This window comes from Lithobates pipiens, unplaced genomic scaffold (assembly GCF_037356315.1).
Source record: "Lithobates pipiens isolate NorthernLeopardFrog02 unplaced genomic scaffold, aLitPip1_a1.2 Scaffold_198, whole genome shotgun sequence".
In the NCBI taxonomy this organism is placed as follows: domain Eukaryota; kingdom Metazoa; phylum Chordata; class Amphibia; order Anura; family Ranidae; genus Lithobates; species Lithobates pipiens.
This window is the reverse complement of record NW_027507769.1, coordinates 1,828-73,916: the sequence shown is the minus strand read 5'-3', so window position 1 is coordinate 73,916 and position 72,089 is coordinate 1,828. Positions and strand designations below refer to the sequence as shown.

Genomic DNA, 72,089 nt, shown 5'->3' with positions numbered 1-72,089 from the left:
AGGAGTAGAGATCTGGATGATGAGCCCGGGACCTCCTCTCCGTGTTTTATTATAGAGGAGTAGAGATCTGGATGATGAGCCCGGGACCTCCTCTCCATGTTTTATATTAGAGGAGTAGAGATCTGGATGGTGAGCCCGGGACCTCCTCTCCATGTTTTATATTAGAGGAGTAGAGATCTGGATGGTGAGCCCGGGACCTCCTCTCCATGTTTTATTATAGAGGAGTAGAGATCTGGGTGATGAGCCCGGGACCTCCTCTCCGTGTTTTATTATAGAGGAGTAGAGATCTGGATGATGAGCCCGGGACCTCCTCTCCATGTTTTATATTAGAGGAGTAGAGATCCGGATGGGGAGCCTGGGACCTCCTCTCCATGTTTTATATTAGAGGAGTAGAGATCTGGATGGTGAGCCCGGGACCTCCTCGCCATGTTTTATTATAGAGGAGTAGAGATCTGGATGATGAGCCTGGGACCTCCTCTCCATGTTTTATTATAGAGGAGTAGAGATCTGGATGATGAGCCCGGGACCTCCTCTCCGTGTTTTATATTAGAGGAGTAGAGATCTGGATGATGAGCCTGGGACCTCCTCTCCGTGTTTTATATTAGAGGAGTAGAGATCTGGATGATGAGCCCGGGACCTCCTCGCCATGTTTTATTATAGAGGAGTAGAGATCTGGATGATGAGCCCGGGACCTCCTCTCCATGTTTTATATTAGAGGAGTAGAGATCCGGATGGGGAGCCCGGGACCTCCTCTCCATGTTTTATATTAGAGGAGTAGAGATCTGGATGGGGAGCCCGGGACCTCCTCTCCATGTTTTATTATAGAGGAGTAGAGATCTGGATGATGAGCCCGGGACCTCCTCTCCATGTTTTATATTAGAGGAGTAGAGATCTGGATGGTGAGCCCGGGACCTCCTCGCCATGTTTTATTATAGAGGAGTAGAGATCTGGATGATGAGCCCGGGACCTCCTCGCCATGTTTTATTATAGAGGAGTAGAGATCCGGATGGGGAGCCCGGGACCTCCTCTCCATGTTTTATTATAGAGGAGTAGAGATCTGGATGGTGAGCCCGGGACCTCCTTGCCTTGTTTTATATTAGAGGAGTAGAGATCTGGATGGGGAGCCCGGGACCTCCTCTCCATGTTTTATTATAGAGGAGTAGAGATCCGGATGGGGAGCCCGGGACCTCCTCTCCATGTTTTATTATAGAGGAGTAGAGATCTGGATGATGAGCCCGGGACCTCCTCGCCATGTTTTATTATAGAGGAGTAGAGATCTGGATGATGAGCCCGGGACCTCCTCGCCATGTTTTATTATAGAGGAGTAGAGATCTGGATGGTGAGCCCGGGACCTCCTCGCCATGTTTTATTATAGAGGAGTAGAGATCTGGATGGTGAGCCCGGGACCTCCTTGCCTTGTTTTATATTAGAGGAGTAGAGATCTGGATGGGGAGCCCGGGACCTCCTCTCCATGTTTTATTATAGAGGAGTAGAGATCTGGATGGGGAGCCCGGGACCTCCTCGCCATGTTTTATTATAGAGGAGTAGAGATCTGGATGATGAGCCCGGGACCTCCTCTCCATGTTTTATTATAGAGGAGTAGAGATCTGGATGGGGAGCCCGGGACCTCCTCTCCATGTTTTATTATAGAGGAGTAGAGATCTGGATGATGAGCCCGGGACCTCCTCTCCGTGTTTTATTATAGAGGAGTAGAGATCTGGATGATGAGCCCGGGACCTCCTCTCCATGTTTTATATTAGAGGAGTAGAGATCTGGATGGTGAGCCCGGGACCTCCTCTCCATGTTTTATATTAGAGGAGTAGAGATCTGGATGGTGAGCCCGGGACCTCCTCTCCATGTTTTATTATAGAGGAGTAGAGATCTGGATGATGAGCCCGGGACCTCCTCGCCATGTTTTATTATAGAGGAGTAGAGATCTGGATGATGAGCCCGGGACCTCCTCTCCGTGTTTTATTATAGAGGAGTAGAGATCTGGATGATGAGCCCGGGACCTCCTCTCCATGTTTTATATTAGAGGAGTAGAGATCCGGATGGGGAGCCCGGGACCTCCTCTCCATGTTTTATATTAGAGGAGTAGAGATCTGGATGGTGAGCCCGGGACCTCCTCTCCATGTTTTATTATAGAGGAGTAGAGATCTGGATGATGAGCCCGGGACCTCCTCTCCGTGTTTTATTTTAGAGGAGTAGAGATCTGGATGATGAGCCTGGGACCTCCTCTCCGTGTTTTATATTAGAGGAGTAGAGATCTGGATGATGAGCCCGGGACCTCCTCGCCATGTTTTATTATAGAGGAGTAGAGATCTGGATGATGAGCCCGGGACCTCCTCTCCATGTTTTATATTAGAGGAGTAGAGATCCGGATGGGGAGCCCGGGACCTCCTCTCCATGTTTTATATTAGAGGAGTAGAGATCTGGATGGTGAGCCCGGGACCTCCTCTCCATGTTTTATTATAGAGGAGTAGAGATCTGGATGATGAGCCCGGGACCTCCTCTCCGTGTTTTATATTAGAGGAGTAGAGATCTGGATGATGAGCCTGGGACCTCCTCTCCGTGTTTTATATTAGAGGAGTAGAGATCTGGATGGTGAGCCCGGGACCTCCTCTCCATGTTTTATTATAGAGGAGTAGAGATCTGGATGGGGAGCCCGGGACCTCCTCGCCATGTTTTATTATAGAGGAGTAGAGATCTGGATGGGGAGCCCGGGACCTCCTCTCCATGTTTTATTATAGAGGAGTAGAGATCTGGATGGGGAGCCCGGGACCTCCTCGCCATGTTTTATTATAGAGGAGTAGAGATCTGGATGGTGAGCCTGGGACCTCCTCGCCATGTTTTATATTAGAGGAGTAGAGATCTGGATGGGGAGCCCGGGACCTCCTCTCCATGTTTTATATTAGAGGAGTAGAGATCTGGATGATGAGCCCGGGACCTCCTCTCCATGTTTTATTATAGAGGAGTAGAGATCTGGATGGGGAGCCCGGGACCTCCTCTCCATGTTTTATTATAGAGGAGTAGAGATCTGGATGGGGAGCCCGGGACCTCCTCTCCATGTTTTATTATAGAGGAGTAGAGATCTGGATGATGAGCCCGGGACCTCCTCTCCGTGTTTTATATTAGAGGAGTAGAGATCTGGATGGGGAGCCCGGGACCTCCTCGCCTTGTTTTATTATAGAGGAGTAGAGATCCGGATGGGGAGCCCGGGACCTCCTCTCCATGTTTTATTATAGAGGAGTAGAGATCTGGATGGGGAGCCCGGGACCTCCTCTCCATGTTTTATTATAGAGGAGTAGAGATCTGGATGGTGAGCCCGGGACCTCCTCGCCATGTTTTATATTAGAGGAGTAGAGATCTGGATGGGGAGCCCGGGACCTCCTCTCCATGTTTTATATTAGAGGAGTAGAGATCTGGATGGGGAGCCCGGGACCTCCTCGCCTTGTTTTATTATAGAGGAGTAGAGATCCGGATGGGGAGCCCGGGACCTCCTCTCCATGTTTTATTATAGAGGAGTAGAGATCTGGATGATGAGCCCGGGACCTCCTCTCCGTGTTTTATTATAGAGGAGTAGAGATCTGGATGGTGAGCCCGGGACCTCCTCGCCATGTTTTATATTAGAGGAGTAGAGATCTGGATGGGGAGCCCGGGACCTCCTCTCCATGTTTTATATTAGAGGAGTAGAGATCTGGATGGGGAGCCCGGGACCTCCTCGCCTTGTTTTATTATAGAGGAGTAGAGATCCGGATGGGGAGCCCGGGACCTCCTCTCCATGTTTTATTATAGAGGAGTAGAGATCTGGATGGGGAGCCCGGGACCTCCTCGCCATGTTTTATTATAGAGGAGTAGAGATCTGGATGGGGAGCCCGGGACCTCCTCGCCATGTTTTATTATAGAGGAGTAGAGATCTGGATGGGGAGCCCGGGACCTCCTCTCCATGTTTTATTATAGAGGAGTAGAGATCCGGATGGGGAGCCCGGGACCTCCTTTCCATGTTTTATTATAGAGGAGTAGAGATCTGGATGGTGAGCCCGGGACCTCCTCTCCATGTTTTATCATAGAGGAGTAGAGATCTGGATGGTGAGCCCGGGACCTCCTCGCCATGTTTTATTATAGAGGAGTAGAGATCTGGATGATGAGCCCGGGACCTCCTCTCCATGTTTTATTATAGAGGAGTAGAGATCTGGATGGTGAGCCCGGGACCTCCTCTCCATGTTTTATTATAGAGGAGTAGAGATCCGGATGGGGAGCCCGGGACCTCCTCGCCATGTTTTATTATAGAGGAGTAGAGATCCGGATGGGGAGCCCGGGACCTCCTCTCCATGTTTTATTATAGAGGAGTAGAGATCTGGATGGGGAGCCCGGGACCTAATCTCCATGTTTTATATTAGAGGAGTAGAGATCTGGATGGTGAGCCCGGGACCTCCTCTCCATGTTTTATTATAGAGGAGTAGAGATCTGGATGATGAGCCCGGGACCTCCTCTCCATGTTTTATTATAGAGGAGTAGAGATCCGGATGAGGAGGCCGGGACCTCCTCTCCATGTTTTATTATAGAGGAGTAGAGATCCGGATGGGGAGCCCGGGACCTCCTCTCCATGTTTTATTATAGAGGAGTAGAGATCCGGATGGTGAGCCCGGGACCTCCTCTCCATGTTTTATTATAGAGGAGTAGAGATCTGGATGGTGAGCCCGGGACCTCCTCTCCATGTTTTATTATAGAGGAGTAGAGATCCGGATGGGGAGGCCGGGACCTCCTCTCCATGTTTTATTATAGAGGAGTAGAGATCCGGATGGGGAGCCCGGGACCTCCTCTCCATGTTTTATTATAGAGGAGTAGAGATCCGGATGGTGAGCCCGGGACCTCCTCTCCATGTTTTATTATAGAGGAGTAGAGATCTGGATGATGAGCCCGGGACCTCCTCTCCATGTTTTATTATAGAGGAGTAGAGATCTGGATGGTGAGCCCGGGACCTCCTCGCCATGTTTTATTATAGAGGAGTAGAGATCTGGATGATGAGCCCGGGACCTCCTCGCCATGTTTTATTATAGAGGAGTAGAGATCCGGATGGGGAGCCCGGGACCTCCTCTCCATGTTTTATTATAGAGGAGTAGAGATCCGGATGGAGAGCCCGGGACCTCCTCTCCATGTTTTATTATAGAGGAGTAGAGATCTGGATGGTGAGCCCGGGACCTCCTCTCCATGTTTTATTATAGAGGAGTAGAGATCTGGATGGGGAGCCCGGGACCTCCTCGCCATGTTTTATTATAGAGGAGTAGAGATCTGGATGGGGAGCCCGGGACCTCCTCTCCATGTTTTATTATAGAGGAGTAGAGATCTGGATGGGGAGCCCGGGACCTCCTCGCCATGTTTTATATTAGAGGAGTAGAGATCTGGATGGGGAGCCCGGGACCTCCTCTCCATGTTTTATTATAGAGGAGTAGAGATCTGGATGGGGAGCCCGGGACCTCCTCGCCATGTTTTATATTAGAGGAGTAGAGATCTGGATGGGGAGCCCGGGACCTCCTCTCCATGTTTTATTATAGAGGAGTAGAGATCTGGATGATGAGCCCGGGACCTCCTCTCCATGTTTTATTATAGAGGAGTAGAGATCTGGATGGGGAGCCCGGGACCTCCTCGCCATGTTTTATATTAGAGGAGTAGAGATCTGGATGGTGAGGCCGGGACCTCCTCGCCATGTTTTATATTAGAGGAGTAGAGATCCGGATGGGGAGCCCGGGACCTCCTCTCCATGTTTTATTATAGAGGAGTAGAGATCCGGATGGTGAGCCCGGGAGCTGCTCGCCATGTTTTATCATAGAGGAGTAGAGATCTGGATGGTGAGCCCGGGACCTCCTCTCCATATTTTATATTAGAGGAGTAGAGATCCGGATGGTGAGCCCGGGAGCTGCTCGCCATGTTTTATCATAGAGGAGGATCTTCTTGAATAATGGTGCCAAGCTGGGTGGGCACTGGCCTCAGTCACTTAGGCTTGTCTAGGTGACTAGTTGTTTATTAGGTGACTGTTTCATTTGATTACTGGTAATGTTTATGTTGGCTGTACCTTCTAATGAAATGACTGTTTATAGTTTGCATTGTTTAGGGTAATGTGATGGATCTCGTATCCCATATTATGTGCTGTATATTCTTTGAGTTTACAATAAAGTGAGTTCCAGTTGCACCTGAGCTATTGTCATCTAGTTCTTGTGTGCAATGTTACATAGTTACATAGTTAGCCAGGTTGAAAAAAGACACAAGTCCATCCAGTTCAACCTTAAAAACAAATAAATAAAATAAAAAATAATCGTACAATCCAGATACCCAATTTTATGCCCACAATTGATCCAGAGGAAGGCGAAAAAAAAAAACCCAGCAGAGCATGCTCCAATTTACTACAGCAGGGGAAAAAAATTCCTTCCTGATCCCCCAAGAGGCGATCGGATTTTCCCTGGATCAACTTTACCTATGTTAGTACCTTAATGTTCAGCCGTAATACCTGGTTCCAGAGTCGAGGAAGCTGTATCTTGGCGAAAGGACCCAAGCATGGTGCTCGGCGGGCCGTAACTCTTTTTTTATGCAGACCTGCACCAGATTCGATGAGCTCCTCCCATGTTAGTAAATCTCTCCATTAGAGATCGGATAGTGGTGGAGGTGCCCATCCCATTTTGATCCAATTTTCAATTTAACTTTGTGATGCGCGTTGGTTGTGTTTGGGATGTGGTCGCCTGTTCCGTGGAGCCAAAATTGCGCTGGAATCACAGCAAAGTAGTGTAGGATTCTTTTCCAAGATGGCGGCAAACTGAGTTACATTGATGTGAATGAGAACCATTGAAAACAATGTGATTTCAATCGTCATGCGATTCTGTGCAACTGAAACCGCACTGATGTGAAGAGGCCTTAGAGTTTGAATGGTGAGAGGTACCTGCAGGGTTCGTGATAGTAAAGGGGACCAGTCAGAGTTCGGATGGTGGGAGACACTTTTAGTATTTGGGTATTGGGGGAGGGGAACTCACTTTTCATTACATATAACACAAAGGGGTCCTGGTACCCTGGAAATAAGATGGCACCTGGTAGTCTCAGGTACTTGTAATGGGGTCATGAGACACAACAAGGGGGTCCTGGTAGACTTGAAATAAGGTGGCACTTGGAAGACTCCGACTTTTGTGACCCAAGTAGTCATGGACACCATGAGCCTAGAAACACCTCCCCCTTTCTCATTTGCCTCCTTTAAATCTCACTAATATGAAGTTCCCTTAAAGCTCAGAGATTCCCGGGGGGGTCTGAAATTGGGAGGAAAGGATGAAAAAACGTACTAGATTCGGGGGCCCCCCGTGCATTCCCACCAGGGCTGGACTGGGACAGAAATTTGGCCCTGGACTTCATCCAGACCGGCCCACTTACATTTTGAGTGTCCCATCACCACCCCCTTACATCAGAGTGTCCCATCACCAGGCCCCTTACATCAGAGTGTCCCATCAGCACCCCCTTACATCAGAGTGTCCCATCAGCACCCCCTTACATCAGAGTGTCCCATCACCAGCCCCCTTACATCAGAGTGTCCCATCACCAGCCCCCTTACATCAGAGTGTCCCATCACCAGCCCCCTTACATCAGAGTGTCCCATCACCAGCCCCCTTACATCAGAGTGTCCCATCAGCACCCCCTTACATCAGAGTGTCCCATCACCAGCCCCCTTACATCAGAGTGTCCCATCACCAGCCCCTTACATCAGAGTGTCCCATCACCAGCCCCCTTACATCAGAGTGTCCCATCACCACCCCCTTACATCAGAGTGTCCCATCACCAGCCCCCTTACATCAGAGTGTCCCATCACCAGCCCCCTTACATCAGAGTGTCCCATCACCAGCCCCCTTACATCAGAGTGTCCCATCACCAGCCCCCTTACATCAGAGTGTCCCATCACCAGCCCCCTTACATCAGAGTGTCCCATCACCAGCCCCCTTACATCAGAGTGTCCCATCACCAACCCCTTACATCAGAGTGTCCCATCACCAACCCCCTTACATCAGAGTGTCCCATCACCACCCCCTTACATCAGAGTGTCCCATCACCAACCCCCTTACATCAGAGTGTCCCATCACCACCCCCTTACATCAGAGTGTCCCATCACCAGCCCCCTTACATCAGAGTGTCCCATCACCAGCCCCCTTACATCAGAGTGTCCCATCACCAACCCCCTTACATCAGAGTGTCCCATCACCAGCCCCCTTACATCAGAGTGTCCCATCACCAGCCCCCTTACATCAGAGTGTCCCATCACCAGCCCCCTTACATCAGAGTGTCTCATCATCAGCCCCCTTACATCAGAGTGTCCCATCACCCGCCCCCTTACATCAGAGTGTCCCATCAGCACCCCCTTACATCAGAGTGTCCCATCACCCGCCCCCTTACATCAGAGTCCCATCACCAGCCCCCTTACATCAGAGTGTCCCATCACCAACCCCCTTACATCAGAGTGTCCCATCACCAACCCCTTACATCAGAGTGTCCCATCACCACCCCCTTACATCAGAGTTTCCCATCACCAGCCCCCTTACATCAGAGTGTCCCATCACCAGCCCCCTTACATCAGAGTGTCCCATCACCAGCCCCTTACATCAGAGTGTCCCATCACCAGCCCCTTACATCAGAGTGTCCCATCACCAGCCCCTTACATCAGAGTGTCCCATCACCAACCCCCTTACATCAGAGTGTCCCATCAGCAGCCCCCTTACATCAGAGTGTCCCATCAGCAGCCCCCTTACATCAGAGTGTCCCATCACCACCCCCTTACATCAGAGTGTCCCATCACCACCCCCTTACATCAGAGTGTCCCATCACCACCCCCTTACATCAGAGTGTCCCATCAGCAGCCCCCTTACATCAGAGTGTCCCATCAGCAGCCCCCTTACATCAGAGTGTCCCATCAGCAGCCCCCTTACATCAGAGTGTCCCATCAGCAGCCCCCTTACATCAGAGTGTCCCATCACCACCCCCTTACATCAGAGTGTCCCATCACCACCCCCTTACATCAGAGTGTCCCATCAGCAGCCCCCTTACATCAGAGTGTCCCATCAGCAGCCCCCTTACATCAGAGTGTCCCATCAGCAGCCCCCTTACATCAGAGTGTCTCATCACCAGACCCCTTACATCAGAGTGTCCCATCACCAGCCCCCTTACCTCAGAGTGTCCCATCACCAGCCCCCTTACATCAGAGTGTCCCATCACCAGCCCCTTACATCAGAGTGTCCCATCACCAGCCCCTTACATCAGAGTGTCCCATCACCAGCCCCTTACATCAGAGTGTCCCATCACCAACCCCCTTACATCAGAGTGTCCCATCAGCAGCCCCCTTACATCAGAGTGTCCCATCAGCAGCCCCCTTACATCAGAGTGTCCCATCACCACCCCCTTACATCAGAGTGTCCCATCACCACCCCCTTACATCAGAGTGTCCCATCACCACCCCCTTACATCAGAGTGTCCCATCAGCAGCCCCCTTACATCAGAGTGTCCCATCAGCAGCCCCCTTACATCAGAGTGTCCCATCAGCAGCCCCCTTACATCAGAGTGTCCCATCAGCAGCCCCCTTACATCAGAGTGTCCCATCACCACCCCCTTACATCAGAGTGTCCCATCACCACCCCCTTACATCAGAGTGTCCCATCAGCAGCCCCCTTACATCAGAGTGTCCCATCAGCAGCCCCCTTACATCAGAGTGTCCCATCAGCAGCCCCCTTACATCAGAGTGTCTCATCACCAGACCCCTTACATCAGAGTGTCCCATCACCAGCCCCCTTACCTCAGAGTGTCCCATCACCATCCCCCTTACATCAGAGTGTCCCATCACCAGCCCCCTTACATCAGAGTGTCCCATCACCACCCCCTTACATCAGAGCGTCCCATCACCAGCCCCCTTACATCAGAGTGTCCCATCACCAGCCCCCTTACATCAGAGTGTCCCATCACCAGCCCCCTTACATCAGAGTGTCCCATCACCAGCCCCCTTACATCAGAGTGTCCCATCACCAACCCCTTACATCAGAGTGTCCCATCACCAGCCCCCTTACATCAGAGTGTCCCATCACCACCCCCTTACATCAGAGTGTCCCATCAGCACTCCCTTACATCAGAGTGTCCCATCACCACCCCCCTTACATCAGAGTGTCCCATCACCCCCCTCTTACATCAGAGTGTCCCATCACCAACCCCTTACATCAGAGTGTCCCATCACCAGCCCCCTTACATCAGAGTGTCCCATCACCACCCCCTTACATCAGAGTGTCCCATCACCAGCCCCCTTACGTCAGAGTTCCCCATCACCAGCCCCCTTACATCAGAGTTCCCCATCACCAGCCCCCTTACATCAGAGTGTCCCATCAGCAGCTCCCTTACATCAGAGTGCTCCATCACCAGCCCCCTTACATCAGAGTGTCCCATCACCACCCCCTTACATCAGAGTGTCCCATCACCACCCCCTTACATCAGAGTGTCCCATCACCACCCCCTTACATCAGAGTGTCCCATCACCAGCCCCCTTACATCAGAGTGTCCCAACACCACCCCCTTACATCAGAGTGTCCCAACACCACCCCCTTACATCAGAGTGTCCCATCACCAGCCCCCTTACATCAGAGTGTCCCAACACCACCCCCTTACATCAGAGTGTCCCATCACCAGCCCCCTTACATCAGAGTGTCCCATCATCAGCCCCCTTACATCAGAGTGTCCCAACACCACCCCCTTACATCAGAGTGTCCCAACACCACCCCCTTACATCAGAGTGCCCCATCACCAGCCCCCTTACATCAGAGTGGCCCACTGAGACATCTGCCCACCGGGAAACTCCCGGTAGTCCCAATGGCCAGTACATGCCTGATTCCCACCACTTTTACTGATGCTGCAGAGGTGTGAAGAGCTGAACTATGAGTGTTGTGTATATAGGGACGTCTCCATCATTGGGTCACATTTCTCTGTATATAGTGAAGTGCCCATTATTGGATCATTTATAAATCATGAATTATTCCATCGTCTTCATGTCAATAGCAATAGTAATAAAGTGCGAAAATGTGAGATTTAAGGTACCAAATTAATCAAATGAAACAAAATAAAAAATGAACAAAATTCTATTAAATAAACATAAAAAAAAAAAAAATGTAAATTGACATATGAACATTCATACAGTCTTTTTCAGCTCTACATGTTTCGCCATCACCATGGCTTCCTCAGGAGCTTATTATAAACCTTGTGCACAATATCACTATAAACAAACAGAGAGAAAAACATCAAGTATATTCAATCAGCATAGAATACCTAATTTTTAAGGACCATAAAGGTCTATCAAAGATATACAGAAAAGCCCTACAATAATGTGTTTTTGTTTTCTGTATATCTTTAACCACTTGCAGACCGGACCAATTTGCTGGTCAAAGACCAGACCCCTTTTTGCGATTCGGCACTGCGTCGGTTTAACTGACAATTGCGCGGTCGTGCGACGTGGCTCCCAAACAAAATTGACGTCCTTTTTTCCCCACAAATAGAGCTTTCTTTTGGTGGTATTTGATCACCTCTGCGGTTTTTATTTTTTGCGCTATAACCAAAAATAGAGCGACAACTTTGAAAAAAAACGCATTATTTTTTACTTTTTGTTATAATAAATATCCCCCAAAAATATATAAAAAAACGTTTTTTTCCCTCAGTTTAGGCCGATACGTATTCTTCTACATATTTTTGGTAAAAAAAATCGCAATAAGCGATTATTGATTGGTTTGCGCAAAAGTTATAGCGTTTACAAAATAGGGGATAGTTTTATAGCATTTTTATTAATAATTTTTTATTATTTTTTTTTTTACTAGTAATGGCGGCGATCAGCGATTTTTATTGTGACTGCGACATTGTGGGGGACCCATCGGACATTTTTGACACATTTTCGGGACCATTGTCATTTATACAGCAATCAGTGCTATATAAATGCAGTGATTCCTGTGTAAATGACACTGGCAGTGAAGGGGTTAACCAGTGGGTGGCAGTGTAGGGGTTAAGTGTTCCTAGGGGCGTGTTACTAACTGTGGGGGGGTTGGGCTTTCATTTAGTGAACACTGATCTCTGCTCCAATCACATGGAGCAGAGATCAGCGTCACTAGTTGCTAGGCAGAATGGAGAAATGTTGTTTACAACGGCATTTCCTCTATTCGGCCGCTCCGTGAGACGATCGCGGGGATGTCTGCGGCGATCGAGTCCGCGGGTCCCGCGACCGGACTCACGGGGGTCCCGACCAGCGCTGGAGCGCGCCGCCGGCGGTGCGCTCCCGATGGCAGGGCGGCATTGAATATTGGACATACCTGTACGCCAATATGCCTGCCCGTGCCATTCTGTCGACGTACATCGGCGTGCGCTGGTCGGGAAGTGGTTAATAGACCTTTATGGCCTTTATAAAATAGGTATGCTATGCTGATTGAATATACTTAAAGGGGTTGTAAAGGTAAATGTTTTTTGCATTCTATGCATTAAGGTGAAAAAACATCTCACACTGCCGGCGCCCCCAGTCCCCTCCGTTTTACTTACCTGACCCCTCGAAAATCCTGCGCTCGCCCCCGACTTCCTCTTCACCACTCAGCCTGGCCGCTGATTGGCTGGAGTGGATGGATGGAAAGCAGCGCAGCCATTGGCTCGCGCTGCTGTCAATCACATCCAATGACGCAGCGCGCCGGAGGGGGGCGGGGCCATGTGATACCACGAGCGGCTATAGCCGCCGGCTGTATCACGGGAGCGCGCCTGCAGGGGCTTCTCACCATGAGAGGGCGCTCACATGAACGTGAGAAGTACCTGCGGGAGGAAGACGAGACAGCCGCCGAGGGACCCCAGAAGAGGAGGATCGGGGGCCACTCTGTGCAAAAGCAGCTGCACAGTGGAGGTAAGTATAACATGTTTGTTATTTCAAGAAAAAAAAAATTACTTTACAATCCCTTTAATGCTTTTCTCTCTGTTTACAGTGATATTGTACACAAGGTTTATAATAAGCTCCTGAGGAAGCCATGGCGATGGCGAAACACGTAGAGCTGAAAATACCATGTACTACAACCGTATGAATGTTCATAAGTCGATTTTAGCACTTTTTTTTTTTTTTTTTTTACTTAATAAAATTTTTGTTAATTTTTGATTTTGTTTCAATTGATTATTTTGGCACCTTAAAACTCAAATTTTCGCACTTTATTACTAATGTTTCTACTGTGGGGAGGTAATGAGACCCCTTATCCTAGGATAATAAAACGTATTGATCTTAATTAATGTCATCGGCAAGGTTTTCAGGCCCCCAGGCAGGAAAGTCCGGGGGACCGACTTACTATAAGCTTCTGACTCTGAAGACCTACCCTCCGAAGATCGATCAATTTTCTTCTATGTACAAATCTTGAATTATGAAATATTACAGAGCTTGTTCTGTAGGGTCTCTATACAGTGTATGGAACTGAATGATGGGGCGCATGGGGTTCCAAGGTCACTACTGTACAAGAGGAAGGGTGAGGAAAGGGGGTGAAGGGAAAGTAATGAGGAAGGACGGTTAAAAAATGATTTCATAATCAAAACCCCCACCCATGATCTGCTGCTGTTGATCTGGATTCCTTCACTATGAGAGGAAGGGGTGGGCTCTCCAGTGTAAACAGTGGTACTGTTTATATTCATGATAGCTGTGATTGGTCGTCGCAGCAATCACATGCTACAGAGCTACCAATGACAGCTCAGATCACAGAGATTAAGCAAAAATGATAGACAGGAGAGAGGGGAGCGCTCCGTGTCCTGTACTCTACTCCATTATATGTAAAACTCCCCATCGTCCTAATCTTAATCCCATTATCATAATTGTATAGTACGGGACACAGAATGTATAATCACAGACCCTGGCATGTCCCAAAACCAAGGGCGGCGAGAACATGGCAAACAACGGCAAGCAGGCCCACAAGAAAACAAGAGTCACCGAACCTGGAACTCCCGTATCACAGCTGGAACACCACAATACCTTTATATCCAAAGCCCACAGAGGCCTGGAGATCCACATGGTAAAACTTTGAGAAGGTGCGAACAGAAGAAGAGGGGGCAGCTGTGCAGACCTGAGAAATAGATGCTTGATGCCCAACCCTAACCCAGAAACCAACAGATCTGGCGGAGTGACCCTGATAGGGAAGGGGGGGGGGACCTGGAAATCAGAGGAAGCAGGATGACCCTTCTTGGGACCTTCATGGAGGACGGCACACAATGGCGGGAACTCTCCTTGGCGTATATTAGGGCAGGACGTATGGAAGCGAGGATAGTACCCTCACTGAGGGCAAAAGAAGGAAGCATTTGGGTCTCGGGACCTCCTTACCTACATGTAAGATAAGAAAATGGGTGTCTTTACAAGAACAGCCGCCAACTCAGAGACACCCCTGACGGAGGTAATTGCCACCATAAAGGGCACTTTGAAGGACCAAAAGTACCAGATTTCCATCCCGGGGGACACCGGAGTTCAGAGTGGGGGGATTAACATGAGCCACACCTTATATAAAGGTCTTTGGAACAGAATGAATAGGGATGAAAATCGTCCCTTTAGAGTACAAAGCCAAATGCCGGCCGAGACCAGACTGGAGGAAGTTCAGGATGTGAGGAATATTCCCGATATTCCCAGCAGCCAAGTACAATGGTAGATTTTATGTAGGAATTTTGGCTTTGATGAAGGGAGGTGTGACAATCAGTAATGCCCCTTCCTTTAGGTCCTGGGTATTAACAGCTCAGCCATTAAAGTCGACAACTGAGAAGCAGAATAGAATGGAGGGCTAGTTACAGGAGGTCTGGTCTACTTGGAAGTGTACCGCACGGGTGTGAATGGGCCCTAATACCGGATGTGAATGGGCCCTAACACTGGGTGTAAATGTGCCCTGATACTGGGTGTGAATGGGCTCAAATACCGGGTGTGAATGGACCCTAATACTGGATGTGAATGGGCCCTAATACCGGGTGTGAATGGACCCTAATACCAAATGTGAATGGACCCTAATACTGGATGTGAATGGGCCCTAATACTGGATGTGAATGGGCCCTAATACTGGATGTGAATGGACCCTAATACCAAATGTGAATGGACCCTAATACTGGATGTGAATGGGCCCTAATACTGGATGTGAATGGGCCCTAATACTGGATGTGAATGGGCCCTAATACTGGATGTGAATGGGCCCTAATACCGGGGGTGAATGTGCCCTAATACCAAATGTGAATGGGCCCTAATACTGGGTGTAAATGTGCCCTGATACTGGATGTGAATGGACCCTAATACCGGGTGTGAATGGACCCTAATACTGGATGTGAATGGGCCCTAACACTGGGTGTAAATGTGCCCTGATACTGGGTGTGAATGGGCTCAAATACCGGGTGTGAATGGACCCTAATACTGGATGTGAATGGGCCCTAATACCGGGTGTGAATGGACCCTAATACCAAATGTGAATGGACCCTAATACTGGATGTGAATGGGCCCTAATACTGGATGTGAATGGGCCCTAATACTGGATGTGAATGGACCCTAATACCAAATGTGAATGGACCCTAATACTGGATGTGAATGGGCCCTAATACTGGATGTGAATGGGCCCTAATACTGGATGTGAATGGGCCCTAATACTGGATGTGAATGGGCCCTAATACCGGGGGTGAATGTGCCCTAATACCAAATGTGAATGGGCCCTAATACTGGGTGTAAATGTGCCCTGATACTGGATGTGAATGGACCCTAATACCGGGTGTGAATGGACCCTAATACTGGATGTGAATGGGCCCTAATACCGGGTGTGAATGGGCCCTAATACTGGGGGTGAATGGGCCCCAATACCGGGTGTGAATGGACCGCAATACCGGGTGTGAATGGGCCCCAATACCGGGTGTGAATGGACCCCAATACCGGGTGTGAATGGGCCCCAATACGGGTGTGAATGGGCCCCAATACCGGGTGTGAATGGACCCTAGTACTGGATGTGAATGGGCCCTAATACTGGATGTGAATGGGCCCTAATACCGGATGTGAATGGGCCCTAATACCGGATGTGAATGGGCCCTAATACTGGATGTGAATGGGCCCCAATACCGGGTGTGAGTGGGCCCCAATACCGGGTGTGAATGGGCCCTAATACCGGGTGGGAATGGGCCCTAATACTGGATGTGAATGGGCCCTAATACTGGATGTGAATGGGCCCTAATACCGGGTGTGAATGGGCCCTAATACTGGGGGTGAATGGGCCCCAATACCGGGTGTGAATGGACCGCAATACCGGGTGTGAATGGGCCCCAATACCGGGTGTGAATGGACCCCAATACCGGGTGTGAATGGGCCCCAATAAGGGTGTGAATGGGCCCCAATACCGGGTGTGAATGGACCCTAGTACTGGATGTGAATGGGCCCTAATACTGGATGTGAATGGGCCCTAATACCGGATGTGAATGGGCCCTAATACCGGATGTGAATGGGCCCCAATACCGGGTGTGAATGGGCCCCAATACCGGGTGTGAGTGGGCCCCAATACCGGGTGTGAATGGGCCCTAATACCGGGTGGGAATGGGCCCTAATACTGGATGTGAATGGGCCCTAATACTGGATGTGAATGGGCCCTAATACCAGATGTGAATGGGCCCTAATACTGGATGTGAATGGGCCCCCATACCGGGTGGGAATGGGCCCTAATACTGGATGTGAATGGGCCCCAATACCGGGTGTGAATGGGCCCTAATACTGGATGTGAATGGGCCCTAATACCGGTTGTCAGTCGTTAGATTTCTCCGTATGATACAAATGATTTTCGGGAATCTCCCCTGATGATGTCACACCCAGAGGAATGGGGGAGGTTCTTATTGGCGGATGGAAAAATGGAGACATAGATTAGTGAGATTCGCTTTATTACTGCAGACTCATAACCCAGCTGAATCCGCTGCCAATAATAATAATAATAATCCTGAAATATGGTTACAAAATAATAGACATTTATAGAACATACAAGACATATTCCCCATCCCTTTCCTAGTGTCGACCAATCAGAAGACAGCTTTTGTCTGTGGCGAGGTGTCACCGGGGGGTCTAGGTAATAACAGGGAAGAGCAGGTGGCCTGGGGCCCTCACCTGCACCACACCTGCCATCACCTGCACCACACCTGCCATCACCTGCACCACACCTGCCATCACCTGCACCAGGGCTGTCAGTTGCTGTATTTTGTGCTAATAGATAACGGCATCTTTAGGGTTTAATCACAATCAAAACTAAGGCTTGAAAGTTAAAATACTTATAATCCAAATATCACCAACAAAAGGCGAGAGGACACATGATGAGAGGACACATGATGAGAGGACACATGATGAGAGGACACATGATGAGAGGACACATGATGAGAGGACACAGGTGAGAGGACACAGGTGAGAGGACACATGATGAGAGGACACAGGTGAGAGGACACATGATGAGAGGACACATGATGAGAGGACACATGATGAGAGGACACATGATGAGAGGACACATGATGAGAGGACACATGATGAGAGGACACATGATGAGAGGACACAGGTGAGAGGACACATGATGAGAGGACACATGATGAGAGGACACATGATGAGAGGACACAGGTGAGAGGACACATGATGAGAGGACACATGATGAGAGGACACATGATGAGAGGACGCATGATGAGAGGACACAGGTGAGAGGACACATGATGAGAGGACACATGATGAGAGGACACAGGTGAGAGGACACATGATGAGAGGACACAGGTGAGAGGACACAGGTGAGAGGACACATGATGAGAGGACACAGGTGAGAGGACACAGGTGAGAGGACACATGATGAGAGGACACAGGTGAGAGGACACAGGTGAGAGGACACAGGTGAGAGGACACATGATGAGAGGACACATGATGAGAGGACACAGGTGAGAGGACACAGGTGAGAGGACACAGGTGAGAGGACACAGGTGAGAGGACACATGATGAGAGGACACATGATGAGAGGACACAGGTGAGAGGACACAGGTGAGAGGACACATGATGAGAGGACACATGATGAGAGGACACAGGTGAGAGGACACAGGTGAGAGGACACAGGTGAGAGGACACATGATGAGAGGACACATGATGAGAGGACACAGGTGAGAGGACACAGGTGAGAGGACACAGGTGAGAGGACACAGGTGAGAGGACACATGATGAGAGGACACAGGTGAGAGGACACATGATGAGAGGACACAGGTGAGAGGACACATGATGAGAGGACACATGATGAGAGGACACATGATGAGAGGACACATGATGAGAGGACACATGATGAGAGGACACAGGTGAGAGGACACATGATGAGAGGACACATGATGAGAGGACACATGATGAGAGGACGCATGATGAGAGGACGCATGATGAGAGGACACAGGTGAGAGGACACATGATGAGAGGACACATGATGAGAGGACACAGGTGAGAGGACACATGATGAGAGGACACAGGTGAGAGGACACAGGTGAGAGGACACATGATGAGAGGACACAGGTGAGAGGACACAGGTGAGAGGACACATGATGAGAGGACACATGATGAGAGGACACAGGTGAGAGGACACAGGTGAGAGGACACATGATGAGAGGACACATGATGAGAGGACACAGGTGAGAGGACACAGGTGAGAGGACACAGGTGAGAGGACACAGGTGAGAGGACACAGGTGAGAGGGCACAGGTGAGAGGACACAGGTGAGAGGACACATGATGAGAGGACACAGGTGGGAGGACACATGATGAGAGGACACAGGTGAGAGGGCACAGGTGAGAGGACACAGGTGAGAGGACACATGATGAGAGGACACAGGTGAGAGGGCACAGGTGGGAGGACACATGAAGAGAGGACACAGGTGAGAGGACACAGGTGGGAGGACACATGATGAGAGGACACAGGTGAGAGGACACATGATGAGAGGACACATGATGAGAGGACACATGATGAGAGGGCACAGGTGGGAGGACACAGGTGAGAGGACACAGGTGAGAGGACACATGATGAGAGGACACAGGTGAGAGGACACAGGTGAGAGGACACATGATGAGAGGACACAGGTGAGAGGACACAGGTGAGAGGACACAGGTGAGAGGGCACAGGTGGGAGGACACATGATGAGAGGACACAGGTGAGAGGACACATGATGAGAGGACACATGATGAGAGGACACATGATGAGAGGGCACAGGTGGGAGGACACAGGTGAGAGGACACAGGTGAGAGGACACATGATGAGAGGACACAGGTGAGAGGACACAGGTGAGAGGACACATGATGAGAGGACACAGGTGAGAGGACACAGGTGAGAGGACACAGGTGAGAGGGCACAGGTGGGAGGACACATGATGAGAGGACACAGGTGAGAGGACACAGGTGAGAGGACACAGGTGAGAGGACACAGGTGAGAGGGCACAGGTGGGAGGACACATGATGAGAGGACACATGATGAGAGGACACATGATGAGAGGGCACAGGTGGGAGGACACAGGTGAGAGGACACAGGTGAGAGGACACATGATGAGAGGACACAGGTGAGAGGACACAGGTGAGAGGACACATGATGAGAGGACACAGGTGAGAGGACACAGGTGAGAGGACACAGGTGAGAGGACACATGATGAGAGGACACAGGTGAGAGGACACAGGTGAGAGGACACAGGTGAGAGGACACAGGTGAGAGGACACAGGTGAGAGGACACATGATGAGAGGACACAGGTGAGAGGACACAGGTGAGAGGACACATGATGAGAGGACACAGGTGAGAGGACACAGGTGAGAGGACACATGATGAGAGGACACAGGTGAGAGGACACAGGTGAGAGGACACATGATGAGAGGACACAGGTGAGAGGACACAGGTGAGAGGACACATGATGAGAGGACACAGGTGAGAGGACACATGATGAGAGGACACAGGTGAGAGGACACATGATGAGAGGACACAGGTGAGAGGACACAGGTGAGAGGACACAGGTGAGAGGACACATGATGAGAGGACACAGGTGAGAGGACACAGGTGAGAGGACACAGGTGAGAGGACACATGATGAGAGGACACAGGTGAGAGGACACAGGTGAGAGGACACATGATGAGAGGACACAGGTGAGAGGACACAGGTGAGAGGACACAGGTGAGAGGGCACAGGTGGGAGGACACATGACGAGAGGACACATGATGAGAGGACACAGGTGAGAGGACACAGGTGAGAGGACACAGGTGAGAGGACACATGATGAGAGGACACAGGTGAGAGGACACAGGTGGGAGGACACATGATGAGAGGACACATGATGAGAGGACACAGGTGAGAGGACACAGGTGAGAGGACACAGGTGAGAGGGCACAGGTGAGAGGACACATGGTGACCAGACACATGATGACCAGACACGTGATGAGCAGACACGTGATGACCAGACACGTGATGACCAGACACGTGGTGACCAGACACGTGATGACCAGACACGTGATGACCAGACACGTGGTGACCAGACACGTGGTGACCAGACACGTGATGACCAGACACGTGGTGACCAGACACGTGATGACCAGACACGTGATGACCAGACACGTGATGACCAGACACGTGGTGACCAGACACGTGATGACCAGACACGTGATGACCAGACACGTGATGACCAGACACGTGGTGACCAGACACGTGATGAGCAGACACGTGATGAGCAGACACGTGATGACCAGACACGTGGTGACCAGACACATGGTGACCAGACACGTGGTGAGTGGTGACCAGTCCTGTACAAGCCATCATTCATGGTGAGGATCACAGCTCTGAATTCAGACAATTCTCCGTGGACTTTGTTTGTGGATTTGGTGGGAGACGAGGTGTTCTTGTAGGTGAGGGGATGTTTTCTACCTTCATTGATAATATTTCCTCAGTAATGAGATGATGGGGGTGGTGGGAGGACGGCTCCATCCAGACACGTGTGGTGGGAAGGTCACGTAGTCTTCTCTCCCGGCCTTCTAATGACTTCCTCACCATATTTACTATTCATGAATTCCGAGGGCTCCATATCATTTCTATATCAGAGTCTTTGGGTTTTGTCTTCTGGGGACTGTGTGAGACAATCTGTCCTCCGGGTGCCACGTCCGGAGTGGCATCATGTGGTCAGAACGGGGATTGGATGAGTGGTGCTCAGTGATTGGATGAAGATTGTATGAACCCCCGGCGTGTGAGGAATAAATCATGGGGAACTTTCTCTTCAAAACCTGAGAAAAGAAAAAGTAATCATCATCCGCATGGAATCCAATCATCTCCACCGAGGGGCTTTCCCTGGGAGTGTACTGAGTGCAGCAGATGGAGGGATGGAAGGGGATGGGAACGCTGCCCCCAAGTGGTAAATATGAAGTATACACCTATCATACCTGTACAGTATTTCACATTGGGGAAGGTTTCTTTAGTCCTGAACATAATAACATTATTATTACTATTATTACTATTATTACTATTATTACTATTATTACTATTATTACTACTGCTATAATGATTTGGGGGTTGGGAATGTGGGGGGGAGGGGGGGGGAGGGGTTGGACGTATACAGGCTGTAGAGAGACATATAATGGGTGATAGGACCACATTTCTGGTGACTGTACTGCCCGGAAGGTGATTATCGGGGTTCTATTATCCGCCATCTTCCTTGTCCACAATCTATTAGCGCCCCTCTAGTTCATTCCCACCATATACAGGGGGAGGGAGGGGGGACATAATGATTGGATCCCCCGCAGATGGGGTAAGTTTTGCCCCCTTACATAGAAATGAAGGGTCTATAATTGTATTTTATATGATGGAGACAGAAGATCAACCAAAAATCCAGAAAACACACAATACAAATGTTATAAATGGAGTTCAGGGAGTAAAATAAGTATTTGACCCCCTTAGTAGTTGGTGGAGAAACCCTTGTTGGTGATCACAGAGGTCAGACGTTTCTTGTAGGTGGTGATGAGGTTTTCACATCTCAGGAGGGATTTTCTCCTCTCTTCTCTAAATCCTGAAGATTCCTTGGTTGTCTCTTGGCAACTAAAAGTTTCAGCTTCTCCATACATTTTCTATAGGATTAAGGTCTGGAGACCGGCTGGGCCACTCCATGACCTTCATGTGCTTCTTCAGCCATAATCAGCCTTTTTCTACGTCTAGACATGGCGAGTTGATGCCAAAGAGATTAATTTTGGTCTCATCTGATCACAGCAACTTCTCCCCAATCCTTCTCATGAACACCATCCCTACAGTCACACATGGAGGTGGGAACATGAACACCATCCCTACAGTCACACACGGAGGGGGGAACATGAACACCATCCCTACAGTCACACACGGAGGTGGGAACATGAACACCATCCCTACAGTCACACACGGAGGTGGGAACATGAACACCATCCCTACAGTCACACACGGAGGTGGGAACATGAACACCATCCCTACAGTCACACACGGAGGTGGGAACATGAACACCATCCCTACAGTCACACACGGAGGTGGGAACATGAACACCATCCCTACAGTCACACACGGAGGTGGGAACACGAACACCACCCCTACAGTCACACACAGAGGTGGGAACATGAACACCATCCCTACAGTCACACACGGAGGGGGGAACATGAACACCATCCCTACAGTCACACATGGAGGTGGGAACATGAACACCATCCCTACAGTCATACACGGAGGTGGGAACATGAACACCATCCCTACAGTCACACACGGAGGTGGGAACATGAACACCATCCCTACAGTCACACACTGAGGTGGGAACATGAACACCATCCCTACAGTCACACACGGAGGTGGGAACATGAACACCATCCCTACAGTCACACACAGAGGTGGGAACATGAACACCATCCCTACAGTCACTCGCGGAGGTGGGAACACGAACACCATCCCTACAGTCACACACGGAGGTGGGAACATGAACACCATCCCTACAGTCACACACTGAGGTGGGAACATGAACACCATCCCTACAGTCACACACGGAGGTGAGAACATGAACACCATCCCTACAGTCACACACGGAGGGGGGAACATGAACACCATCCCTACAGTCACACACGGAGGTGGCCAATGGACGGGTCATGTATTGTAAGATCTTGGAGTAGAACCTTCTTCTCTCAGCCAGAACACTGAAGATGGGTCATGGACGGGTCTTCCAGCATGACAATGACCCAAAACATATGGCCAAGGCAACTAAGGCTCAAGAAGAAGCACATGAAGGTCATGGAGTTGCCTAGCCAGTCTCCAGACCTTAATCCCATAGAAAATGTATGGAGGAGCTGAAATTTCAAGTTGCCAAGCAACAGCCAAAGAAATCTTAAGGATTTAGAGAAGATCTGTAAAGAAGAGTGGACCAAAATCCCTCCTGAGATGTGTGTGAAGCTCCTTTTTTTTTATGTAAGTTGCTTGGAGCTGCAGTTTGGCTCAGACTAATTATGTCAAAGTTCTGGTTTCTGTGCCAGTCTAGTTGGGTTGCGTTGGTTTCCACTTGATCGTAGGTGTCGCTGTCACCACCGCTAGGTGTAGAAAGGCAACAGGCTGGATGCATTGGATACCACCTTTGCTCGGAAATAGCTCAGTGGGAGTGGTTCACCCGCTGTGCATTCTGGGTGGGGGTATTTAAGGTACTGACGCCATTGGGTGGGGTTCGTTTTCCGGGGTTCACTATCCTGATCTCATGGCCCTCCTGGCCTGGGGTGTGGGCTGCATGTTCCTGTTCCTCGTGGGCCGGCTGGCCCGAGGTTCTGCAACTGAAATGATAGGCCCAGAAGTCTTGGGGGTCTATGGATCCAGGGGTGGTCCTGTGCCATCTTGCCTGCGGGGAGAAGCCAAGCGACTGGAGGATCCAGGGGGAGGACCGAGCAACGAGGCTGGTATCTCTGAAGGAGCCTGGAAACCCAGTTGGAGGACACAACCCGGGTCACCTACCATACAGTATTGCCGGGTCAATTGAAGGAAACAGATGCTGTGTGACCGTTCTTTCATTTTACAAGACGTTCCATTTAAATTTACAAGTCTGTGGCAGAGACTTTTGTTGAGCATCCCACCGGCTTCTAGGATGGTGAGAGGGGCCAATTCGCTGGTTGCTGGATCCAGTCTGTGGAAGATGTTGTCCTCTGGATTGGGAAAATACCTCTAACCCGCATATTACCAGGTACCTGAACTCCCCTCACCCCTCTATTGAAGGACTTTGTGTTTATCCCAAATAAATATTGAAAAAGGACTGAGTGTCTGAATTAACTTCCCTTGGGTTATTTTCCAACAGGACCCCCTAAGACGGAGAGACGAGCAGGTGAGGTAACGGTAAGCCCAACAAAATTCAGCAGCTCCTTCGGGGGTCAGTGCTACGTGTACATACCTGATCACCACCGACAAGAAACGTCTGACCTCTGTGATCGCCAAGAAGGGTTTCTCCACCAACTACTAAGTCATGTTTTGCTTGGGGATCAAATACTTATGTAGCGCCGGCTCCTGAAGAGCACACGCTACGTGTTTTTCAAATTTAAGGTTACACCTGAACTGTAGTTGAGTTTGGGTACAATTGTCTAAATTTGGACCTCAGCATCAGTCTGACTGGACTATGGGATGTTCAGCCTGGCCACAGGGGGCGCTGTCTCTTCTGGCAGGCATGGAACTATGGTCTGGTTGGGTGCTTAGGTTACTCTCTCTTGGAGCCCGCCTAGTTGGAATGGCGCTCTCACTGTGCTTTCTGGGAGAGGGTATTTAAGATGCGGATGTCACGTGGTTCGGGGGTTCCGGTCCAGTATGAGGTGCTGACTTCATGGTCCTCCTGACCAGCCCCCAGGAAGGCTATGGCCTGGGGTGCGGATCCACACAATCTTGATGTGCCGGGGCTGGCTAGCCCGAGGAAAGGAAACTAAAGAAGGATTCTGAGGTGGTCCGGTGCCGTCTCCGGTTTGGGAGAGACCCAGTGACTTCACGCTGTCCAGGGGAGGACTCTTCAGAAGAAGACCACGTACGGGTTGGTTTCTTAGCAAGAGCCTGGAGGAGCTGAAGTACCCGAGAGAATCCGGTCTTGTGGATATCACCAAGCTGGCTGAAAGATCCAGGAATCACACGAGTGTTCTTCAAGTTTACTTTTCCTACGTGTTCTACAACAACGTCTGTGGCAGAGACTTGTTCCTGAGGAAGCTCCTTGTTGGCTGCGAGACCTTGTGAGAGACGAACTGTCCAACCTGAGTGATCATCCAGCTGTGATTGGCTGTTCTCTGGAAGCAGTCAAAGTAAGAAAGTTCTTCAATGGTTTGACTTTGACACTAAAGCCCCACACACTATCAGATTGTCTGCTGAGTTTTTCCTTCAGATTTACCAAAACCATATAATATGAGGTCAAACCTTAGGAGTTTCAATGTGTCTGCAATCAGGCCGGCCCTTCTACTACATGGTTTTGGTAAATCTGAAGGAAAAACTCAGCAGACAATCTGATAGTGTGTATGGGGCTTAAGAGAACCTGAACTTCCTCTCCAACCCTCTGATCCTATACTAAGAGACTGTTCATTGTCTACGTTTTTGCAAATAAAATGCCTCTTCGTGGATCTGTCGTCAGTCTCTCAAGTTACTGGCCACCTACCACGGGACATCACTAGACGTGAAGTGAGGAAGAAGAAGGTAACGGTAAACCCAAATCTAACCAGCAGCTCCTTCGGGGGATAGCGCTACACTTATGTTACTCACTGAACTCCATTTATAACATTTGTATTGTGTGATTGTTCTGGATTTTTGGTTAATATTCTGTCTCCATCATATAAAATACCCCTCTGATAAAAAATTATAGACTCTTTGTTTCTTTGTAAGGGGGCAAATTTACACAATCTGCAGGGGATCCAATCATTATTCCCCCCTGTGTATGGTGGGAATGAACTAGAGGGGCGCTAATAGATTGTGGACAAGGAAGATGGCGGATAATAGAACCCCGATAAACACCTTCGGGGCAGTACAGTCACCAGAAATGTGGTCCTATCACCCATTATATGTCTCTCTACAGCCTGTATACGTCCTGCTTCCAACCCCCCCGGATTTGTGGTTGATACTCTGTGTCTATCATATAAAATACACCTCTGATAACAATTATAGACCCTTCATTTCTATGTAAGTGGGCAAAACTTACCCCATCTGTGGGGGAGCAGATCATTATTTGCCCCACTGTATCAGAATACAGTCTTGGGTTGGCTGCTCAGATACAGTGGCGTAACTAGAACCTTCATGGCCCCCGATGCAAGAAACCATGAAGGGCCCCCCTGAACCCCAGCCAGGGCCCTTCCCTCCGAGTCCGGTGGTGGAACTTCAGGGCGTGGTCACAGGTATGACCTTTGTGAGCCCTGTAGTTCCACCACTGGCATCAGTAGTTTTTTTTTTCACTATGGCTGGGGAGAACAGACATCGGACTGAGCGGCAATGCATGGAGCAGGAGAGGGGTACTCTGAGGAGCCGGCCGAGGACACAGGTCATGCCGGGAATGCACAACTAAAGAGCAGCCAGTGCGATAGTCGAGCATGGAGCTCTGCTAGTCACCCTCCACCTCCACCACCCGTGTGCATGGTGCACTGGTACTCCTAGCTGCCTATGCTGCTGCCGGCCGTATGTAGAGGAGGCTGCATGGGCCCCCTGGAGCACAGGGCACGGTTGCGGTCGCAACTGCTGCACCCCCTATAGTTACGCCCCTGCTCAGATATACATCTGATATGAAGAGATGCTGCTTTTGGGGTTCAGTCATTAGAAGGGAATAAAAGGCAAGACTTACTTCAACCATTTTGGCCAGAAAAATGAAGCAATGTTGGAGAAGAGATCTTGGGGTCCCCCGGCGGGTTGGACGGTGAAGATGATGGTACGTATGGGGATGGTCTGTCTTGCTGTGGTAGCAGTGGAATATTTTTGCTTTGCTTCATCGGCTGGGCATGCAAAGTACATGGAGCTGTTAGTGTTGTTAGTCATGGCAGGAAAGCGCTTATACACAGACGTTACAAGGTCTTAGTTCTAGGCAGAGGTATGAATACAGATACAGGTACCTAGGATGACATGCTGTGTGAATGTAGGACCCCTCACATGCACCATTCCCATATGAATTCATATACAGGACAGAACAATGCCATTAGTAATGGTGGAGACGTCCACAGACATGGAGCAGGAGATGGACCATCTGGACAGACATGGAGCAGGAGATGGACCATCTGGACAGACATGGAGCAGGAGATGGACCATCTGGACAGACGTGGAGCAGGAGTTGGACCATCTGGACAGACATGGAGCAGGAGATGGACCATCTGGACAGACATGGAGCAGGAGATGGACCATCTGGACAGACATGGAGCAGGAGATGGACCATCTGGACAGACATGGAGCAGGAGATGGACCATCTGGGCAGACATGGTGGCCTTACCTCACATTTTACCATTGGAGGGGCTTCTCCCCCGCGTTGTCTCTTTAGCTCTTGGGCTGAGTTAGATTCTCCTCCATGTTTTTGGATGGCAGGTACAAGCTGTATACCCCTCTCTTGTATCCAAAGAGTTTACAAGGCTTTTTGGCCTTTGCCTTGAAGGATGACCAGTCTTTGTGGAGTTGGCCCCCCCAGGGTGACACCATGTTTGTCTGATAGAGAGGAAACGTGGCTGGTGGCTGGAGACAAGGGTAAGGACAGGCAGGTCTATGAGCCTGGCCGAGGCGTGGGCTGGACACATGATTACCCAAATATGAGCGTTCTAGATAGAAGAAACGAAGGAAACCCACATGAAAACCCCAACCAGAAACGACAAGGAAGCTTCATATTCAGGAAATCAGAACGTTTCTAGAATATTCCAAGACTACATTTGTTATAATGTTACTTTTCATTACTGATTGCACTTACTGTACTGACAGTCTGACATGGATGGATGAAGAGATGGACAGGGAGAGAGTGGGGGATGGATAGAGGGATGAAATCTACAGACTGCTGAATGGATGAGAGGATCGACAGACGAAGGGATGAATGGATAGAGGGATGGGACCGGACCTACAGGTGGATGAATGGATAGAGGGATGGGACCGGACCTACAGGTGGATGAATGGATAGAGGGATGGGACCGGACCTACAGGTGGATGAATGGATAGAGGGATGGGACCGGACCTACAGGTGGATGAATGGATAGAGGGATGGGACCGGACCTACAGGTGGATGAATGGATAGAGGGATGGGACCGGACCTAAAGACTGATGGAGGGATGAAAAGATGGGTAGAGGAAGGAATGAATAGATGGATGGATGATTGTAGGGATGGGACAGGACCTACAGACTAATAGATGGATGGAATAACAGTTGTTGGATGAGGGGTGTAAGGATGGGTATAGGATGGGTAGAGGATGGGTATAGGACGGGCATAGGATGGGTATAGGATGGGTATAGGATGGGTATAGGATGGGTATAGGACGGGTATAGGATGGGTATAGAACGGGTATAGGATGGGTATAGGATGGGTATAGGACGGGCATAGGATGGGTATAGGATGGGTATAGGACGGGTATAGGATGGGTATAGGATGGGTATAGGATGGGTATAGGATGGGTATAGGACGGGTATAGGATGGGTATAGGATGGGTATAGGACGGGTATAGGACGGGTATAGGATGGGTATAGGATGGGTATAGGATGGGCGAATGTTGGATTCATAGAGGGATGGAGCTGTTGATTCATGTGTGTGTGGGGGAGGGTATTGATGCATATTATACATATATTGCTGGATGGGGAAATGGTGGAAAGATGGTTGTATGGAGAGTGATGGTAGTTGGATACATGAATAATCACCCTTTACAATTCTGCACAATCTCGAGGGCCCACATATAGTTTTCCATATCGCAGAGCCATCCGCACACAAACACAGGACACCCAACATTGGAGGTGAGTTACTCTTTACTCCGGGGTACTGACTTGTATCCCACCGTTCCTCTTCCTTCATACAACTAACGTGACCCCATATCTGATGAAGAGGAGTGGGGGTGGGGCAAACAAGGACATCTTCAGGCGCCCTCATCATCGTTTATTAACCTATGATGTCATCAGTTGTTGTGATGCCGTTAGTAACACACACAGTGCCCGAGGATGCAATGCTGCACAATAATATCCGGGGCTTGTCCCACCCACCGGCTTGTTGACAATTTTTGGCCGATTTGTGGCCATTTTTTGGGCATTTTGCCAAGGCCCCCCTGAAGAACCCAGAAGACACGCAGGTCTAGACCATCACAGTCCACCAGTATGGATGGCTGGACATCAGAATGATCTGTAGATGAATAGATGGAAGGACACATCTAATGATATGGTGATATCAGAGGTCGGAGTGGACCTTTTAAATGATCACAATCATATATGGATGACTGTAAATTGATTGATGGAAGCAGATTGAATTGGTAGTATCTGTAGATGATCATATGGTTGGTGGATGAGTATATGGATGATGGATATCGATCAGAATAGATCTATAGATATATGAATATAAGCATGGATGAATAGTATGGTATTTGTAGAGATATGAGGTGACTTTCTGGGTGATCACAATCAGTGGAGTATATAGATGAGTATATAGATGAGTATATAGATGATTATATAGATGAGTATATAGATGAGTATATAGATGGTGGATGTACATCTGAACGGATCTGTAGATTGATTGATGGAAGCAGATCGGTAGATGAACTGGTACAGTAGAAAGACTTAGGAAGACCTCTATGATGAAGACCTTTATTATCACAACCAATAAAGTATATTGATGATGGATGTAGATCAGCATGGATCTGTAGATGGATGAATTGTATGGTATTTGTAGAGATACAGTATGAGGTGACTTTCTGGGTGATCACGATGAATGCAGTATATGGATGATGGATGAGTATATGGATGATGGATGAGTATATGGATGATGGATGAGTATATGGATGATGGATGAGTATATGGATTACGGATGTACATCAGGACGGATCTGTAGATTGATTGATGGAATCAGATTTGTAGATGAACTTGTACAGTAGTATTAGGAAGTCCTCCTTTATGATCCCAACCAATAAAGAATATAGATGGTGGATGTAGACCAGAATGGATCTGTAGACCGATGGATAAATTGGTAGATAGAATTAGAGATATAAAAAGGACGTTCTAGGTGATCACAATGAAAAGAGTATATGGATGATGGACGAGTATATGGATGATTGATGAGTATATGGATGATTGATGAGTATATGGATGATTGATGAGTATATGGATTATGGATACACATCAGGATGGATCTGTAGATGAATTGATGGAAGCAGATCGGTAGATGAATTGGTAAAGTAGTATTAAAAGACTTAGGAAAGACCTCCTTTATGATCACAACCAATAAAGTATGTCGATGGTAGATGTAGATCAGAATGGATCTGTAGACGGACGGCTGGATGAATTCTATGGTATTTGTAGAGATATACTGACTAGAATGGTACCAGCTGATTGGAGAAAAGCCAATGTAGCTCCAATATTTAAAAAGGGCCCCAAATACATCCCTGGGAATTACAGACCAGTCAGCCCAACATCAATAGTATGTAAACTCTTGGAGGGGATGATAAGGGACTATATACAAGATGTTAGTAATCAGAACAGTATCATTAGCAGTAATCAGCATGGATTCATGAAGAATCGTTCTTTCCAAACTAATCTACTAACCTTCTATGAGGAGGTGAGTTGCCTTATAGATAAAGGAAGGTCCGTAGATGTGGTGTATCTAGATAAAGGAAGGCCCGTAGACGTGGTGTATCTAGATAAAGGAAGGCCCGTAGACGTGGTGTATCTAGATAAAGGAAGGCCCGTAGACGTGGTGTATCTAGATAAAGGAAGGCCCGTAGATGTGGTGTATCTAGATAAAGGAAGATCCGTAGACGTGGTGTATCTAGATAAAGGAAGGCCCATAGATGTGGTGTATCTAGATAAAGGAAGGTCCGTAGATGTGGTGTATCTAGATAAAGGAAGGCCCGTAGACGTGGTGTATCTAGATAAAGGAAGATCCGTAGATGTGGTGTATCTAGATAAAGGAAGGCCCATAGACGTGGTGTATCTAGATAAAGGAAGGTCCGTAGACGTGGTGTATCTAGATAAAGGAAGGCCCATAGATGTGGTGTATCTAGATAAAGGAAGGTCCGTAGATGTGGTGTATCTAGATAAAGGAAGGCCCGTAGACGTGGTGTATCTAGATAAAGGAAGATCCGTAGATGTGGTGTATCTAGATAAAGGAAGGCCCGTAGATGTGGTGTATCTAGATAAAGGAAGGCCCGTAGACGTGGTGTATCTAGATAAAGGAAGGCCCGTAGACGTGGTGTATCTAGATAAAGGAAGGCCCGTAGACGTGGTGTATCTAGATAAAGGAAGGCCCGTAGATGTGGTGTATCTAGATAAAGGAAGGTCCGTAGACGTGGTGTATCTAGATAAAGGAAGGCCCATAGATGTGGTGTATCTAGATAAAGGAAGGTCCGTAGATGTGGTGTATCTAGATAAAGGAAGGCCCGTAGACGTGGTGTATCTAGATAAAGGAAGGCCCGTAGACGTGGTGTATCTAGATAAAGGAAGGCCCGTAGACGTGGTGTATCTGGATAAAGGAAGGCCCGTAGACGTGGTGTATCTAGATAAAGGAAGGCCCGTAGACGTGGTGTATCTAGATAAAGGAAGGCCCGTAGACGTGGTGTATCTGGATAAAGGAAGGCCCGTAGACGTGGTGTATCTAGATAAAGGAAGGCCCGTAGACGTGGTGTATCTGGATAAAGGAAGGCCCGTAGATGTGGTGTATCTAGATAAAGGAAGGCCCGTAGACGTGGTGTATCTGGATAAAGGAAGGCCCGTAGACGTGGTGTATCTAGATAAAGGAAGGCCCGTAGACGTGGTGTATCTAGATAAAGGAAGGCCCGTAGACGTGGTGTATCTAGATAAAGGAAGGTCCGTAGATGTGGTGTATCTAGATAAAGGAAGGATGTACTGGAAATGGAGTGACTACAAAGAAGGACAACAAAGCTAATAAAGGGTCTGGAGGATATTAGATATGAGGAAAGGTTGTGAGCTCTGAACTTATTCTCTCTGGAGAAGAGACGCCTGAGAGGGGATATGATTTCATTATATAATTACCGGACTGGTGACCCCACAATATATAAATACCGGACTGGTGACCCCACAATATATAAATACTGGACTGGTGGCCCCACAATATATAATTACCGGACTGGTGACCCCACAATATATAAATACCGGACTGGTGACCCCACAATATATAAATACCGGACTGGTGGCCCCACAATATATAAATACCGGACTGGTGACCCCACAATATATAAATACCGGACTGGTGACCCCACAATATATAAATACCGGACTGGTGGCCCCACAATATATAAATACCGGACTGGTGGCCCCACAATATATAAATACCGGACTGGTGACCCCACAATATATAAATACCGGACTGGTGGCCCCACAATATACAAATACCGGACTGGTGGCCCCACAATATACAAATACCGGACTGGTGACCCCACAATATATAAATACCGGACTGGCGACCCCACAATATATAAATACCGGACTGGTGACCCCACAATATGTAAATACTGGACTGGTGACCCCACAATATACAAATACCGGACTGGTGACCCCACAATATATAAATACCGGACTGGTGACCCCACAATATATAAATACCGGACTGGTGACCCCACAATATATAAATACAGGACTGGTGACCCCACAATATATAAATACCGGACTGGTGAACCCACAATATACAAATACCGGACTGGTGACCCCACAATATGTAAATACTGGACTGGTGACCCCACAATATATAAATACCGGACTGGTGACCCCACAATATATAAATACCGGACTGGTGACCCCACAATATATAAATACCGGACTGGTGACCCCACAATATGTAAATACTGGACTGGTGACCCCACAATATACAAATACCGGACTGGTGACCCCACAATAGGGAGAAAACTTTTTCACGGAAGGGAGTGTAACAAGACTCGTGGCCACTCATTAAAATTAGAAGAAAAGAGGTTTAACCTTAAAGCGGAGCTCCACCCTAAAGTGGACCTTCCGCTCACTGGAACCCTCCCCCCCTCCGGCGCCACAATTGGCACCTTTCAGGGGGGAGGGGGGTGCAGGTACCTGTACAGTACAGGTATCTGCACCCACTTCCGGCGTAGATTCTGCAGAAGCTACACCCCTTTCCGAAGGTCCCCCGCTGCCTGCTGGGAAACACACGGATCCCAGAGACAGCGGGGACCATCCTTATTGCGCAGCGCGACTCGCGCATGCGCAGTAGGGAACCGGGAAATGAAGCCAAAAGGCTCCACTTCCTGATTCCCATACCCAAGATGGCGGCGGCAGCACCCGAGAGACGATCGAGAGATCAGCTTCGGGTGCCGATATCGCGGGCGCGCTGGCCGGGTAAGTGTCATTGTTTTAAAAGTCTGCAGCTGCAGTATTTGTAGCTGCTAGCTTTAAAAAAAAAAAAAACGGGGGACTCCCACTTTAAACTATGTAGAGGATTCTTCACAGTAAGGCCGCGTACACACGGGCGGATTGTCTGGCCAACTAAGTTCGTCAGACAATCCGACAGACAGTCCGTCCAACTTTCGAATGAACGGACTTGACCACACACGATGAACAGACAGTCCGCTGAAAGCGTGCGGGATGACGTGTACAGCACGTAGGACGGGACTAGAAATACGACGTCCAATACACTGCAATGCAACCTTCCGCCGTGTAAATCCTTTCTGAGCATGCGCCATTCTTAGTCCGTCCAACTTGCCTACACACGAGCGGACTGTCTGCTGAAACCAAGTTTGGACGGACAAAATTATGGAAATTCCGAAAGACTTAGTCCGCCAGACTGTCCGCTGAAAAAGTCCGCTGAAGCCCACACACGAGCGGACTGTCCGCTGAAACACGTTTCAGCGGACTAAGTTGGGCAGACAGTCCGCCCGTGTGTACGCGGCCTAAGTCCGGCAAGGATTTGGAACTCCCTTCCACAGGCGGTGGTCTCAGTGGGGGGGGGGGCATCGATGGTTTAAAAAAAATGATTAGATAATCACCTGAACGACTGCAACATACAATGTAATACTGACATATAATCACACACATGGGTTGGACCTGATGGACTTGTGTCTTTTGTCAACCTCACCTCCTATGTAACTATGTATATAAGACGACTTTCTAGGTGATCGCAATCAATGGAGTATATGGATGATGGATGTAGATCAAAATGGATCTATAGATTGGTAGATGAACTGGTAGTATTTGTAGATGATCATACAGATGCTTGATGAATATAAGGATGGATCTGTAGACGGATAGATAAATTGGTAGATAGGATTAGAGATACAGGTATGAAAAGGGATTTCTAGGTGATCACAATGAACGGAGTATACGGATGATGAATAAGTATATGGATGATGGATGTAGATCAGAATGGATCCGTAGATTGGTGGATGGAAGCAGATTGGTAGATGATCATATAGATGATGGATGTAGACCAGAATGGATCCGTAGATTGGTGGATGGAAGCAGATTGGTAGATGATGATATAGATGATGGATGTAGATCAGAATGGATCCGTAGATTGGTGGATGGAAGCAGATTGGTAGATGATCATATAGATGATGGATGTAGATCAGAATGGATCTGTAGATTGGTGGATGGAAGCAGATTGGTAGATGATGATATAGATGATGGATGTAGATCAGAATGGATCCGTAGATTGGTGGATGGAAGCAGATTGGTAGATGATCATATAGATGGTGGATGAGTATAGTAATGTAGATCAGAATGGATCTGTAGATTGGTGGATGGAAGCAGATTGGTAGATGATCATATAGATGATGGATGTAGATCAGAATGGATCTGTAGATTGGTGGATGGAAGCAGATTGGTAGATGATCATATAGATGATGGATGTAGATCAGAATGGATCCGTAGATTGGTGGATGGAAGCAGATTGGTAGATGATGATATAGATGATGGATGTAGACCAGAATGGATCCGTAGATTGGTGGATGGAAGCAGATTGGTAGATGATGATATAGATGATGGATGTAGACCAGAATGGATCCGTAGATTGGTGGATGGAAGCAGATTGGTAGATGATCATATAGATGGTGGATGAGTATAGTAATGTAGATCAGAATGGATCTGTAGATTGGTGGATGGAAGCAGATTGGTAGATGATCATATAGATGATGGATGTAGATCAGAATGGATCCGTAGATTGGTGGATGGAAGCAGATTGGTAGATGATGATATAGATGATGGATGTAGACCAGAATGGATCCGTAGATTGGTGGATGGAAGCAGATTGGTAGATGATCATATAGATGGTGGATGAGTATAGTAATGTAGATCAGAATGGATCTGTAGATTGGTGGATGGAAGCAGATTGGTAGATGATCATATAGATGATGGATGTAGATCAGAATGGATCCGTAGATTGGTGGATGGAAGCAGATTGGTAGATGATGATATAGATGATGGATGTAGATCAGAATGGATCCGTAGATTGGTGGATGGAAGCAGATTGGTAGATGATGATATAGATGATGGATGTAGATCAGAATGGATCCGTAGATTGGTGGATGGAAGCAGATTGGTAGATGATCATATAGATGATGGATGTAGATCAGAATGGATCCGTAGATTGGTGGATGGAAGCAGATTGGTAGATGATGATATGGATGATGGATGTAGATCAGAATGGATCCGTAGATTGGTGGATGGAAGCAGATTGGTAGATGATGATATAGATGATGGATGTAGACCAGAATAGATCCGTAGATTGGTGGATGGAAGCAGATTGGTAGATGATGATATAGATGATGGATGTAGATCAGAATGGATCCGTAGATTGGTGGATGGAAGCAGATTGGTAGATGATCATATAGATGATGGATGAGTATTTTAATGTAGACCAGAATGGATCTGTAGACGGATAAATTGGTAGATAGGAATAGAGATAGGAAAGGACTTTCTAGGTGATCCTCACAATCTGCGGCTGCTGAAGTGACTTTGATATGAGAAATCTCATGAGCTTCACCATCAGCTCCAATCATTCTCCTCTTACCTGAAAAGTCAGATTTGAAGCCCCATTTCACACCTTTAGAGAAGAATTTGGGTTTCAGACGATCCTTTTTAGGGAAAAAAGTCAAGTTTGACTTGTGTTTGCTCTTCTCTTTCTCCTTGTGTAGTTTTTGGTTGGTTCTTGGCTCAGAATATGGATTCTTTTGGTCTTTCTGGCCTTTGCTTAGATCTTTAGGCGATGACATCAGCCATTGAAGAGGTTTCGGAGTTGCTTGGACTGGGTTGTCCTTGGGGTGATCCACTAATACAGAGACACCTTCATCTAACAGTTTCTTGGAAGGTGATGGAATTGTCCTCATTGTTGGTCCTTCTCCTGTGTTTGGCCCGTCTTTGTAAAACGTTGAGTCACTTGTGGCCTGAAGATGTGAAGGAGCCCCCAATGACTTGGAAGGGAGCTCTGGTGTAGGTTGGACAAAGCTTTCCAGAATCTTATCTGTATAATCAGCAGGACTCTTGGGAGTGGTGAGGGGAGAATCTGTGTGGCTTTGCCCTCCTGGTTCCTTGGTTATCTCGCCATCCTTCTGTTTCTCGGTGGGCTGAGAATGGTCTGCACCTCGATCCAAGCTGGTGTTCTCCATAGTTGTAGCGGGCAATATGGATGGGCTATCATCAGTTGTGCCACGTTCTGTCTGTGGACTTGAATCTCGAGGTGTCTGCGGGGAGCCAATGGAGGAATCCTCTGGACTGGACGGAGTTAAGTCCAGTATCTGCTCGGATGTTGTGGTTGGCATGATGTGTGATAATGTTGGCACAGGTGGTGATGATTTGGTTGGTGTTGGGTCTGACACAGTCTTTGCTGTCGTAATGTCAGCTTCTAATACCATTGTTGAGTCTGAAGTCATTTCTGATTGTTTCTCTGATATCAGCTGTGAAGTTGTGCCTGGTACCAATTCAGATTGTGTGTCTGGTGCCATCGTTATTGTATACGGTGCCATCATTATTGTATATGATGCCAGCTCTATTGTATATGGTGCCAGCTCTGCATCGGGGGGCAGCTCAGACGTTGTGTCTGGCAGATTTGTGCTGTTTTCTTTCTGCTCTATGTCTACATCTGATTATAAATAGAAAGATTTCCCGTTATAGGCAATATATCAGCAGATGTGATACAATCATACATGATGTGGATATAAACAGGAGAGCGGGTGATAGACATGTCCAGCGGGTCTACTACATAGATCTCTGATCAGGCCTGAGCCTCACCGCTCCATTTCAGAAGAATGTTTAACAATCGTATCAACAGAGTTTTCCTTTCTTAAGAATAATTCCACTTTTGTGGGAAAGAAATAATAATACAGAATATACAATTGTTACATTAATATCTGTGCCATGTGTGGACCCTCATAACCCCCTAAGGACATCTGTGCCCTGTGCGGACCCTCATAACCCCCTAAGGACATCTGTGGCCTGTGCGGACCCTCATAACCCCCTAGGGATGTGTGTGCCATGTGCGGACCCTCATAACCCCCTAAGGACATCTGTGCCATGTGTGGACCCTCATAACCCCCTAAGGACATCTGTGCCATGTGCGGACCCTCATAACCCCCTAAGGACATCTGTGCCATGTGTGGACCCTCATAACCCCCTAAGGACATCTGTGCCATGTGTGGACCCTCATAACCCCCTAAGGACATCTGTGGCCTGTGTGGACCCTCATAACCCCCTAGGGATGTGTGTGCCCTGTGTGGATCCTCATACTTCCCTATGGACATCTGTGGCCTGTGTGGACCCTCATAACCCCCTAAGGACATCTGTGCCATGTGTGGACCCTCATAACCCCCTAAGGACATCTGTGCCATGTGTGGACCCTCATAACCCCCTAAGGACATCTGTGGCCTGTGTGGACCCTCATAACCCCCTAGGGATGTGTGTGCCCTGTGTGGATCCTCATACTTCCCTATGGACATCTGTGGCCTGTGTGGACCCTCATAACCCCCTAAGGACATCTGTGCCATGTGTGGACCCTCATAACCCCCTAAGGACATCTGTGGCCTGTGTGGACCCTCATAACCCCCTAAGGATATCTGTGCCCTGTGTGGACCCTCATAACCCCCTAAGGACATCTGTGCCCTGTGTGGACCCTCATAACCCCCTAAGGACATCTGTGCCCTGTGCGGACCCTCATAACCCCCAAGGGATGTGTGTGCCCTGTGTGGATCCTCATACTTCCCTATGGACATCTGTGGCCTGTGTGGACCCTCATAACCCCCTAAGGACATCTGTGGCCTGTGTGGACCCTCATATCCCCCTAAGGACATCTGTGGCCTGTGTGGACCCTCATAACCCCCTAGGGATGTGTGTGCCCTGTGTGGATCCTCATACTTCCCTATGGACATCTGTGGCCTGTGTGGACCCTCATAACCCCCTAAGGACATCTGTGGCCTGTGTGGACCCTCATATCCCCCTAAGGACATCTGTGGCCTGTGTGGACCCTCATAACCCCCTAAAAGACATATGTGTCCTGTGTGGACCCTCATATCCCCCTAAGGACATCTGTGCCATGTGTGGACCCTCATAACCCCCTAAGGACATCTGTGGCCTGTGTGGACCCTCATAACCCCCTAAGGACATCTGTGGCCTGTGTGGACCCTCATAACCCCCTAAGGACATCTGTGCCCTGTGTGGACCCTCATAACCCCCTAAGGACATCTGTGGCCTGTGTGGACCCTCATAACCCCCTAAGGACATCTGTGCCATGTGTGGACCCTCATAAACCCCTAAGGACATCTGTGCCATGTGTGGACCCTCATACCCACAGAGAAAGATACTTTAGGATTTGCATCCCACGTGGACCCTCATACCCCCAGAGAAGTGAAGCACACGTGTTGTATGTACATGTGACATATGCTGGATCATTTTTCCTGGTATGATAAGCTGGAATTATCAGAGTAGAGGGAAGGCAATAATGATAATCAGAAATGTGATATGCCGGGTGCCCCCACACTGCCCCCATACTCACCAAAGCCGGACATTTGTCTGAGGATCACATTTACCATCTGTGAATGTTGTTTACGTGTCTTTCATGGGGTCAAGGGCTATGCTGGGACCTCTAGTGATTTATTGTGCTCTGAGGACCTTGCTGGGACATATAGTGCCACTGGAATCAATCTGTGATAATTATTAACTGGATAATAATGCCGCAATTGTCGATGGATCCACATCACTGGACAATGTGATTGATGATGGATCTACAACGCTGGACAATGTGATGGATGATGCCTAAACACCTACCATCCCTAGCAACCCGCACCCTGAACACCCGCCATGCATAGCAACCCGCACCCTGAACACCCACAATGCCTAGCAACCCGCACCCTGAACACCCGCCATGCATAGCAACCCGCACCCTGAACACCCGCCATGCCTAGCAACCCGCACCCTGAACACCCGCCATGCCTAGCAACCCGCACCCTGAGCACCCGCCATGCCTAGCAACCCGCACCCTGAACAGCCGCCATGCCTAGCAACCCGCACCCTGAACACCCACCATGCCTAGCAACCCGCACCCTGAACACCCGCCATGCCTAGCAACCCGCACCCTGAACACCCTCCATGCCTAGCGACCCGCACCCTGAACACCCGCCATGCATAGCAACCCGCACCCTGAGGAGAAATGCCAGCCCACCCTGTCTCTTGGGGTCCAGGGGGTGCTACAAAATAGATTTTTTTATGTCACTTTAGCTTTAGTACATTCTACAGGTGCACCTGCCTCACAGGTAGGTTAAAGTGATTGTAAAGTCTCCTTTTTCATATTTTAAAAATAACAATCATGTTATACTTACCTGCTCTGTGTAATGGTTTGCACAGAGCATTCCAGATCCGCCTCTTCTCGGGTCCCTCGCCAGCTCTCCTGGCTCCTCCCCCCCAGATCCGCCTCCTCTCGGGTCCCTCGCCAGCTCTCCTGGCTCCTCCCCCCCAGATCCGCCTCCTCTCGGGTCCCTCGCCAGCTCTCCTGGCTCCTCCCCCCCAGATCCGCCTCCTCTCGGGTCCCTCGCCAGCTCTTCTGGCTCCTCCCCCTGTTATGTGCTCCTACCGCAAGCAGCACACGAGCCGCAGCTCTGTTTGTCCATTCAGACACGGAGCTGTGGCCCAGCCCCACCCCCTCTCTCTCCTCATTGACTCACTGGCCTTAAATGACAGAAGTGTGAGCCAATGGCACTCCACTGCTGTGTCTCAGCCAATGAGGAGGGAGAGTCCCGGACAGCTGAGGCTCTCATGCAACATCGCTAGACAGAGATTGGGCTCCTGTAAGTATTGGGGGTTGGGGAGCACACAGAGAGCTTTTTATCTTCATGCATAGAATGCATCTTCTGACCTTCCACCACTTTAAGGCTTTCCCCCAGAATGCTGCTTATAGGATCGTGCTTGGAGAATGTCCAGCAAATCCAACTTTGATTAGTCTGGTCATCTGTGGTCTGGTCATCATTAGTCTGGTCATCATTAGTCTGGTCATCATTAGTCTGGTCATCATTAGTCTGGTCATCACTGGTCTGGTCATCTGTGGTCTGGTCATCTGTGGTCTGGTCATCATTAGTCTTGTCATCACTGGTCTGGTCATCTGTGGTCTGGTCATCATTAGTCTTGTCATCTGTGGTCTGGTCATCTGTGGTCTGGTCATCTGTGGCCTGGTCATCTGTGGCCTGGTCATCACTGGTCTGGTCATCACTGGTCTGGTCATCACTGGTCTGGTCATCTCTGGTCTGGTCATCTCTGGTCTGGTCATCTTTGGTCTGGTCATCTCTGGTCTGGTCATCTTTGGTCTGGTCATCTCTGGTCTGGTCATCTCTGGTCTGGTCATCTCTGGTCTGGTCATCACTGGTCTGGTCATCTGTGGTCTGGTCATCTGTGGTCTGGTCATCTGTGGTCTGGTCATCTGTGGCCTGGTCATCTGTGGTCTGGTCATCACTGGTCTGGTCATCTCTGGTCTGGTCATCTCTGGTCTGGTCATCACTGGTCTGGTCATCACTGGTCTGGTCATCTGTGGTCTGGTCATCTGTGGTCTGGTCATCTGTGGTCTGGTCATCACTGGTCTGGTCATCATTAGTCTGGTCATCTCTGGTCTGGTCATCTGTGGCCTGGTCATCTGTGGTCTGGTCATCACTGGTCTGGTCATCATTAGTCTGGCCATCTCTGGTCTGGCCATCTCTGGTCTGGTCATCACTGGTCTGGTCATCTGTGGTCTGGTCATCTGTGGCCTGGTCATCTGTGGTCTGGTCATCTGTGGCCTGGTCATCACTGGTCTGGTCATCTCTGGTCTGGTCATCTCTGGTCTGGTCATCACTGGTCTGGTCATCACTGGTCTGGTCATCACTGGTCTGGTCATCTGTGGTCTGGTCATCTGTGGTCTGGTCATCACTGGTCTGGTCATCTCTGGTCTGGTCATCTCTGGTCTGGTCATCTGTGGCCTGGTCATCTGTGGTCTGGTCATCACTGGTCTGGCCATCTCTGGTCTGGTCATCTGTGGCCTGGTCATCTGTGGTCTGGTCATCTGTGGTCTGGTCATCTGTGGTCTGGTCATCACTGGTCTGGTCATCTGTGGTCTGGTCATCATTAGTCTGGTCATCTCTGGTCTGGTCATCACTGGTCTGGTCACCTGTGGTCTGGTCATCTGTGGCCTGGTCATCTGTGGTCTGGTCATCTGTGGCCTGGTCATCTGTGGTCTGGTCATCTGTGGCCTGGTCATCACTGGTCTGGTCATCATTAGTCTGGTCATCTCTGGTCTTGTCATCACTGGTCTGGTCATCTCTGGTCTTGTCATCACTGGTCTGGTCATCTCTGGTCTGTCATCTCTGGTCTGGTCATCTCTGGTCTGGTCATCTCTGGTCTGGCCATCTCTGGTCTGACCATCTCTGGTCTTGTCATCACTGGTCTGGTCATCGCTGGTCTGGTCATCTCTGGTCTGTCATCTCTGGTCTGGTCATCTGTGGTCTGGTCATCATTAGTCTTGTCATCACTGGTCTGGTCATCTGTGGTCTGGTCATCTCTGGTCTGGTCATCTCTGGTCTGGTCATCTCTGGTCTGGTCATCACTGGTCTGGTCATCTGTGGTCTGGTCATCTGTGGTCTGGTCATCTGTGGTCTGGTCATCTGTGGCCTGGTCATCTGTGGTCTGGTCATCACTGGTCTGGTCATCATTAGTCTGGTCATCACTGGTCTGGTCATCACTGGTCTGGTCATCACTGGTCTGGTCATCTGTGGTCTGGTCATCTGTGGTCTGGTCATCTGTGGTCTGGTCATCTGTGGTCTGGTCATCATTAGTCTGGTCATCTCTGGTCTGGTCATCTGTGGCCTGGTCATCTGTGGTCTGGTCATCACTGGTCTGGTCATCATTAGTCTGGCCATCTCTGGTCTGGCCATCTCTGGTCTGGCCATCTCTGGTCTGGCCATCTCTGGTCTGGTCATCTCTGGTCTGGCCATCTCTGGTCTGGCCATCTCTGGTCTGGCCATCTCTGGTCTGGCCATCACTGGTCTGGTCATCTCTGGTCTGGTCATCTCTGGTCTGGTCATCTCTGGTCATCACTGGTCTGGTCATCACTGGTCTGGTCATCACTGGTCTGGTCATCACTGGTCTGGTCATCTCTGGTCTGGTCATCTCTGGTCTGGTCATCACTGGTCTGCTCATCACTGGTCTGGATTCTTGCTTTAGGGATTGATACATGAAGTGGATTTATCTGAATGGTATCAAAATTTTGTATTGTGTGACCGGCAGTACTTACCTCCACACAGAGACCCCTTACAGGTGTGTGTCTCCACGCAGGCTGAACATGGGGCCCCCACCATAAACGGCTTCTTACCCTCGTAGTTCCCCCTGTGAGGAGGAAAGAGAATTCCATCATCATTATTCCCGGTATGAAGAATCATTCACATCAGATTTATGTACTAGAATGCGAAGGAGACCATCATGGAGCTCCAACCAGTGGTCGGTAGGGAAACTGCTGTGTATGATGGGGCCCGATAGGGAAACTGCTGTGTATGATGGGGGCCCATAGGGAAACTGCTGTGTATGATGGGGGCCCATAGGGTAACTGCTGTGTATGATGGGGGCCCATAGGGAAACTGCTGTGTATGATGGGGGCCCATAGGGAAACTGCTGTGTATTATGGGGGTCCGATAGGGAAGCTACTGTGTACGATGGGGGCCGATAGGGAAACTGCTGTGTATTATGGGGGTCCATAGGGAAACTCATGTAGGAAGCGGCAGAACCAATGAGGACCAAGCAATCGCAATCTGTCAGTGTGTGGTACGCCTTGCATTGTGTGTATCCCCCCGGCAGAGTTGGAGGAATCTGGTTCCTCCAGGGTGGTGAAGAGGAGAGGAGACTCCATGGCTTTAATGACTTCAGTGTTTAATCTTCGGTGTGGGAATGGGGCAAGGGGGGTTGGCAGGGATCAGAATAACAAAGATGTGAATTATTATGACATGAACACGTTAAGAAGAACATGGGGGGGGGGCAATTCTCTGATATTAATGTCAGAGCTCATTAATGTCAGAGAATTGCCCCCCATGTTCTCATTAATGTCAGAGAATTGCCCCCCATATTCTCATTAATATCAGAGAATTGCCCCCCATGTTCTCATTAATGTCAGAGAATTGCCGCCCATGTTCTCATTAATGTCAGAGAATTTCCCCCCATGTTATCATTAATGTCAGAGAATTGCCCCCATATTCTCATTAATGTCAGAGAATTGCCCCCATGTTCTCATTAATGTCAGAGAATTGCCCCCATGTTCTCATTAATGTCAGAGAATTGCCCCCCATGTTCTCATTAATGTCAGAGAATTGCCCCCCATGTTCTCATTAATGTCAGAGAATTGCCCCCCATGTTCTCATTAATGTCAGAGAATTGCCCCCATATTCTCATTAATGTCAGAGAATTTCCCCCCATGTTCTCATTAATGTCAGAGAATTGCCCCCATATTCTCATTAATGTCAGAGAATTGCCCCCCATGTTCTCATTAATGATCTGCTTGTCTGTGTGGGTCTCTCTGGTGGTGGGCCGAGGTATTGCAGGTTGTGACAAAGGTATTACAGCTGGATTTACCTGCCCCGGGTTCTGCCCTCATACCCTCCTACACCAATCAATGTCCTTGCCTTAGTCAGGCAGCCGCCATGTGCTTGCATTCTAGACACAGTTACATAGAAAAAAGACACAAGTCCATCCAGTTCTACCGCAAAAAAAATAATATTATCATACATTCCCATATACACAATTCTATACCCAGAGGAAGGTGAAACCCCCAGCAGAGCCATCATCCAATCTGCTAAAGCAGGGAAAAAATTCCTTCCTGATCCCCCGAGAGGCAATCGGATTTTCCCCGGATCACCTTTCCCTATAAATGTCATCCAGTTATATTCTGTACACTATAATAACAATAATCCCGACCTTTCTTATAGCAATCCACTGATTGGGCCAGATCCACCTCTGCAGGGAGTCTATTCCACATTTTCACAGCTCTTACTGTGAAGAAACCTTTCCGTATTTGGAGATGAAATCTCTTTTCCTGTAGATGTAAAGAGTCCTCCTTGTCCTCTGTGATGACTGTAAAGTGAATAACTCAACACCAAGTTCCCTATATGGACCCCTTATATATTATACATGGTGATCAAATCCCCCCCTTATATATTATACATGGTGATCAAATCCCCCCTTAATCTCCTCTTATCAAGAGAGAATAAATTCAGTTCCTCTAATCTCTCCTCATAGCTGAGCTCCTCCATGCCTCTTATCAGTTTGGTTGCCCTTCTCTGCACTTTCTCCAGTTCCCCGATATCCTTACTGAGAACTGGAGCCCAAAACTGAACGGCATATTCCAGATGAGGTCTTACTAATGATTTGTACAGATGAGATCTCTCTCTCTGGAGTCCAGACCTCTCCTATACAGGAAAGAGACCGCAGCTTGGCATTGCATGTTATTATTGAGCTTATGATCTACCAAAACCCCCAGATCCTTCTCCACTATGGATCTCCCAGATCCTTCTCCACCAGGGATCCCCCCCAGATCCTTCTCCACTATGAATCCCCCCAGATCCTTCTCCACTATGAATCCTCCAGATCCTTCTCCACTATGGATCCCCCCAGATCCTTCTCCACCATGGATCCCCCCAGATCCTTCTCCACTATGAATCCCCCCAGATCCTTCTCCACTATGAATCCTCCAGATCCTTCTTCACTATGGATCCCCCCAGATCCTTCTTCACTAAGTATCCCACAGATCCTTCTCCACTATGGATCCCCCCCAGATCCTTCTCCACCATGGATCCCCCCAGATCCTTCTCCACTATGAATCCCCCAGATCCTTCTCCACTATGAATCCTCCAGATCCTTCTCCACTATGGATCCCCCCAGATCCTTCTCCACTATGGATCCCCCCAGATCCTTCTTCACTATGGATCCCCCAGATCCTTCTCCACTATGGATCCCCCCAGATCCTTCTCCACTATGGATCCCCCCAGATCCTTCTTCACTATGGATCCCCCAGATCCTTCTCCACTATGGATCCCCCCCAGATCCTTCTCCACCATGGATCCCCCCAGATCCTTCTCCACTATGAATCCTCCAGATCCTTCTCCACTATGGATCCCCCCAGATCCTTCTCCACCATGGATCCCCCAGATCCTTCTCCACTATGAATCCCCCCAGATCCTTCTCCACTATGAATCCTCCAGATCCTTCTCCACTATGGATCCCCCCAGATCCTTCTTCACTATGGATCCCCCAGATCCTTCTCCACTATGGATCCCCCCAGATCCTTCTCCACTATGTATCCCCCAGATCCTTCTCCACTATGGAGCCCCCCAGATCTTTCTCCACTATGGACCCCCCCACATCCTTCTCCACTATGGATCCACCCAGATCCTTCTCCACTATGGATCCCCCCAGATCCTTCTCCACTATGGATCCCCCAGATCCTTCTTCACCATGGATCCCCCCAGATCCTTCTCCACTATGGATCCCCCAGATCCTTCTCCACTATGAATCCCCCAGATCCTTCTCCACTATGGATCCCCGGATCCTTCTCCACTATGGAACCTCCCAGATCCTTCTCCACTATGTATCCCCCCAGATCCTTCTCTACTATGGATCCCCCCAGATCCTTCTCCACTATGTATCCCCTCCAGATCCTTCTGCACTATGGACTCCCCCCAGATCCTTCTCCACTATGGATCCCCCCAGATCCTTCTCCACCATGGATCCCCCCCAGATCCTTCTACACTATGGATCCCCCCAGATCCTTCTCCACTATGGATCTCCCAGATCCTTCTCCACTATGGATCCCCCAGATCCTTCTCCACTATGGATCCTCCCAGATCCTTCACCACTATGGATCCCCCCAGATCCTTCTCCACTATGTATCCCTCCAGATCCTTCTCCACTATGTATCCCCCCAGATCCTTCTCCACTATGGAGCCCCCAGATCCTTCTCCACTATGGATCCCCCCAGATCCTTCTCCACTATGGACTCCCCCCAGATCCTTCTCCACTATGGATCTCCCAGATCCTTCTCCACTATGGATCCCCCCAGATCCTTCTCCACTATGTATCCCCCAGATCCTTCTCCACTATGGAGCCCCACAGATCCTTCTCCACTATGGATCCCCCCAGATCCTTCTCCACTATGGAGCCCCCCAGATCCTTCTCCACTATGGACTCCCCAGATCCTTCTCCACTATGGAGCCCCCCAGATCCTTCTCCACTATGGATCCCCCCAGATCCTTCTCCACTATGGATCCCCCCAGATCCTTCTCCACTATGTATCCCCCAGATCCTTCTCCACTATGGAGCCCCACAGATCCTTCTCCACTATGGATCCCCCCAGATCCTTCTCCACTATGGAGCCCCCCAGATCCTTCTCCACTATGGATCTCCCAGATCCTTCTCCACTATGGATCCCCCCAGATCCTTCTCCACTATGTATCCCCCAGATCCTTCTCCACTATGGAGCCCCACAGATCCTTCTCCACTATGGATCCCCCCAGATCCTTCTCCACTATGGACTCCCCCCAGATCCTTCTCCACTATGGATCTCCCAGATCCTTCTCCACTATGGATCCCCCCAGATCCTTCTCCACTATGTATCCCCCAGATCCTTCTCCACTATGGAGCCCCACAGATCCTTCTCCACTATGGATCCCCCCAGATCCTTCTCCACTATGGAGCCCCACAGATCCTTCTCCACTATGGATCCCCCAGATCCTTCTCCACTATGGATCCCCCCAGATCCTTCTCTACTATGGATCCCCCCAGATCCTTCTCTACTATGGATCCCCCCAGATCCTTCTCCACTATATATCTCCCCAGATCGCAGTGTTTTTTTGTGTTTTTTAGGATTGGTCCTTCTCTACTATGGATCACCCCAGAATCCGTCTCCACTATGTATCCCCCCAGATCCTTCTCCACTATGGACTCCCCCCAGATCCTTCTCCACTATGGATCCCCCCCGATCCTTCTCCACCATGGATCCCCCCAGATCCTTCTCCACTATGGATCCCCCCAGATCCTTCTCCACTATGGACTCCCCCCAGATCCTTCTTCACTATGGATCTCCCAGATCCTTCTCCACTATGGATCCCCCAGATCCTTCTCCACTATGGATCCCCCAGATCCTTCTCCACTATGGACTCCCCCCAGATCCTTCTCCACTATGGATCCCCCCAGATCCTTCTCCACTATGGATCCCCCCAGATCCTTCTCCACCATGGATTCCCCCCAGATCCTTCTCCACTATGGACTCCCCCCAGATCCTTCTCCACCATGTATCCCCCAGATCCTTCTCCACTATGTATCCCCCCAGATCCTTCTCCACTAAGGAGCCCCACAGATCCTTCTCCACTATGGAGCCCCCCAGATCCTTCTCCACTATGGAGCCCCCCAGATCCTTCTCCACTATGGATCCCCCCAGATCCTTCTCCACTATGGATCCCCCAGATCCTTCTCCACTATGGATCCCCCAGATCCTTCTCCACTATGGACTCCCCCCAGATCCTTCTCCACTATGGATCCCCCAGATCCTTCTCCACCATGGATCCCCCCAGATCCTTCTCCACCATGAATCCCCCCAGATCCTTCTCCACCATGAATCCCCCCAGATCCTTCTCCACCATGGACTCCCCTAGATCCTTCTCCACTATGGACCCCCCAGATCCTTCTCCACTACGGATCCCCTCAGATCCTTCTCCACTACAGATCTCCCCAGATCCTTCTCCACTATGGATCCCCCAGATCCTTCTCCACTATGGACCCCCCAGATCCTTCTCCACTACGGATCCCCTCAGATCCTTCTCCACTATAGATCTCCCCAGATCCTTCTCCACTATGGATCCCCCCAGATCCTTCTCCACTATGGATCCCCTCAGATCCTTCTCCACTATGGATCCCCTCAGATCCTTCTCCACTATGGACCCCCCAGATCCTTCTCCACTATGGACCCCCCAGATCCTTCTCCACTATAGATCTCCCCAGATCCTTCTCCACTATGGATCCCCCAGATCCTTCTCCACTATGGACCCCCAGATCCTTCTCCACTATGGACCCCCCAGATCCTTCTCCACTATGGATCCCCTCAGATCCTTCTCCACTATAGATCCCCCCAGATCCTTCTCCACTATGGACTCCCCCCAGATCCTTCTCCACTATGGATCTCCCAGATCCTTCTCCACTATGGATCCCCCCAGATCCTTCTTCACTATGGATCCCCCAGATCCTTCTCCACTATGGATCCCCCCAGATCCTTCTCCACTATGGATCCCCCCAGATCCTTCTTCACTATGGATCCCCCAGATCCTTCTCCACTATGGATCCCCCCAGATCCTTCTCCACTATGTATCCCCCAGATCCTTCTCCACTATGGAGCCCCACAGATCCTTCTCCACTATGGATCCCCCCAGATCCTTCTCCACTATGGACTCCCCCCAGATCCTTCTCCACTATGGATCTCCCAGATCCTTCTCCACTATGGATCCCCCCAGATCCTTCTCCACTATGTATCCCCCAGATCCTTCTCCACTATGGAGCCCCACAGATCCTTCTCCACTATGGATCCCCCCAGATCCTTCTCCACTATGGAGCCCCACAGATCCTTCTCCACTATGGATCCCCCCAGATCCTTCTCCACTATGGATCCCCCCAGATCCTTCTCTACTATGGATCCCCCCAGATCCTTCTCTACTATGGATCCCCCCAGATCCTTCTCCACTATATATCTCCCCAGATCGCAGTGTTTTTTTGTGTTTTTTAGGATTGGTCCTTCTCTACTATGGATCACCCCAGAATCCGTCTCCACTATGTATCCCCCAGATCCTTCTCCACTATGGACTCCCCCCAGATCCTTCTCCACTATGGATCCCCCCCAGATCCTTCTCCACCATGGATCCCCCCAGATCCTTCTCCACTATGGATTCCCCCAGATCCTTCTCCACTATGGACTCCCCCCAGATCCTTCTTCACTATGGATCTCCCAGATCCTTCTCCACTATGGATCCCCCAGATCCTTCTCCACTATGGACTCCCCCCAGATCCTTCTCCACTATGGATCCCCCCAGATCCTTCTCCACCATGGATTCCCCCCAGATCCTTCTCCACTATGGACTCCCCCCAGATCCTTCTCCACTATGGATCCCCCCAGATCCTTCTCCACCATGGATCCCCCCAGATCCTTCTCCACTATGTATCCCCCCAGATCCTTCTCCACTATGTATCCCCCCAGATCCTTCTCCACTATGGACTCCCCCCAGATCCTTCTCCACTATGGATCTCCCAGATCCTTCTCCACTATGGATCCCCTAGATCCTTCTCCACTATGGATCCTCCCAGATCCTTCTCCACTATGGATCCCCCCAGATCCTTCTCCACCATGTATCCCCCCAGATCCTTCTCCACTATGTATCCCCCCAGATCCTTCTCCACTAAGGAGCCCCACAGATCCTTCTCCACTATGGAGCCCCCCAGATCCTTCTCCACTATGGAGCCCCCCAGATCCTTCTCCACTATGGATCCCCCCAGATCCTTCTCCACTATGGATCCCCCAGATCCTTCTCCACTATGGATCCCCCAGATCCTTCTCCACTATGGACTCCCCCCAGATCCTTCTCCACTATGGATCCCCCAGATCCTTCTCCACCATGGATCCCCCCAGATCCTTCTCCACCATGAATCCCACCAGATCCTTCTCCACCATGGACTCCCCTAGATCCTTCTCCACTATGGACCCCCCAGATCCTTCTCCACTACGGATCCCCTCAGATCCTTCTCCACTATGGATCCCCCAGATCCTTCTCCACTATGGACCCCCCAGATCCTTCTCCACTACGGATCCCCTCAGATCCTTCTCCACTATAGATCTCCCCAGATCCTTCTCCACTATGGATCCCCCCAGATCCTTCTCCACTATGGATCCCCTCAGATCCTTCTCCACTATGGATCCCCTCAGATCCTTCTCCACTATGGACCCCCCAGATCCTTCTCCACTATGGACTCCCCCCAGATCCTTCTCCACTATGGATCCCCCAGATCCTTCTCCACCATGGATCCCCCCAGATCCTTCTCCACCATGAATCCCACCAGATCCTTCTCCACCATGAATCCCCCCAGATCCTTCTCCACCATGGACTCCCCTAGATCCTTCTCCACTATGGACCCCCCAGATCCTTCTCCACTACGGATCCCCTCAGATCCTTCTCCACTATAGATCTCCCCAGATCCTTCTCCACTATGGATCCCCCAGATCCTTCTCCACTATGGACCCCCCAGATCCTTCTCCACTACGGATCCCCTCAGATCCTTCTCCACTATAGATCTCCCCAGATCCTTCTCCACTATGGATCCCCCCAGATCCTTCTCCACTATGGATCCCCTCAGATCCTTCTCCACTATGGATCCCCTCAGATCCTTCTCCACTATGGACCCCCCAGATCCTTCTCCACTATGGACCCCCCAGATCCTTCTCCACTATAGATCTCCCCAGATCCTTCTCCACTATGGATCCCCCCAGATCCTTCTCCACTATGGACCCCCCAGATCCTTCTCCACTATGGACCCCCCAGATCCTTCTCCACTATGGATCCCCTCAGATCCTTCTCCACTATAGATCTCCCCAGATCCTTCTCCACTATGGATCCCCCCAGATCCTTCTCCACTATGGACCCCCCAGATCCTTCTCCACTATGGATTCCCCCAGATCCTTCTCCACTATGGACCCCCAGATCCTTCTCCACTACGGATTCCCCCCAGATCCTTCTCCAATATGGATTCCCCCCAGATCCTTCTCCACTATGGATCGCCCAAGATCCTTCTCCACTATGGATCCCCCCAGATCCTTCTCCACTACGGATTCCCCCCAGATCCTTCTCCACTATGGATTCCCCCCAGATCCTTCTCCACTATGGACCCCCAGATCCTTCTCCACTATGGATCCCCCCAGATCCTTCTCCACTACGGATTCCCCCCAGATCCTTCTCCACTATGGATCCCCCCAGATCCTTCTCCACTACGGATTCCCCCCAGATCCTTCTCCACTATGGATTCCCCCCAGATCCTTCTCCACTATGGATCCCCCAAGATCCTTCTCCACTACGGATCCCCCCAGATCCTTCTCCACTATGGATTCCCCTCAGATCCTTCTCCACTATGGATCCCCCAAGATCCTTCTCCACTATGGATCCCCCAGATCCTTCTCCACTATGGATCCCCCCAGATTATTCCACTGCATAGCTCGGTGTCATCTGCTGATTTTTGCTTACAGCTAACAGCAAAAGAAATCATGTTATGGTCACTGCTACCCAGATGTTCCTTTATCTGAACATTAGTAATACTCTCTGCATTGTTTGAGATTACCAGGTCCAACAGAGCATCATTCCTACTTGGGACCTCAATAAACTGGACCATAAAATTGTCCTGTAATAGGTTTATACATTTTTGCCCTTTAACTGTCCCAGCAGTGCCATTACCCCAGTCAATTTCTGGGTAGTTACCATCCCCCATTATTATCCCTGTCCCAGCCCTTGCAGCCCTTTGTATCTGTGCAAGGAGCTGAGTCTCCACCTCCTCATTAACATTGGGTGGTCTATAACTGTAACGGCACCCCTAATATAAAGGGGGTTAACGCCGTTTACGATGTTCCCTCTCCTAGACACACATCCACTCGCTACCAATATCCACAGCTAAACGACCCTTTCCTATAGGAGCCGACCCCTCTGGCAAAAAGACGAGACGCACTCTGTCCCTTCTGTAGTAGGTATGAATTTATTATTGAGAAACATTGTAACTTTATACACAATTCAAGGCACATGCTTTAACATGAACAAGGGCCCAGCTCCACCCACACATCCCAAGACTCAACACCTCATCCTGACGTCTGCTAGGCTTCAATCCCACCCAATACACATCTTTTCACAAAGGGTTGGCAGCCAGTCTGTCTGGCACTTTACAATACACACAAGGACAGACTTAAATGAACAATAGAAATGCAAAACAACTTAATTCCTCACAGCAATGATACTTAACCCCCATATACAGTATACATCCAATCTATATACAATGTATATAGAGGCTTGAATATGGCTATCACAGACCATATTGGGGGTTTCTTTTATTCATCCTGTGTCCAAAGTGACCCCACTGTCACAATAACAAACTCCAATGATTAACTTTGAACTACGCACATCTGTATGCAGTTCTACCCATAATGCCTCAGACTCGTCACACTCTCCATCCACCAGGTCCTCTTTCTCACTCGCTTTGGGATCACTTCTCACATACAGACAGACCCCTCCACCTTTCCTCTTTACTCTGTCTTTCCGAAAGAGTGCATAGCCAGGAATATTAATAGCCCAGTCATGTGAGGAATGAAGCCAAGTTTCAGCAATACCCATTACATCATAGCTCTCCTCATGCACCAGAGCTTCCAACTCGCCTATTTTGCTTGGCAGACTTCTGGCATTGGTGAACAAACATTTGAATGCATTAATATATTGTGACCGGTCACATACTATCCTCTTATTGGGTGTTCAGAGATTGCAACCAGGACTTGCTACTATACTTACCTTGGGTTTATGTGCTTTGGTTACCCTACCACTACTGCCCCTAAAATTACCCTCTGGAATATGCTTCACGCTGACTATCTCTATCTCTGGACCCTCCCCCCCATCACCTAGTTTAAAACCCCTCTAACTTTTTGGCCATCTTTATTCCCAGCTGATCTGCCCCCTCCTCATTTAGGTGCAGTCCGTCCCTTCTATAGTACCGGTTATCGACTGAGAAGCCGTCCCAGTCCTCCAGGAACCCAAACCCCTCCTTACTACACCAGCCCCTCAGCCACTTGTTTACTTCCCTAATCTCCCTCGGCCTTTCTGGTGTGGCTCCATGTACCGGCAGTATTCCTGAGAATATTCCTGAGAATTCTACCCTGGAGGTCCCTTTCATCAATTTAGCTCCCAAGTCCCTAAAATTGTTCTTTAGGACCCTCCATCTGCCTCTGACTTTGTCATTGGTGCCGACGTGCACCACGACAGCCGGGTCTTCCCCGCCCCCTCCCAGTATTCTGTCCACCAGAACCGTGATGTGCCGAACCCAAGCGTCCGGCAGACAACATACAATTCAGAGCTTCAGGTCTCTGTTACAGATTGGCCTCTCTGTCCTCCTAAGAATTGAGTCCCCTACCACCAGGATCTGTCCTTCCTTCCCCTCCCCCCCCACTCTGACTGGAGGAGATCTTCCCCCGGCAGCTGGGAGAGTCCCTCAGCTCCAGCAGTGCTGGTCCCTGACTGGGATCACCAATGTTTGACACAAGGTTATATAGACCTCAAGCACATGTGACCAACTAACCCCTCCCCTTAATTAGTAGGCTGAAGGGAGCAAAGGGAAAAACACAGTTCAAAAGATGTCAGAAAAAAAGTGTAAAAAAGCTACAAGGAAAAGCCCCAAAAAGAACCTAAAAATGCAAACCAGCAGTCACCAGCAATCACCAGCAGTCACCAGCAGTCACCAGCAATCACCAGCAGTCACCAGCAGCCACCATCAATAACCAGCAGTCACCAGCAGTCACCAGCAATCACCAGCAGTCACCAGCAATCACCAGCAGTCACCAGCAGTCACCAGTAGTCACCAGCAATCACCAGCAATCACCAGCAGTCACCAGCAATCACCAGCAATCACCAGCAATCACCAGCAGTCACCAGCAATCACCAGCAATCACCAGCAGTCACCAGCAATCACCAGAAATCACCAGCAGTCACCAGCAATCACCAGCAGTCACCAGCAATCACCACCAGTCACCAGCAGTCACCAGCAATCACCAGCAGTCACCAGCAGGCACCAGTAGTCACCAGCAATCACCAGCAGTCACCAGAAATCACCAGCAGTCACCAGAAATCACCAGCAGTCACCAGTAGTCACCAGCAATCACCAGCAATCACCAGCAGTCACCAGCAGTCACCAGCAATCACCATCAATCACCAGCAGTCACCAGCAATCACCATCAGTCACCAGCAGTCACCAGCAATCACCAGAAATCACCAGCAGTCACCAGCAATCACCAGCAGTCACCAGAAATCACCAGCAATCACCAGTAGTCACCAGCAATCACCAGCAGTCACCAGCAATCACCAGCAGTCACCAGCAGTCACCAGCAATCACCAGCAGTCACCAGCAATCACCATCAATCACCAGCAGTCACCAGCAATCACCAGCAATCACCATCAATCACCATCAATCACCAGCAGTCACCAGCAGTCACCAGAAATCACCAGCAGTCACCAGTAGTCACCAGCAATCACCAGCAGTCACCAGTAGTCACCAGCAGTCACCAGCAGTCACCAGCAATCACCAGAAATCACCAGCAATCACCAGCAGTTACCAGAAATCACCAGCAATCACCAGTAGTCACCAGCAATCACAAGCAATCACCAGCAGTCACCAGCAAACACCAGCAGTCACCATCAATCACCAGCAGTCACCAGAAATCACCAGCAATCACCAGCAGTCACCAGAAATCACCAGCAATCACCAGCAGTCACCAGCAGTCACCAGCAGTCACCAGCAATCACCAGCAAACACCAGCAAACACCAGCAATCACCAGCAATCACCAGCAGTCACCAGCAATCACCAGCAAACACCAGCAGTCACCAGCAATCACCAGCAGTCACCAGCAATCACCAGCAGTCACCAGCAGTCACCAGCAAACACCAGCAGTCACCAGCAAACACCAGCAGTCACCAGCAGTCACCATCAGTCACCAGCAGTCACCAGCAATCACCAGCAGTCACCAGCAGTCACCAGCAATCACCATCAATCACCAGCAGTCACCAGCAATCACCATCAGTCACCAGCAGTCACCAGCAATCACCAGAAATCACCAGCAGTCACCAGCAATCACCAGCAGTCACCAGAAATCACCAGCAATCACCAGTAGTCACCAGCAATCACCAGCAGTCACCAGCAGTCACCAGCAATCACCAGCAGTCACCAGCAGTCACCAGCAATCACCAGCAGTCACCAGCAATCACCATCAATCACCAGCAGTCACCAGCAATCACCAGCAATCACCATCAATCACCATCAATCACCAGCAGTCACCAGCAGTCACCAGCAGTCACCAGAAATCACCAGCAGTCACCAGTAGTCACCAGCAATCACCAGCAGTCACCAGTAGTCACCAGCAGTCACCAGCAGTCACCAGCAGTCACCAGCAATCACCAGAAATCACCAGCAATCACCAGCAGTTACCAGAAATCACCAGCAATCACCAGTAGTCACCAGCAATCACAAGCAATCACCAGCAGTCACCAGCAAACACCAGCAGTCACCAGCAGTCACCATCAATCACCAGCAATCACCAGCAGTCACCAGAAATCACCAGCAATCACCAGTAGTCACCAGCAGTCACCAGCAGTCACCAGCAATCACTAGCAAACCCCAGCAAACCCCAGCAATCACCAGAAGTCACCAGCAGTCACCAGCAATCACCAGCAGTCACCAGCAATCACCAACAATCACCAGCAATCACCAGCAGTCACCAGCAATCACCAGCAATCACCAGCAGTCACCAGCAATCACCAGCAGTCACCAGAAATCACCAGCAGTCACCAGCAATCACCAGCAATCACCAGCAGTCACCAGCAATCACCAGCAGTCACCAGCAGTCACCATCAATCACCAGCAGTCACCAGAAATCACCAGCAATCACCAGCAGTCACCAGAAATCACCAGCAATCACCAGCAGTCACCAGCAAACACCAGCAAACACCAGAAGTCACCAGCAGTCACCAGAAATCACCAGCAATCACCAGCAGTCACCAGCAAACACCAGAAGTCACCAGCAGTCACCAGCAATCACCAGCAGTCACCAGCAGTCACCAGAAATCACCAGCAGTCACCAGCAGTCACCAGCAATCACCAGCAATCACCAGCAATCACCAGCAGTCACCAGCAATCACCAGCAGTCACCATCAATCACCAGCAGTCACCAGAAATCACCAGCAATCACCAGCAGTCACCAGAAATCACCAGCAATCACCAGCAGTCACCAGCAAACACCAGCAAACACCAGAAGTCACCAGCAGTCACCAGCAGTCACCAGAAATCACCAGCAATCACCAGCAGTCACCAGCAAACACCAGAAGTCACCAGCAATCACCAGCAGTCACCAGCAGTCACCAGCAGTCACCATCAATCACCAGCAGTCACCAGAAATCACCAGCAATCACCAGCAGTCACCAGCAATCACCAGCAGTCACCAGCAGTCACCAGCAATCACCAGCAGTCACCAGCAATCACCAGCAGTCACCAGCAATCACCAGCAGTCACCAGCAGTCACCATCAATCACCAGCAGTCACCAGAAATCACCAGCAGTCACCAGCAATCACCAGCAATCACCAGCAGTCACCATCAATAACCAGCAGTCACCAGAAATCACCAGCAATCACCAGCAATCACCAGCAGTCACCAGCAATCACCAGCAATCACCAGCAATCACCAGCAGTCACCATCAATCACCAGCAGTCACCAGAAATCACCAGCAATCACCAGCCGTCACCAGCAATCACCAGCAATCACCAGCAGTCACCAGCAGTCACCAGCAGTCACCAGCAGTCACCAGAAATCACCAGCAATCACCAGCAATCACCAGCAGTCACCAGCAATCACCAGCAGTCACCATCAATCACCAGCAGTCACCAGAAATCACCAGCAGTCACCAGAAATCACCAGCAGTCACCAGAAGTCACCAGCAGTCACCATCAATCACCAGCAGTCACCAGCAGTCACCAGAAATCACCAGCAGTCACCAGAAGTCACCAGCAGTCACCATCAATCACCAGCAGTCACCATCAATCACCAGCAGTCACCAGCAGTCACCAGCAATCACCAGCGGATTGGGAATTTGGGGCTCTCATAATAATCTGCCTCGTCCCTGCACCCCCCAGCAACTTCTTTCACGACTCGTGTTTTCCCAAATGAAGTGAAAACCTGACTCTTCACCCTGGATGGGGAATATTTCGGGCTGACTAGTGTTATTCTTATACAGGATTTATATGGCACCAACAGGTCATGCAGCGCTGTACAATATCAAAGGGAAACATTACAGTTACAATACAAGAGGGTTAGGAGAGCTCAGAAGAGCTTACAATCTAAGAGTGTGGGGGGCAAGTGGGGCAATATGTTATAAGTGTGGGAAATGAGCTGATGGAAGTGGTAAAAGATTCGTTGGAGGCGTGATAGGCTTCCCTTAAGAGATGAGCTTTAGGCAACCTCGGCCCTCCGGCTGTGGTGAAACTACAACTCCCATCATGCCTCTGCCTCTAGGAGTCATGCCTGTGATTGTCAGGGTCTTGCAATGTCTTGTGGGACTTGTAGTTTCAAAATAGCTGGAGGGCTCAGGATGCCTACCCCAGACAGAGTAGGAGATAGCTGGATAGATTGGGGTAGGGAGTTCCAGAGGATGGGAGAGGTTCTGGAGAAGTCCTGGAGACGAGCATGGGGGAGGAGGAGACAAGGAAGGAGGAGGTCTTGGGAGGAGCGGAGAGGAGAGTAACTAGCTGGGGAATGTTTTTACTGCTATCATCTATGTAGCGCTCACCTCTGGGAGGCCACTGAGAATATCATCAGGTCTCCGGACCAGTACAGAGGCTGCCAGGCTCACCGGCTCAGTTCAGCCAGGGAAGTCTTTGATCAGGAAAGGGGTTCAGGGATCGGGATACCCCAAATGATGGCAGAAACAGCAGGGGGGGGGGGGGCGCTTCTCACCAGTCTTCTCTTTCCTGAAGGTGGTCAGTATATCCAGGACTCTATAAGAGTAGAGCCAGTCCATATAGCATCCTACGGCCCTTCTTTTCTAGCACAGCAAGGTCTTCACTCACAATGCCCCAGGAGCTGTGTGCCACCCGGCAACCATAGGTAGGTCCTCAGTGAGGGGGGCAAAATATCCTTCTCCAGACCACGACTCCAGGGTAGTGCTCTCCACCAAATAACCCATCAGCAATCTCCTCCAGACCCTCAACCCAGCAGCTGCTGCCCAGACTGCAATTCTTGTGGTAGGAGCTCTCCCGGGAGGACTGGAACCCTACCTCCCGGGAGGACCGGAACCCTACCTCCCGGGAGGACCGGAACCCTTCCTCCCGGGAGGACCGGAACCCTACCTCCCGGGAGGACCGGAACCCTACCTCCCGGGAGGACCGGAACCCTACCTCCCGGGAGGACCGGAACCCTACCTCCCGGGAGGACCGGAACCCTACCCCCCGGGAGGACCGGAACCCTACCCCCCGGGAGGACCGGAACCCTACCTCCCGGGAGGACCGGAACCCTACCTCCCGGGAGGACCGGAACCCTACCTCCCGGGAGGACCGGAACCCTACCTCCCGGGAGGACCGGAACCCTACCTCCCGGGAGGACCGAAACCCTACCACCCGGGAGGACTGGAACCCTACCTCCCGGGAGGACTGGAATCCTACCACCCTGGAGGACTGGAACCCTACCTCCTGGGAGGACTGGAACCCTTCCTCCCGGGAGGACTGGAACCCTTCCTCCTGGGAGGACTGGAACTCTTCCTCCCGGGAGGACTGGAACCCTACCTTCCGGGAGGAATGGAACCCTACCTTCCGGGAGGAATGGAACCCTACCTCCTGGGAGGAATGGAACCCTACCTCCCGGGAGGACTGGAACCCTTCCTCCCGGGAGGACTGGAACCCTACCTTCCGGGAGGACTGGAACCCTACATCCTGGGAGGACTGGAACTCTACCTCCCGGGAGGACTGGAACTCTACCTCCCGGGAGGACCGGAACCCTACCTTCCGGGAGGACCGGAACCCTACCTCCCGGGAGGACTGGAACCCTACCTTCCAGGAGGACTGGAACCCTACCTCCCGGGAGGACTGGAACCCTACCTCCCGGGAGGACTGGAACACTACCTTAAAAAGGAAAGGGCACTTTGGAAAGGCCTCTCAAATATTTATCACAGCCAGCCACCTTCTGGATTCTTCCTTCCAGAGATTGGCTGGGGCCTGATAAATATTCACATCGGTCATTTGATACTCCCAGAAGCCGATCGGAGAAATCAAACATTCAGGTCAGGAAACCTCAACCAGACAAAAGTAATAGATCACCGCCGATCCACCGACTACAGTGAGGCCAACACTACATTTTGCCTACCAGCCTAACCAGAGGAGGGATATATATATATATATAACAGGGCTTTATATCAGCGGGAACAGAATGTATGGGAAGGGGTATGCTGGAGGGTCTATCAATACTGGCTGTTGGGGGATCTATTGTCCCTGGGGGGCGATCCATTGTCCCTGGGGGGATCTATTGTCCCTGGGGGCGATCTATTGTCCCTGGGGGGGGATCTATTGTCCCTGGGGGGATCTATTGTCCCTGGGGGGGATCTATTGTCCCTGGGGGGGATCTATTGTCCCTGGGGGATCTATTGTCCCTGGGGGGGTCTATTGTCCCTGGGGGGATCTACAGCAAGTTGAGTAAATGCCAAAGAGCTGAATTTTGGTCTCATCTGACCACAGAACTTTCTCCCCCCAATCCTTCTCTGAATCATTTAGATGTTCATTGGCCTCACTGTACATGTCCCTTCTGAGGAGGAAGAAAAATGGGGACTATGACCCTGAGAACACCATCCCTACAGTCACACACGGAGGTGGGAACATGAACACCATCCCTACAGTCACACACGGAGGTGGGAACATGAACACCATCCCTACAGTCACACACGGAGGGGGGAACATGAACACCATCCCTACAGTCACACACGGAGGGGGGAACATGAACACCATCCCTACAGTCACACACGGAGGTGGGAACATGAACACCATCCCTACAGTCACACACGGAGGTGGGAACATGAACACCATCCCTACAGTCACACACGGAGGTGGGAACATCAACACCATCCCTACAGTCACACACGGAGGGGGGAACATGAACACCATCCCTACAGTCACACACAGAGGGAGGAACATGAACACCATCCCTACAGTCACACACGGAGGGGGGACTATGAACACCATCCCTACAGTCACACACGGAGGTGGGAACATGAACACCATCCCTACAGTCACACACGGAGGTGGGAACATGAACACCATCCCTACAGTCACACACGGAGGTGGGAACCTGAACACCATCCCTACAGTCACACACGGAGGTGGGAACATGAACACCATCCCTACAGTCACACACGGAGGTGGGAACATGAACACCATCCCTACAGTCACACACGGGGGGAACATGATGCTTTGGGGTGGTTTCTCTGATAAAGGTACAGGCCGACTTTGCTGCATTGAGGGGCCATGTATTGTAAGGTTCTGGATGAGAACCTTCTTCCCTGTGAAGATGGGTCATGGATGGGTCTTCCAGCATGACAATGACCCAAAACATACCGCCACGGCAACAAAGGAGTGGCTCAAGATGAAGGTCATGGAGTGGCCTAGGCAGTCTCCAGACCTTAATCCCATAGAGAATGTATGGAGGAGCTGAAACTTCGAGTTCCCAAACAACCTTCAGGATTTCGAGAAGATCTGTAGAGAAGAGAGGAGAAAATCCCTCCTGAGATGTGGAAACCTCATCACCACCTACAAGAAACGTCTGACCTCTGTGATCACCAACAAGGGTTTCTCCACCAATAGGGATGAGCTGAACACCCCCCGGTTCGGTTCGCACCAGAACTTGCGAACGACCCCCGCGTTCGGTACAAACGTTAGAACCCCATTGAAGTCTATGGGACTCGAACGTTCGAATTGGAAAGTGCTAATTTTAACGGCTAATATGCAAGATAGTGTCCTAAAAAGGGTTTGGCGACCTGCCTCCTGCCTCAGGGGACATGGGTCACTGCAAAAAAAAGTTTTAAAAACGTCCGTTTTGGCGGGAGCACTGATTTTAATGACGATTAAAGTGAAAAAAAAAAGTGAAATATTCCTTTAAATATGGTGCCTGGGGGGTGTCTGTAGTATGCCTGTGAAGTGCCACGTGTTTCCCGTGTTTAGAACAGTCCCTGCACAAAATGACATTAAACGGAAATAACACCATTTAAAACTGCTTGCGGTTTTAATGTTATATCTGGTTCCTGCAATATGGTTGAAAATCATTCAGAAAAATGGCATGGGTAGCCCTCCCTGCCCATTATCAGCCTATTTGGGTCTTGTACGCATATTAAGGGGAACCCCGTACCCATATTAAAAAAAGGAAATGTGTGTGGCCCCCAGGCCCTATATACTCAGAACAGCAGTATACAGGCGGTGCAAACAAGACAGGGACTGTGTAGGTTTGTTGTGTTAAGTTGAATCTGTTTGTAATTCTCAACCGGTACATTTCTAAAGTGTAGCTCCAGTCAAAAAAACTATCTTTAAGCTTTTTGGAAAACATAGGGAAGGGTTATCACCCAGGGCTCGAGTCCTGCGGGAACGCGTGGGAACGGCGTCCCTGCACTTTTTTCACAGCAGGAACGCCGTTCCCTTTGCAGGACTAGAGCCGCCTGAGCCGATCCTTCACTAAGCATCGCCGCATAGTAAAGGACGGCGTCCTCCCCTCTCTCGGTCCTCCTCCCAGGGCCGGTGCTACCACTAGGTGGACTAGGCACTGGCAGTCGCCTAGGGTGCAGCCACAGCCTCAGTGCGGGAGGAGGTGGGGAAGGATCTGGCAAAAGCAACAAGCCGGCAGAAGTAAGTGAGAGATGCAGAAATTAGTTCCAGTCCCCGGAAAACCCATCCACCTTCTCCTCCCTCGTCCGTCCTCTGCGCTCTGTCAGTGCCTGTGTGTGGACAGTGCAGGTGACGGCTTGGCAAGTATAGCTGTCCTAGGTGGAGGAAATGGATCCATTCCTCACGTTGCTCCATCCAACTCCACCTCCAGCATGCCTGGATGCAGCCTGTCCCAAGCAGCTTCACACACATGGCTTCTCTCGCCCCCCTCCCTGCTCGCATCTTCAGTCTGTGAAGGAGAGGTGGGCAGGAAGATTTAAAAGAAGCAGCTGACAGACACTCTGATACTGTACTGCTGAATAAATCAGAGAGCCTCCAGGAGCCTTCCAAGTGAGTGTGTGCACTTCCATTGACTCCCTCCGACCTCTCTCTCTTCCACACCCCAGCTTCTAGAAAACCTCCCTTTGCAGGGAGAATGGCTCTCACTTCCAGGAGACAATTCAGGGACAATCTCCCCTTCCTTCTCTTTGCATGTTTCCAACCTTTTCTTTCACTCTTCATCACTGAGGAATACCACACAGCTTTAAGGGTCGGGGCGGATCAGTGCTGATCCGCCCCGTGGATATGCGCTTGCACAGCGGGGATGGCCGGAGCGATCTCCGCTGAGCAGGAAGATGACAGGTCCGTCTCTGCACACTGCGCAGGGATGGACCTGTCACAGCGCCGCTCTCCCCTATGGGAGATCGGGTGACAACGGACCGCAGTGTCCATCTTCACCCAATCCGATGACGGATGGAAAAACAGCTTTTTCCTCCGTCACACTTTTTCGGATCCGAGCGGGTGGGATGTCAGCGGATTTCTCTTCCTGCAGACAGCCAGACTATATTTGCTGCAAAGTGGACTGTGTTTTTAAAGCGGTTTTCCACCCTAAAGTGGAAGTTCCGCTCATGTGATCCCTCCCCCCTTCGGTACCACAATCGGCACCTTTCAGGGGGGAGGGAGGTGCAGTTACCTGGATAATCCAGGTATCTGCACCCACTTCCGGGACAGCCCGCCGCAGATGCCCCCCCCCCCCCCATTGTATTCTGGGAAACACACAGTTCCCAGGACACAGCGGGGACCAGTGGAGACGCACAGCGTGACTCGCGCATGCGCAGTAGGGAGCTGGGCAGTGAAGCCGCAACTCTTCACTTCCCGATTCCCTGACAAAGGATGGCAGTGGGGGCAGCAGAGAGATGAGCGATCGCTCGTCATCTGCCGCCGACATCGCTGGACCCTGGGACAGGTAAGTGTCAATTTATTAAAAGTCAGCAGCTACTAATATTGCAGCTGCTGACTTTTAATATTTTTTTTAAAGGTGCAGAACCGCTTTAAGTTTATTTTATCAATTTTGAGTATTTTTTTTGCTTTTCATAAAATAAAAATCCTTTTTGAGTTGTATTTTGTGTGTTGGTCACAGCCTCATATTGGTGCAATTTTATATATTTTGATAAAATGTTATTGATCTAAAAATATTTTTAGATAATCTTTATGCACAATAAGAACCCTTTCACACCCACAGCACCCAGGTGTCAGCGGTATTTTTAGCGGCACTTTTCAGTCATTTTTGCAGTGCTTTTCGAGAGTTAGCAGAGTACTTTTAATACCTGTTAGCGGCCTTAAAAGGATTAAAAGCGTTGGCAAAGTGCCACTGCAGCGGGTCGCTTTACTGGCACTTTGGCAACGCTGCCCTATTGATTTCAATGGGAAAGGGAGCTTTAAGAGTGGTGAATACACTGCTCCTATAGCACTGCAAAGATGCAGCTTGCAGGACATTATGCATTTGTATATGTATATGTATGTAACAGGGTGTATTTGTGTTAGAAATTCCCTGCGAGGGAAAGATAATCACCCACTGTGGTGATTATTCTGTTAGTTTGACAAGTTAACTTATTTTATTTTTGTAAACTGGCACTTTACAATAAATGTTACACTGTATTTTCTGTGAAATATGTATGCATATGAGCGTATCATAATTTTTTTTTTTTTTGGTGGGGGAGTGGATCTCGGGTGGGAGTTCCCACACTTTTTTCCCCAGGACTTGACCCCTGTTATCACCCCTGTATAATTTGTTTTGTCGTCCATCTTTTTTCATCTCACTTGCTGCTGTCTCCTTGCGTTTGCAAGTAGGAGATGTTTGTAAGTTGGATGTTTGAAAGTAGGGGCCTGCCCTATATTATAGCGGTATGTACTGGGTACAGAGCACGCAGACAGCACGCACTATCTCCTAACACTACTGACTGCAAGCTCTATTATTAACCACTTGTTAGCCCAATGTTTGCATAAAGTGAAAGATGAAGTTATGCTGAGTAAATAGATATCAAACATGTCACTCTTCAAAATTGCACATGCCCGTGGAATGGCGCCAAACGTCGCTACTTAAAAAATCCCCATAGGCGACGCTTTAATTTTTTTTTTACTGGTTACATGTTTTGAGTTGCAGAGGAGGTCTAGGACTAGAATTATTGCTCTCGCTCTAACATTCTCGGCGATACCTCACATGTGTGGCACATGCGAGCACATGGGGACATGGGCGCTTTAATTTTTATTTTATTTTTTTATTGTTCATTTTACTTTATTTATTTTAGTTTGACATTTTTTTCCCCAAAAATATATTTTTGATCACTTTTATTCCTATTACAAGAAATGTAAACATCCCTTGTAATAGGAATATGGGGTGACAGGTCCTCTTTACAGTGAAATCTGGGGGGTCAATATGACCCCACATCTCACCTCTAGGCTGGGAAGCCTGAAATAAAAAATAAAAAAAAGATTCTGGCTTTGATCGTACTGGCGAGTTGGTAGAAGCACCGGAGGGCGGTGAGGGGTGGGGGGCGTCTATGGCTGGGTATTTCAGGGTATCACCGAGTATGGCTGGGTATCTCTGAGTATGGCTGGGTATGGCAATTTATGGCAGGGTATTACAGAGTATTGGCGGGGTATTGGCGGGGTACTACAGAGTATTGGGGGGTACTACAGAGTAATGGCAGGGTACTGCAGACTATTGGGGGTACTGCAGAGTAATGGCAGGGTACTGCAGAGTATTGGGGGGTACTGCAGAGTAATGGGGGTTACTGCAGAGTAATGGGGGTTACTGCAGAGTATTGGGGGTTACTGCAGAGTATTGGGGGTTACTGCAGAGTATTGGGGGTTACTGCAGAGTATTGGGGGTTACTGCAGAGTAATGGCGGGTACTGCAGAGTATTGGGGGGTACTGCAGAGTATTGGGGGTTACTGCAGAGTATTGGGGGTTACTGCAGAGTATTGGGGGTTACTGCAGAGTAATGGGGGTTACTGCAGAGTAATGGCGGGTACTGCAGAGTAATGGCGGGTACTGCAGAGTAATGGCGGGTACTGCAGAGTAATGGCGGGTACTGCAGAGTAATGGCAGGGTACTGCAGAGTAATGGCAGGGTACTGCAGAGTAATGGCAGGGTACTGCAGAGTAATGGCAGGGTACTGCAGAGTAATGGCAGGGTACTGCAGAGTAATGGCGGGTACTGCAGAGTAATGGCGGGTACTGCAGAGTAATGGCAAGGTACTGCAGAGTATGCACTGGTATTGCAGAGTATTGGCAGGGAATTGAGGGATTAAATTCGGTGAGCAGCGATGTGGGCACTGCAGATGCAGCCCACATCGCTGCTGACACCGATCTCTTTCCCCTCCGCTGTACCGATCGGTACAGAGAGGGGAGGGAGGAACCGGCGTCATAACATGACGCCGGTTTGTTTCCAAGTGATCACTCCGTCATTTGACGGAGCAATCACGTGGTAAATGGCCGCTATGAGCGGCCGTTTACCGTGATCCGTGATGCGACCCGGCGGTCACGGATGCTCTCGAGTGCGCACACCTCGGGGCACGCGAGAGCAGAATTCTGGGAGGCCGTTAATTAACGGCCTCTCAGAGTTAAACAACCGCCCTGAAGCCCTTAATCAGCAATGGGCAGTTGTTAAGTGGTTAAAGCTAGATCACTAGCTATATAGGTGAGGTGAATATAGTGGTGTATACTGCGGTCAGGGCACAGACAACAACCACTACACAGCAGCAAGATAGGAAATCAGCCAAAAACGATCGGTGTGTGCTGTGTTGAAGGTACACAGAACACCCACTGCTTCAGATGCAAAGTAACACACTACACGAGGCCGCCTTAAAGGCGGCCTTATATAGTGTGGGGCGTGCACTACACAGCCTGAGCTATGATTGGCCACAGGCAGGATGCCTGTGGCCAATCATGGCTCTCCTCGCTGCCGGCGCTGCGATTGGCCAAGCATGCGGGGTCACAGTGCATGCTTGGCCAATCATGGGGCAGCAATGCATTGCGCCACCGCAGTGCATTGTGGTCCGCGCGCGCGTCACTCGAATTTTGACGCGAACGGCCCAAACGTTCGGAATTCGCCGAACGGACGAACAGCCAATGTTCGAGTCGAACACGAAGCTCATCCCTATCCACCAACTACTAAGGGGGTCAAATACTTATTTTACTCACTGAACTCCATTTATAACATTTGTATTGTGTTATTTTCCTGGAGTTTTGGTTGATCTTCTGTCTCCATCATATAAAATACAATTATAGACCCTTCATTTCTATGTAAGGGGGCAAAACTTACCCCATCTGCAGGGGAGACGATCGATATCCCCCCCTCTGTACATAGTAAGTCGGTCAGCACAGCCAGGCACAGTGGTGTTCCCCGGCCTGCCAGATCACAGCATTGTGTTCCTCATTAGGGACAATGTGGTTGTGCGTTGTTGTCGGTTGGTTGGCCTCCGACGCGTTTCTCCTGGGTTTTGTTGGCGACAATATTAGTAGGACGGGGAGGAGAAGGTTGGGGGGTTTGTTCCGGCAGACGTGTCTCACCCAGGACTTGGTGTGTTTTCCATGTCTGTCCTCACAGCTCATGTTATTCCCTCCATTTCATTATTCACAAGTGACTTTCCTGACGAGGATTGTACGTCTCCACCGGATCCCGGTGACGGCAAACTACCCCCCCCACCCCCGCCCACCCCCCCATACCCCCCCCCCCCCCCCCCGCCGCACAATCCAGCCTGGAAAAGTCATTTCTTCCCCTCCCAGAGTCACAGTAATAAAAGCAGATCCGGCCTTCCAGGTCGTATTATTGAGATCCCGGCCAACTTTCTCCAGCTGAACATTCCTCAGCTTCTCCAGGGATTCCTTCTAGACTTCAACTAGGAGGAGGCGCACACTGTGACAGGACGGGGATGCAGCGGGCATCTGCACTGTGCTGGGGGTGCAGAACACATTTGTGCCACCGCTGAGATGCCTCCTGCACCCCTCATCAGTGCACAGATACCCCCTACACCCCCAGCCAAAGCACAGATACCCCCTATACCCCCAGCCAAAGCACAGATACCCCCTACACCCCCAGCCAAAGCAGAGATACCCCCTACACCCCCAGCCAAAGCACAGATACCCCCTACACCCCCAGCCAAAGCACAGATACCCCCTACACCCCCAGCCAAAGCACAGATACCCCCTACACCCCCAGCCAAAGCACAGATACCCCCTACACCCCCAGCCAAAGCACAGATGCCCCCTACACCCCCAGCCAAAGCACATATACCCCCTACACCCCCAGCCAAAGCACAGATACCCCCTACACCCCCAGCCAAAGCACAGATACCCCCTACACCCCCAGCCAAAGCACAGATACCCCCTACACCCCCAGCCAAAGCACAGATACCCCCTACACCCCCAGCCAAAGCACAGATACCCCCTACACCCCCAGCCAAAGCACAGATACCCCCTACACCCCCAGCCAAAGCACAGATACCCCCTACACCCCCAGCCAAAGCACAGATACCCCCTACACCCCCAGCCAAAGCACAGATGCCCCCTACACCCCCAGCCAAAGCACAGATGCCCCCTACACCCCCAGCCAAAGCACAGATGCCCCCTACACCCCCAGCCAAAGCACAGATACCCCCTACACCCCCAGCCAAAGCAGAGATGCCCCCTACACCCCCAGCCAAAGCACAGATGCCTCCTGCACCCCTCATCAGTGCACAGGTACACCTTGCATTTGAAATCGGAGCATAGATACCCTCTACAGATCAATTCATGGCAAGGATGCCCCCAGTCACAGCACATCAACCCCCCCATAGCACACCTGATCCACGTACCACTAGACAAAGCACAGATGCCCCCTACACCCCCAGCCAAAGCACAGATGCCTCCTACACCCCCAGGCAGAATACAAATACTTTATGTACCCCCATTTCACCTGTACATTCAGACCACCTATACACCCACCTCACCTGTACACCCACCTCACCTGTACACCCACATCACCTGTATGCCCTGATCACCTGTACACCTACATTACCTGTACAACCCTAGTAACCCTAAACCTAGGAATCCCAACACTAACCATAGTAACCCTAAACTTAGGAAACCTAACCCTAAAAACGTTAACCTTAACCCTAGGAACCCTAACCCTAAGAACTCTAACCATAACCTTAGGAAACTTAACCCTAAACCTTGGTAACCCTAACCCTAGGAACCCTAACTCTATTAACCCTAAACCCTGTAGCCATAGCCCTAGGAACACTAAACCTAAACCTATTAACCCAAACCTTAAGAAACCTTACCCTAAACCTAGTAACCCTAACCCTAGGAAACCTAACCTTAGTAGCCCTAACCCTTGGAACTGTAAACCCTAGGAACCCTAACTCTATTAACCCTAAACCTAGTAGTCATAACCCTAGGAAACTTAAGCCTAACAACCTTAACCCTATTAACCCTAAACCTAGGAACCCTAATGCTAGGAAACCTAACCCTGGTAACCCTAAAGGATTGTCATTGTCTTTGTGAAAAGTGTCAGCTAAATGCATTTCCCACCATGTGACAAATCAAAGAGTGCTGATTGGTTGCTGACTTACGGCGGTTCATAGTTACAGACCAGGAGATACATGTTGCCATCTTCAAATCCCTCAATCTTCTCACAGAATTTCTGTCCACATCCGATGCGTTCTGTGTGGGCCCAGACCATCTGTGAAGAATGACAGGAATTCTCATGTGTGACAGCACCAGAGGATACAGGTAACAGCCCTCAGCCAATGTGGCCCCTGATTGGTGATTAGTGTGGCCCCCTTTCGGGGTTATGTCCAATCGAAAGCACCCCTCAGCCAATGAGCAGCCATTCAACCAAACATGTTCTGAACCTCGAAGTGCCTTGTGACTCTCAACTTTCCCATCTTCAGGGAGAATGTAAAAGCAAAACTTTTTCTATGTTTTGGATGGATTTGGGATCGGACCCCCTGTCATGTTTCTATTGCTGTCTGTGTCCTCTGTTGGGGAGACTCATCCTCTATTTGTGCCGGAGTCCCCGAAAGTGACTGGAAATCCAAATTGTTACACAAGAGTTGGGGGAAATCTTCCATCGGTGAGACACCTGACTATATCTCCAGAGGGGTAACAAATAGAAAACTACCAGGGGTTCTAACCCTTACCTACTACATCCAACAACTACCAGGGGTTCTAACCATTACCTACTGCATCCAACAACTACCAGGGGTTCTAACCCTTACCTACTGCATCCTACAACTACCAGGGGTTCTAACCCTTGCCTACTTTATCCAACAACTACCAGGGGTTCTAGCCCTTGCCTACTTTATCCAACAACTACCAGGGGTTCTAACCATTACCTACTGCATCCAACAACTACCAGGGGTTCTAACCATTACCTACTGCATCCAACAACTACCAGGGGTTCTAACCCTTACCTACTGCATCCAACAACTACCAGGGGTTCTAACCCTTGCCTACTTTATCCAACAACTACCAGGGGTTCTAACCCTTGCCTACTTTATCCAACAACTACCAGGGGTTCTAGCCCTTACCTACTGCATCCAACAACTACCAGGGGTTCTAACCCTTACCTACTGCATCCAACAACTACCAGGGGTTCTAACCCTTACCTACTGCATCCAACAACTACCAGGGGTTCTAACCCTTACCTACTGCATCCAACAACTACCAGGGGTTCTAACTCTTGCCTACTGCATAGAGAGCGCTGGGCTATACATACATTATAGCGTCATGTCTGGTTTTCTCCAAAGTATTTCTAAGGCCAAATATTTTCTTCAGTTTTGGTTGGAGTAGTGAAAACCTCGGTCAGTGTTTACTTTTCCTATGAACCTCTGGGGAGACTTTCCCTGACTTCCTATGCCAAAGAAACAGGAAGTGACACCTGAGGGACACAGACAGAGGCTCTAACCCTTCTCTACTCCATCCAAAACTGGACAGTAACATGGCTCACCTTTTATATACGCCAGGCTAAGATCTCAGGAACCTTGTCTGGGGGTTCAGCCCAGAAAGCCAGGACTCTGCCCCTCCTCCAGTCACAGCCATCGCCTATACACTGAGCTGCACATTGTGTCTGACATGTCTTTTCCTATATGAAAGGCAATCAGCACCCCTCATACTCATCACCCCCACCATACCTGTAGCCCCTCATACCTGTAGACTGTCATACCTGTAGACTGTCATACCTGTAGATTGCCATACCTGTAGACTGTCATACCTGTAGACTGTCATACCTGTAGACTGTCATACCTGTAGACTGTCATACCTGTAGACTGTCATACCTGTAGACTGTCATACCTGTAGACTGTCATACCTGTAGATTGTCATACCTGTAGATTGCCATACCTGTAGACTGTCATACCTGTAGACTGTCATACCTGTAGACTGTCATACCTGTAGACTGTCATACCTGTAGACTGTCATACCTGTAGACTGTCATACCTGTAGACTGTCATACCTGTAGATTGTCATACCTGTAGATTGTCATACCTGTAGATTGTCATACCTGTAGATTGTCATACCTGTAGCCCCTCATACCTGTAGCCCCTCATACCTGTAGACTGTCATATCTGTAGCCCCTCATACCTGTAGATTGTCATACCTTTAGCCCCTCATACCTGTAGACTGTCATACCTTTAGCCCTCATACCTTTAGCCCCTCATACCTTTAGCCCCTCATACCTGTAGACTGTCATACCTTTAGCCCTCATACCTTTAGCCCTCATACCTTTAGCCCCTCATACCTGTAGATTGTCATACCTGTAGCCCCTCATACCTGTAGACTGACATACCTGTAGCCCCTCATACCTGTAGCCCCTCATACCTGTAGCCCCTCATACCTGTAGCCCCTCATACCTTTAGCCCCTCATACCTTTAGCCCCTCATACCTTTAGCCCCTCATACCTGTAGACTGTCATACCTGTAGATTGTCATACCTGTAGATTGCCATACCTTTAGCCCCTCATACCTGTAGACTGTCATACCTGTAGCCCCTCATACCTGTAGATTGTCATACCTGTAGATTGTCATACCTTTAGACTGTCATACCTGTAGCCCCTCATACCTTTAGCCCCTCATACCTGTAGACTGTCATACCTGTAGCCCCTCATACCTGTAGACTGTCATACCTGTAGATTGTCATACCTTTAGCCCCTCATACCTTTAGCCCCTCATACCTGTAGACTGTCATACCTTTAGCCCCTCATACCTTTAGCCCCTCATACCTGTAGCCCCTCATACCTGTAGCCCCTCATACCTTTAGCCCCTCATACCTGTAGATTGTCATACCTGTAGCCCCTATACCTGTAGCCCCTCATACCTGTAGCCCCTCATACCTGTAGATTGTCATACCTGTAGCCCCTCATACCTTTAGCCCCTCATACCTTTAGCC

The 72,089-nt window shown here is 49.8% G+C and overlaps 1 protein-coding gene and 1 long non-coding RNA gene across 2 annotated transcripts; both read right to left on the bottom strand.

Annotated features, from left to right (window-relative positions):
* Nucleotides 1–26,463: 26,463 nt before the first annotated feature.
* Nucleotides 26,464–36,309, bottom strand: LOC144000265 (uncharacterized). Its single transcript, XR_013278212.1, has 3 exons — nucleotides 36,192–36,309; nucleotides 27,471–27,789; nucleotides 26,464–26,982 (listed from the first exon to the last, which is right to left on the bottom strand). It is a non-coding gene; the product is annotated as an uncharacterized LOC144000265 (long non-coding RNA).
* Nucleotides 36,310–36,334: 25 nt separating this feature from the next.
* LOC144000269 (uncharacterized) lies at nucleotides 36,335–69,384 on the bottom strand (the record flags this gene model as incomplete). Its single annotated transcript, XM_077494001.1, has 4 exons — nucleotides 36,335–36,377; nucleotides 36,476–37,259; nucleotides 42,921–43,012; nucleotides 69,275–69,384. Coding segments are annotated over 4 exons (1,029 nt in total), but the record flags the coding sequence as incomplete, so codon positions are not given.
* Nucleotides 69,385–72,089: the final 2,705 nt, after the last annotated feature.